Genomic DNA, 63,082 nt, shown 5'->3' on the forward strand with positions numbered 1-63,082 from the left:
TTCTACTTTTCTAGCTAATAAGAATAATCAAAGTATGATCATTATTTGTAATTCTCTTATCATTCGTGCTGTTAATCTCCATATACCTTGGAGTATAAAATCAAAGTTTTTATTATGGTATGCGTATTTATATCATAAATTACCTAAGAAAGCTATAAAGAAAGACAAAATCGAGTACCTTAAAATCAGTCAGATCTGGAACCACATAGTTAGGCAACTTCTCTTGCTGCACAACATAACCACCTACAAGAGTTTAAAAAATAATAGAAATTACATTGCGAATATTTACTAAAACTAAAGGTGATTTAACAAATAAAAGCAACTTCTGGACATTTTTGGCAACCAACCACAAGAGTCGTTGTTTATTAGGTTCGGCTAATATATTTAACAAATAAATGTCCGAATTCCTCAATATTACGTCTATTAGTTTCCGTATTATAATAATGAATATAGAGGTACAAAATTGTTCATATTTTTTAAGCTTCCATCACCACTAACACAATAACTTTATTGTGCTTGGAGTCTTCGAACATTTCATGCTGGTTTCATCGGCAGACTCCATCTACCCCATACCCTATGTCGAGTAAAATTTCATATGATCTACATTAAAGGAAGCACAAGGTACTGCACGAAGCAAAAAAGGTCCAGACAAGCGACAGCCAAGGTTGACTTGGTTTAGCAAAGTGCGCCTGAGATGCCTCATCTATAAATAGGTTTGAATTGAAAGAAGAAAGAAAAAAAAACAGATAACAAGCTAATCATTTTAAAAGTGTGAGTATCCTGGCACCTGTGTACATCATAAAATAGAAACTAGAAATTACTGGTCCTGGCCCTAGAAATTACAGGTTGGGGCAAATAGATTCGATTCATCCTTCTTCAAATCCTTCATTTTCTACCCTGAATTACTTCACACCTTTATGTGATTATTTGTTTCTGTAGCATGTGCTACGTCAATCGCCAAGTCAACCTTCCTCATTGAATAACTATCTCACATGTTTGTAAGTGCAAAAAAATGATCTAATATTCTCTTTACTTCTGTCACACGATATAAAATACCCAATATATATAGACTTTATATGTTGAAAGGACTCAATTTGTTTTCACCACTCGTGTTCCAGTCATAATGCTTAAACTTCGCTATATAGGTTTGCATAAAAGGAATCGAGTGAACCAATGAAACTGATACTGTTTTAAATTTTGTGTAAAAACTGTAGTAATTCTTCATGCATTGTCACTTCATAAGTCGTATATATATTACTTGTTCTGTAAACTAATTAACTATGTTTGAGGTCAAGACACACATGAGGTGTACGCTTTTCACACATGCATATGAGTTACCTCTATCACACATAGGAGAAAAAGAAAGGTCATTTCATAACAAAAAATCCAGTTATGAGGAACTTCAGTATATAAAGTAGCTATAAACATGTAGAATTTATACACAAAAACATAACTAAGACTAAAAGTAGCTAGCTTAACACCTCAACATGGAAAACCATATCCCACAGAATATCCGAGCACATTAAGTTGAAAAGGAGTGTTCAAAAACGAAAGAAAAAGAAGATGGACCTGTTTAAAATAAATTCTAGTTATAACTTACAAGGGATATCAATTCATCTTATAGGAGTCGAGAGAATCTTAGATTACACTTTTTTCCAATTATAAACATGCAAAACAACTATTCACAAGAAGACGACTTGGTAAAATTGTTTACATATACAGAGCAGATACATGTTAATACAATCTACAGTATTACTCGTAGGCAGAAAGAGTAAAGTAATGCACAATACAAGATGAAGAGCTGAATAAAAAGGCTACAATGAAATCTGTTGTTTCAACTTTCAACCATCAATTTCCAGGGTTGGGACCCTAACTCTTTGATTATAAACGGGTTTGGGAACTAATGGCTATTAAAAATAAGAATAACCCTCTTGTTGTCTCTCTGTTATTCCATATCTAGATTCTAGACCATTAATATTTAAAACACCAAAGGCTCGAATTCCTGCCTATTTATGGACATCGCTAAACTAAGGTATACGTGATGTGATTAGTAAAACGCCCTTGCCTCATTATCACCATTTAGAAACCAAGTAATCGGTTATAATAGAAGAACCTTTGTTTTAAAACTTTAAGCAAAACATATTACCAAGTTGAAGCTACAAAGTGTTCACTGATGAGGTAAAATAACTGTCAAACTCATGTTTGGACTGACTACTGAGGCCGGCATAAAGGAAAGAATTTATTACTTATATTTATGCAACCAAATTATTAAATAAACAACAAACTTTTTGCAGAAATTAAAAGAAACCCTTTATACAACGTTATTCAAAAACCGAAAATTATGAACGATCAGTAAAACGCCCTTGCCTCATTATCACCTTTTAGAAACCAAGTAATCAGTTATGATAGAAGAACCTTTGTTTTAAAACTTTAAGCAAAACACCAAAACATATTACCAAGTTCAAGCTACAAAGTGTTCACTGATGAGGTAAAATAATTGTCAAGCTCATGTTTGGACTGAGGCCGACATAAAGGAAAGAATTTATTACCTATATTTATGAGAACAACCAAATTATTAAATAAATAAAACACTTTTTGCAGAAATTAAAAAAAACCTGTATACAACGTTATTCAAAAACCGAAAATTATGAACGATTAGTGTATGTAGCAAACCATTCCAATTTGGAGAGTGAAGAATACGGTAGACAAACAACTAGAATATAAAAACAAATAATGAGAATAAAGGAACACCTTTGCGTGTGTGAAAACCGATTGGTTTACAGTTTTTGCCCTTGTAATAATCACGAGGTCCTGTCTTTGAAGTAAGAATGTTGAGTGAGGATGTTCGTTTCCTTCTATATGCCCTCCCTATTCCAAGTATTAATCCCAATGCCATTTTTCGCCTCACAAACTACTAACTAAATTTCTGCATATAACAAACAAAACAAACCTTGTAAGCAGCATAATTAGATACATAACCAGGTTATGCTGTTAACCAAATTCTCGTAAGAAAGCAATAAATCAAATACATTTATAAATATTCATTACAAAAATATACTATGCCCAAACAAAAATCTATATTTTGACCAACACTTAGAGGTTGGGAGACGCAAGTGGCAGATCCATAACTTGACTCCTTCCTTGTTCTAAAACGATATCTATGATAATATTTACTTAGAAAACATCAAACATGTAAATCACACTCATATATCGATATTGATATAGACAAGTAGTGAAATGTTCACCTGAAAACTAAAATTTGTGTGAAAACCTGAAAACTGGCAAACACACTGTGAACTGAAACTTAACCCAATGTGTTTATAGCTGCCCACCACCACCATCATCTCTGGTCACATTCGCTCTCTCTCTCTCTCTCTCTCTGCTCCTCCTCCTCCGGCGACGCCATGGCAGTAAGGGCAGCGCCCGTATCAAACCACCAGACTATCTTTTGGATCGCCTCCCATCAAATCCACACAATTCCCATATGCGGCCGCCTTCCAACCCCTTCTTAAATGCCTCGAGGTCGGCGATCAAGAAGGGCAAAGCCCCCCTGAATGGCGCAGTCATTCGATTAAGGGTTTCGTCCGTACCGTATCACAATTTCCGGCAATGGTGTTGGTGGGGGGGGGGGGGGACCCACATTGTGTTAAGTTTCAAATCACAATGTGTGGTTTTCAGGTTTTCACACAAATTTTAGTTTTCAAATGATCACAACCCTAGACAAGTAATATTGATATCTATATCATTATTTTCTTAACAAAATGTTGTAACACTTAAAGCATACACAAAGGTGACAAAATCACAAAATATCGGCACTTTTGGATACAAAATACTAATAACAAGTCGAACATTTGGCTCTGATATACACAGCCCAATTTCGTGGTCGTTTCCTAGTCATTTTTAGGTCATCCCAAGATAGGTACCCAGTGAGGTTGGAACCTCTGAAACCTTTAGGATCCCTTACCACTCTTGAAAATGATTTCAGTATTGAAGTGGGTAATATCATCTATAATCTGTGGTTTTACACTACGGAGAATATATACATACAATCTGCATATAAACTACAAGTATTTCCAGTATTAAAATCTAGAAACCTTTAAGATTGGTAACAATAAGATTAAGCTAACCATATCCCTTAGTTAACACGTATAAAAGTGTCTACCTGACTATATACAAACGTTCTTTCTGGTGTGTTTGCAAAATTCATTACAATATAATGTTTTTTCACACGTCCAACAAAGACTGATATCCGGGGTTACCCAACGACAAAACAGTGTTGGGTAGCCAAAAGCCACCAGTTCCGGGGAAAACACGCCGCCCAAAGGCCCGGCGGCAGTAAAACCCCTCCTGAATTTGATTTAAACTCGATACCTTTGGTCTCAAAATCCATAAAATTCATTTCCCCCATGCCAATTGAGCTAAAGCTCATTAGCCATGGCAATATAGTGTGGTTTTGTAAATTAAAATTGTATTGACTACGTTTATTATATACACACTCAGGAATTCATAATAGAGTCAAAATTTCATCTTCAGGAAACAAAATTTCAGTAAATCATTTCCGACAATAATTTAATTATAATAATAAACCATAAAACTAGTATGAGTTTACCTGCAGGGTTTTTCAGTGAAGATTGAAAGAATGAGTAGGATCCTGATTTTGAATGGATCGGTTTAAAATAAGAACAAACTTTTACACAGGGGTGTTCACGGACCGCTTTTGATTAACTCTCGAATTAAACCGGCATTCCCGGTTTTAATATACATTAAACCAAATTAGACCAACTATCTTATCAAACCGAATCAGACCAGACCATGTGAGCAGGTCCGGTTTGGTCGGTTTGACGGTTTTAAATTCTTATTTCTCTTTCTTCTATTTTCATATAATCTTTGTGTATATTTGTGATAAAGAATCATAACAAACACTTAAAATTAAAACATTTATGAAACTATTAAAACATAATATATGTTTGAGTCAACAATCAAAAGACATTCGATCATATAATATTTTCATATAGATTCCACATCATTTAATATACATGAGAAAGTTTAATTTCTTTAAAAATATACAAGGTCGAAACAAAATATTTACATAATGTATATTATATCCATTGTAGTACCAACACATTATCGTAAAAATACATGTATGTGTATATTTTTCCTTTTATTAATGGCTAGATATCATCAAAAGTCATATACATATATACCTTTGGTCCGGTCCGATTTATGGCGGTTTTTTCTTTGTTGAAACCATAACCGAACCGATGAACCCGGTTTTTCAAAACTTGAATTGTGAGACCAGACTTTAGTAACTCAATCCGACCAAACCAATCCATACACCCCGGATTGGTCCGGTTTTTACGGTTTGACGGTTTGATGAACAACCCTACTAGTTTTACATATACAAATGGGCCTTGCATAAATTGGGTCTAAAACATACATGGGCCTTTTTAGTGTAACACTAAGAATCGGGGGGACTTGCGGGTGCTCAGCCCCTCCAACAAGTCACATTTTATCCCGGTAGGTACGACCCAACAAAGCCTCCCCATTCACCTAAAAAAAATAAGTTTTACCCCTCATAATCGAGTAATAGAATTAAACAACCGTTTTCTTCTAATATATTGCTTTTTAGTGCCGGTGGTTCATCTTCTCCGGTTAGTCACGTGTTAATCTTTTATTATTAAATCGAGACTATATAGATCTTATCAAGGTCATCCTATTATGACACTGATATTTTAATTAATGTTATAAATCTGACTTGTTTTGAAAAATTATATATAGATCAGGTAAAGGTATATATATACAACAGTGACCTTTAGAAGACAACTCATAGTTTAATTTATAGTGAGGAGAATTCTTGTTGTCGTACTTTCTAATATAATGAGGTTATGAATTTTTCTGTATAAAACTTTTACATTGTATGTCAAAAGTCTACCTTCTAAATCTTATGATAAAAGTACAAGTGTACAACTAGTTTAAACACGCTAAATAAGAGCTCATAGCACAACCATAGAGGTATTAAGTTGTAGTGTACAAATGAGGTTGAATTATTAGACAAAATGTTTAGATTATTCTCTTAAAACGAAAGAATGTATGATATGAACATGATATTCGTCACACGTATATTAAGAAATCCGGCCTCCGCTAATCCAAAATTCTAGCTCCGCCTCTGCTAAGAATGAACCTATCTATACTACCTATTAAAGACTTCAAGAGGAATATCGCGTGAAAAGACAAAGGTTCTGGTTAGGCCTGTTAAAGACTTCAATCGACCCGGAGTATACACGGCAAATATAGTGTACAGAGAAGTATTACACGATTCGTAATTTCTATATGTAGGTCCTTTAAACTTTACATTTGGAATTATTGTTTTTTTAACTATCTCAAAGTCGTTTCATTTCGACTAACTAATGTGAATTTTGTTTTGTCTTTTGAGTGATATTATTCGTCTGCATTGTGTTGAGTTGAACCGGTTATGTTATTGAAACAAGGATCTGGTTTCTGCATGGGTTTTTCAATACATATTTAATTTTACATCTAAGTTGCAGCTTGCGTATACAAATATTTGTTGGAGATTTTAATTCCTACTATTTTTAAATTAACATTGGTCGTTGTTGCATCTACGTTACCATCATATGCTATTATTTAATTGATTGTCCACGCTTGATTTTATTTGTTAATCACGACATAACAAGGCTTTACCATGGTATCCCGCCGCAACGCGCGGGTACCATGCTAGTTTAATTTTTATATTTTTTTTTCCAATTTTTTCTATTGTATAGATGATGTGTATTTTCTAGTCTTAAATTTATAAACACGAAATACCTAGCTACTGACTACTACACACTTGCAGGCAGTGAACCCGTTCGTATGCAATATAGTTGACTTCGTAAACCGAGGTCGAACACAAGGACTTTGTAAGCAATTGTTACAATAAAGTGATTCAAATTAAAAAGGGGTTTTGTGGCCGAATTGCCACTTTGCAAAAGTTAGTAAGAAAAGTCAGTAATCCCGTAGGATTAATCGCAAGAGAATATTTGGTTGTTGAATCTTAACAAAGATTTAAAAGGAACACCTACTTGGATCAGCTCACATGCCAATCATCGGGTCTAAATATTACTTGCATTTGTTGAACGACTTAGAAGGTAGACAAGATGAACTCCCGTTATACTTGAAACTTTAATTGCTTTAGATATGATTATTGCCCCCGCACTTAATTTCTACTCAAAACAATTAAGCATTAAGAACCTAAGTTGATTTTATGATTTAATCTTTAAAAGCTCTCTCCCGAACTGCTTATTCGCCTAATCAGATCCCTCTATCATAATCGTTGACTCACTCGAAATGAATTTAACTGTTTAAAATCTTTATCGTTGGTTTCTTCCGAACTCCAACGATTTTAGGTTAATTATAGACCGATTAACCGTTTCATAAATCAATTGACAATGACATAGATTTCTTCCAAACATCTAATTACGATTATCAATCAATAAATATAAAAGATAAAAACAATATTTAAACTCAAATAAATATGGATTTTCGATTAAATATATAAACCTTGTCCAACGATTGCAAGTAACATTCAAAACGACCCTATGACATGTTTACTACCCAAGCGGGTGTTGAAGGATTTAGCTACTCATAATGAAAAGATAAAAACAAACAATAATATATGAAGACATAATGTACCGAATGTAGAAATCGTTCCAAGAATGACTAAAAATCTAATACGGAATGATGAAAATAATCCAATCGTAATCTTGATCTTCAAGGATGAATAGACCGATGAAAACCCTCCTCTAAAGATGCAAAAATCGGCTAGAGAAAGTAAGGTTAGGATTTTGGAATGATTAAGCATGCTATATATATGTTTCCAAAACTTTGCCCAGATTCGGACCTAGTTGTGGGGCAACTAGGTCTAGCATCGCATTGACTTGTTGACTTCCAATGATTTAAAGCTAAAGGTGTTGCGAGGCAACTACATAAGTTGCGGGGCAACGATTCTTCTCTGTTTTCCTATTGCGGGGCAACTTCCCACTTTCCAGGTTTGACTTTCATTGACTTTCTGCTATCTTCAACCAAACGCTTCATGAATCATCTGTTAGCACTTATTTCACCTCAATAATGTCGTTTTCTCCAGATTTACGCTTACCTGTCAGTAGCCTGAAACACTAACAAATACCATAAATGCACCAAATGTATACAAAAACGACTTATAAACCATGTTAAAACAACTATATACATTATGGGAAATGGGTATAAAATATGACATATCAATAAAATGAATTCTTTATATAACAACTAGTGTTGTATCGGCTATTGACTAATAAAACAACCGGAAATAAACTCGAACGTGGACCATGAACTTCAACATGACAATAGCTACCACCATACCAACGAAAATACATAGTTACACAATGCATCATAAATCTTAAAACATAAGAATTTAGTGGCAAAATACAAAATTGAAAAGATTGGTGGAAGAAAGAAATAAAAAACTAAAAACGTTGATAGATAAAGTTTTACTTAGAATATGCCCAAAAACTGAAGTTGTGTTGCATCTTTTAGAGTACATTTGTATATTATTCAGATGAATGAATGGATAACGGGGAGCTAAGCCCAAAAAGTTCTATTAAAAAAAACTCGTGAATTAATTCTGAAACCTTAGAGATTAACAAAAATCAACTGTAACAAATTTAATGATGTCAACTTAACTAAGATTCCTAGCAAGCATTTGTCCAATGATTATGAACCTCCATTTGTATGCCGCCAAGAAGATGATTGATCAGAACCTACTCTCTAGTATGCCAACAAAGAACCAGTTGGGAATGGGTGTAAAGTTGGTCGAAAGCTACATGCCTGGATATGTGCTGAGTGAGCATCCCAAGAGCTCAAAACATCCTAACAAATTATTTCCATTCACCCAGCCACCTATCTCCAATCTGACCTTCTATGGTTTTCATACACATGTTCAACAAAACTAGGTTGATTCAAAGCTAAATCAATTATTAACTCGCAAGTGTTATTAACTTGATAAAGTTTACCCAGTAAAAAACTTAGGATGTTGATATGAACACATCAACCTGCACTCATATTTCACAAACTATAATTTCTGCCTAGTTTGGCATAAAAATGGAGAAAGTGACTCTACATCCTACAAGCATGATTATATCAAAAAATGGAGAAATGGATTAACTTAAGGATAAAAAGGAAAAGAAATTTCCTTCTGAATCACCTCAAAAAAGAAAGGAAAAGTACGTCTTGAATCAAAAATAACTACAACTTTCCACACTTTTCCTCTCTTTTCATTTTCTTTCCATGCCATTTTTTTCCTTCCCAATCCTTTCCTCCCCCTTCTTAAAATACAGTTTATTTTTTTCCTCTCCACTCATTTCCTTCCCCGTTAATAAAAAACTTAACAATACAGTCCCAGGTAATGTATAACTATAACTATAAGTCTATAATGGTTCTCAATAGTTGCGATAACTAACAACAAAAATTGGCTTTCAGCAGCTGCATTAACCAGAACAAAAGTGCAGAAATTAGCTCTACCGCGTACAAGCACAACACCATCCAGCCAACTATTTCCATTCTAGCCATCCTACCTTCTGCAGTCTTAATATTTTTGTTAAATAATACCATATTGGTTAAAATCAAAATGTGTTTCCCTATTAAATATGAATTGGCTAAATGAAATCTCGGGTCCTTTATGTAATTGGTTATATTGGGAGGCCATACTTCTTCATTGTCAGTGTAAACCTGCCAAACCATGCTCTAGGTGACTGTTTCAACCCATACATCGACGATGAATGGAAAAATGGAAGGTTAATATGTTTACCAAACACACACAATTGACAAAGTTCTTAGTATTCAAACTAGACAATGGAGACTTGTTCTTCAAAATGTCGAAAATCTAAAATGTAGATTTGTTTTATATCTAAATTTATAACTATATATTTGTGTTTATTACATCTTGTGAGCTGATTTTTACTATACCCCTATATTTCTTTTTCCCATTTATGGTAGCCTTAGCTAATCAAATATAATAGTTGTTCTTGATGTAATATGTCTATTATGCCTACATATCTTTTTCTAATTTATGACTTTTATCGAATATCAAAAAGTAAACAAATATAATAAAGCTACTCTTGATCACCCGAACCAGATTTTGTTGAAACCGAGTTATCATCCATACCTATGGGACTAGCTTTTTTTTTAATGGTAGATTCACTACTTTCATCCATAATAAAATCCAGGGAGGCATGATAGCTTAGTGATGACCGATGTTAAAACTTTTTGTCTATTATCATATATAAGCTTAGTGATGACCGATGTTAAAACTTTTTGTCTATTATCATATATAATCCGAAGGAAAGTCATCAATCAGATCTCAAACTTGTTAATGTGATCGAAGTGGGTATCTAGGGTTATTGTTGGCGGTAGATATTCCTTGATCAATATATAGGACAGAGTTGAATGTATCGTTTCTAGGGGATGAAAAAAGGAACACAAAATATCAAAGGAACAAGGTTGACTGCCGACGAAATCGACGGGAGGCCAGATCGGCCGGAAAGTGGTCGGATTTCAAAGGGAGCGTACCTTTTTCTAGCAATACTATGTTCGTGCTTGTGCCTTGTTGAATCTACCAGCAATATTTGAAAAGTTTAGTGTTGTTGAAAGTTGAATAAAGTGAAAAATGAAATTGGTGTAATGAAGCTTTTAATCAAGGCTTTGTAAAATAGGAATATGAAGCATAAAAGTTTATACGAAGTGATGAAAGGTCAAATAACTTTGAGGGCATATTTGTCAACTCATAAATTTTCAACAAGTCAAAGTAAAATAATCCACGTAAATATCACCTGTCTTATTATTATTACCCTCACAAACTCCATCACTGACACAGCATTACAACCAAGTAGAAAATTGATAGCCATTCACATAACTGCTCCAATTGAATCAACACAAACCATCAACATAAACCAACAATCAACACTGTATAGCATAACAGCAACCTAATCTGTCCGGCTTATAGTTACAGAAACGCACAATGTTGTGTTGCATCAGGTAATCGACCCATAGCATTTTGAGAGTCTGCACATACCTCATTTATGTAATAAAAACAGGTCAAGATTTACAGTGGATCAACTATACACACCTCACCATTAATCTACACGCATAAGTAATAATTCTTATCGTAATGAATCATCAACAGCATATTCCAAAACATTAATACCATTAACAACACACATAATAACCACTGGCAAACAACACATCAGTTGAAAATAAACTTTACATTCCACACAATAGCAATGGGTTCATATTTGAGTTTCATCCCAAAAAGACATAACACCTTGAAAACTAATAAAAACAGATAAAGAGGTCCACAAGGTGAAGACTACACAAACCCTCCACCAGAAACCGAATCGTCACATTACTAGTTTATTTAAAACAGCAAACTAAGCACGTTCTCCGCGGATACGCCTAGCCAATTGGATGTCCTTGGGCATGATTGTGACCCGCTTCGCATGGATAGCACACAAGTTCGTATCCTCGAAGAGACCCACAAGGTATGCTTCTGCCGCCTCCTGGAGTGCCAACACGGCGTGGCTCTGGAACCTCAGATCAGTCTACAAACAACACAAAACACGTTTCGACATTAGCAGTTAATTCTCGCAAAATGGACAGTTAAGCAATTAGACATTGGCAGACTTCTAACCCTAACTTCTGGTAATTAAATTATACATTTTTTTACAATTTTTTTCTTAAAAAAAAAGCGACATAATGTTGTTTATTCACCATTCCATATACAGTGGTATGTTTTCATAGCTCTGGGCAATTACATAAATATGACTGATTTAATTGACATATAATAGATAAAAATTAATAATTGAATACGAAAGCTAGGGTAACGCTATTTACATAAATCAAAAAAAAATTATAAATATCAATATTATACATGTATATATTTATTTATTTTGTAAAAAAAAAAAAAGCAAGAAAATAAATAGAAGATACCTTGAAATCCTGGGCAATTTCACGAACAAGCCTCTGGAATGGCAATTTGCGAATCAGCAATTCAGTACTCTTCTGGTACTTACGGATTTCACTGCATAATCATCAATTATTATTACTTACTGTTAGGTCTAACTACATTATTAATCCATAATAATAATATAAATCAATAACAATAATAATTCATATTTCATAGTCCGTATAAATAGATATTAAAATAAATGGTATATATAATAAAATAAAATGATAAACTGACCGGAGAGCGACGGTTCCGGGACGGTAACGATGAGGCTTCTTCACTCCTCCGGTTGTCGGAGCTGATTTCCTTGCAGCCTAATTATTTAATTAATTATTATCATAAACAAAAATAAATAAAATCAATACCAAAACTATACATACATAGATTCATAAATCTATATCCATATTATTATATATAATATTATATAATAAATGAATCTATATCTATATTATTTATATTATATAAATATGAAAAATAATTGAAAAAAATATACCTTAGTAGCAAGTTGCTTCCTGGGAGCCTTACCACCAGTAGATTTACGAGCTGTTTGTTTCGTACGAGCCATTTCTTTTTTAAAATTAAATCTGTAATTTTAACGAAAAACAAAATATAATAATTAAAAATTAAACAGGCTAATAGATCAGAAAAACACTATTATTACAATTTATATAACTATTTATATTAATATTTTATTTAATAATTGAAAATAGAAATAGAAAAGGAGGATTTACCGGAGGATTAGGGGAAAAGGTTTGAATGGAAATTGGTGAGTGGGTATATATATAAACAGTGAATGTGAATGAATACGTGTTTGTTTCGGTTTCAAATGGGTGAGAGAGATTTTTGGATCCGTGTGGTTGTATCTGATTGGTCGAGCGTATTGTGATGGACGGCTGTGATTGATTTAGAGGGAGTGATACGGATTGGGATGGGGAATTTTGTGTTTCTTTTGACTCGGTGGATTTGTGTTTCTTTTGTGTGAGAATTTAGAAACTGAGTCAGGGAGTCCGACTCGGGTGACTATATGTGTTGACTTAACTCGTGCTTCTGTTCTTTTTGTTTTACTTCAGGAGGTCACTCAAATATCCAATATTCGATTGGAGGGTAGGGTAGGGTAGGGTAGGGTTTCTTCTCTTTCTTTTTTTGGTCTGTTTTTATAATTTTTAATTTTTTCATTTTTTTAAATAAAAATTATATGGATTATGTGTTGAAATCGGATGAATACGGTACAGACGTTGCTTTATCCAATCTTAATTGGTTATCATCTGACGCATATGAGAATGATATGGATTTAATGTTCGGCGATCTAAAAGATACGTAGTGTTAGTTAGATACGGTACGGGCGTAACTTTTAACTCTCAAGACTTCATCCTTATAATGGTTATTACAGTTATCACCCTTATCTTGATTCTCACTTGATTTGGATTGAATATAATTTTTCAATTACATATTTCTTTCGAAAACCAACTGGATAAAAATATTAATCTAGTAAGCTCGTGATTGGTTTTAAATGGTTATGGATATTCCAAACCCATTATGTTAGGTATAGTTGTATATTTGTACAGTATTGAACATATACATAAATTTAAGATGAAATTAATTTCTAAGTTTTTAACATAAATTTGAACTATCTAAAATATATCTCTATCTTATTTACTAATTTTATATATCATTAACTGATATACTTATAATAATATATTTAATGAAACAATTTACCAGGGGTGTTCATCAAACCATCAAAACCGGACCAAACCAGGATACTTGGATTGGTTTGGTTGGATTGAGTTGTTAAAGCCTGGTATGACATTTTAATTTTTGAAAGGCCGAGTTCCTAGGTCCGGTTACGGTTTGAGCAAAACGTAAACCTTCAAAAACCGGACCGGACCAAAAGATATATATGTATATATATAATATATTTACTTCACATATTTATCAACTTTTACCAAAGATATTCTACTTACATATTTTAGTATTATGCGCAATATATTATCAGGTATTTTAGTTCAGATATATTATATAAAAAAAAATTGGGAGACAATATAAGATATTCTAATAAACATTTATTTATATTATATAAATATATTTTTTCTTTCATTCTTTCCTATTTTTAGTTAATCCTTTTATTTTTTTCCATCTTCATTACTCCACTATTTTCCACTCAAAGATCAAAATTATAAGATTCGAGTCCTTCATCATCTTTAAAAGCTCAAATTTACTACTACATAACCTTCAAAGAAGCAAATTTACCACTCGAAATATATGAAAAGACCAAATTTACGATTGATTTTTTTGAAAGACTATTATTTGTCACTAAACAAAGTTATAAGTATAAATTGCTATAAACAAAAAAATATAAGAATAGGTAAATTTATCATCAACATTTTCCACGTACCAAATGATCCAATCACTTGAAAACTATTGTTATATATTTCAAATCTCGTACATATATCCCGTAACACATGTACACACTCTAAAATATGCGAGACTCTTATGAAACAATATATATTATGCTCACAATTTAATAAAATTAATAAGTTATGAAAATGACTAACTAAAAAGATGAGGTTAGTTACTTTAGACATCGTTCATATTAATCATAGATGGATCTAAGGTGTATTGATTTAAAATTTTTGTTTGTGTGTAGGTATATAATTTTACAGAGTATTCAAAAGTTCACGTTGTTTATTTTATATCTTAAAGCGTGATTTAGAACATAAACGGACAATAATAATATTTATTATCAATGTATGAAATCTAAAATATTTTTTTTTTCTCTTTTTAAAAAGTGGCAAATATTATTTAGTGGCAAAATTGGGCTTAAATTTGTTCTTCTAATATATTTTGAATGACAAATTTGCTCTTTAAACCTTGGTGTTTTTTTTTTTCACACTTGTCTTTTTTCAACTAATATACTGAAACCAAAGTTTTTAGTTAACATATAAAGTCACATATTATTAGTAACAAAACATAATCACTATATTTGAATGTTCGCAACACTCAGAATGAAACTAATAAATATATATTTAAAACAAACCTTTTAATGACTAATACTTTTTAACTAAGCCATTAAAGGTTTAACAAATGCACTAAAATACGCACTTTACTAGTATTATACTATATTATTACATATTTTATATTATATATAAAAGTTTTTTTTACACTTGCGAGTTTCATCGAGTTATGTATTAGGCTCATACTCAATTAATAAACGAGTCAACTCGAATTCGACTTGAACTTGTATAGGCTAAGTCCAAACAAGTCTTTTTATCTCAAATCCGAATAATTCACAAACAGGCTTTAATATGTGTATCTTTTTCTTGTTAGTCACCCATTTCTCTCTAAGTTTAAAAATATAAAATTGTTTATATCTCACATCTAGATATTGATATTAGAGATTGGATATTATATATACACTAAAAAGTAATATGCAATGTACAAGTTTTTTAAGCATGAAATGTACAAGTTGCTATAACACATACTAACACATACTAAAATTTATATCTTTTAAAATTTACCAGACATCAAAGTTTTCATTTTTTTTGACACTAAACTTTTACACTTCCATGTTTTCATCAAACAACTTTCACACAGTTACGGTTTTACTTTTAAACATTTGATTTTTGATTATTTTCATCCGTCTTCTATATGTAATGTTTTTAATATATAATAATTTTTTTATCATTGCTATGCCTTATATTCATGTAACATTTAATATATTAATATATTTATTATTTATGTTTTTATGCATCTTATTTACTTTTTACATTTTTTGATGTTACTGTTACACGTTTAGTTGTCTTTTATTGAATCTTTGAGCTTTTACCCTACATCAAAAAAATTTTATTTTCATTTTCATAACATTAAAATTCTGGGTTCTCATTTTTCATCAATCAATTTTCACATTGTTATGGTTTTACTTTTGAACATTTAATTTTCGGTTATTTTCATCCATCATTTTTTTAATATATAACAACTTTCATCATCTTTACGTCTTACAGTTATATAAAATTTAGAGCATTAATATAGTTATTGTTTATATTTTTATATATTTTATTATTTTTTAACATTTTCTTTTATTGTTATTGTTACATATTTACAGTTGTTTTTTTAAAGTTTGATTTGAATATTTGATTGGGTTCAAAACTTTATCGTGTAAAAACGAGTTTGATTTTTAAAAAACCTACTGTAAAGGGTGTATCTTCTACAGTAATATTTTTCTTCTACATTATATGGTGACAAAACTCAAAAGGGGCTTCACCTTCAATAGTAATGGCTATGGCTGCTGCAAGTATAAACAGAAAGAAAAAAGGGTATGGATATGGATGGGCGATTTCAGCTGGACTTAATGCCGCATTTGCCGCTATTTCTGCCAAATTCATCACCCCACATGTAATTTTTTTATTTTATCAATTATTTTTTCTATACTCACCGATGATAATACTTTGATCCAACCCCACAAAACTTTATTTCACTAATTTAATTTTATCACTTCTTATCTACAGTATATATTCTTGGATCTATATGCATATAATTATGAGATCATCAATTTCCCTTAATTTTTAGGACAATCTTAGTAGCAGTGGCCATTAGCAAAATCATATATTTACTTCTAATGGAAACATAGACCGAAAGACAGACTTATTGCCAAAAACAATAAACTCGGTCGGATTACTTTTCGGTATGTTTGGCCCAAAGTAGCTGGAGTTCGTACTTTTCGGTATGTTTGGCCCAAAGTAGGACAATCTTAGTAGCTGCTGATTGATATTTTTTCTTCTTCTTTGAACAGCTTGTAAGGTATGGGATGGTTGTTATATTCAATGTAGTGATGTGGGGATGCTACGTGAATAGCCTAAAAGTGCTCTCATCTTTGCAAGCTACAGTGACCAACTTCGCAACCAACTTTCTTTCTTCCGGTTTAGCTGGATTTTTCCTCTTCGAGGAACCATTGCCACTCAAGGTAAATGTAATGTAATCATGTATCATGTTGTGCAAATTTTATCTACTTATATTTCTCTTTCTTAAACACACATTAGTTTTGCTCTTCAAATGATGTTGCTAATATCTTATGCTGGGCATCATGTTAACCCTGTTTGTATTGAATCCAAACATGTTCGTTCATACCTAACTCAAAGGTTATGGCACTTTATGAGTCAATTTTAATTGTGAAACTTTTGCTCCGTATATGCTTTAGACGAACATGATAGCGACTTTGGTTTCAGGTTTGAACTATAGTCTCTGTCTTGCTGTTACAATAAGAACAAGATGCTTACCCTGTCATATAAAAAACACATCATTCTCTCGATAAGATGCCCCTTGCGCTTGACCGCTTTTCTTAATCTATAAAGATTGGAAGTCCGAAGTTGATTGTTTAGGTTGGTCATCCGTTTTATTAATTATACCCAATGATGTCCCGAGCCTGTTATGATACTCTCTCTTGAAACCAGCTGGTTTGGTAATGTTGTGGACATGTCGGTTATAAGGATGATGTTACAAATCGCCACATCAGAAAATGAGCTACTATGGTGCTTCTTTTTTCTTTTTGATCTGGACTAGTCTCGCAGTTTTACATAAGAAATGAGTCATTAGGTGATCAAGTCATCAGATTAACCAATCTAATATCTAAGAAACTATAACTATTAACACGGGGCATCATAGTGTAGAACTAGATTTAAGTCCCGTGTATACACACGAAAGAACATTATTTATAATGTTAAAACATTTTTATATGTTTTATAGTATATGTGATAATGTTATATACTTATATTTTTAGGTGAAAATCGTGCTTAAAAATTCTATATGTTTTATATGTAATAAAACATCTTTTTTGGTTTATTATGTAGGCAAAGTCAATTTTTTGTAAATTGAGGTTTCCCATTGGTCGATTGGCTTTTAGGACAATTGTGTTTTATTAATATTAAGATTAAGATTACCATAACGGACCACAAAGCTTGTCATTGTTGTCATCACAAACCAACTTGTTTTCCTCACAAACACACGATGGTATTGTTTTGCTAGATTCATATATTTCAAGTGCAGCTGAATATGTGCATTTTCTTTTCATCTGAGAGTGTTCTACTGAATAGTTGCGCGGCTATGTGCTTACGGCCTCTACGATAAGCAACCAAAGCTTCTTTGTTGTTCACAACTCGAGTGGATCAACCTTATGAGTAACTATAGTTAGATTCTATTGGTTTTAATCTTTTCATGGGAGCGTAGATGGATTTTTAAAAGTTATAAGTTGGAGTTTGTGTAGTTGAAGGTTCGCCTTAAACTTCACATTCCTGAATGAAGTTTCAAAGGCATGGAGTAGAGGTGGCAGTCTTCGCCATAATATATACGGATGGTACAATGCGGGGTTATGTGTCTTCTCTAAAAACTTACGTGTCATGCGGATCGAAAGTCCCACCTAGTGTACTTTTTATGCATTAACCCCTGAATCATTTTGTTCAAAAGTTAGATGATTCTTACGATAATAAAACCTTTTTAATAATATCTGACTCACTAATCAACAGACTATTGTTTTGGATCACTTGAACCAACCCATTTCGTCCTAAACTTGTTTGGTCTTCACCCAACCTGCATGACCCGCCTACTTTGCCGCTGCTTGCATGGATAATTGTAGGACAGCATTCATAACTAGCCGTACATAAATAACCATTAGCTTATTCTAGCTATCAAATATGACATCTCTATATTTTATTGATTCACATCTTATTTTGCATGTAATAGGGCCAACTCTTCTAGTTGCTCTTCTACTTGTGCCTCTAACCATACTATGCTACCCTGATAAAAGGTCGAATTCAGCAGGTTGATTGTCTAGGTCTTCCAACAACTAGTTATATACTATGCTTAGCATACACATTGCTGGAAGCATATAATGATGTATGATACTCTGATTTAGAATGGTAAACTGGCATTTGTGAGTGGATCTGTTATCCGTCACAACATGAGTCTTCTGAAATTTGGAACTACATAGTACACACACAGTAGAGGTGGCCACTGAGACTTGTTTAGGTTTCCTAGTTGATTCAGATATGTTGTAACGGATCAAATGGGGAAAAAGTTTAGGTTTAAAGGAAGTACAGTAGGTCAAATGGTTTGAAAGTTGCACAAAATGTAACCTATTAATTCACTTTCCTCAAAAGATCATTTTATTATTTTAATAATATATATTTTGCAAATATATTTAGTACTTAACACATACTATCTGTAAATATATTTATTTGTTCGATAAAAAGGGCTTTGCATCACCTAACTGATCCATCTTGCTTCGACTTGTTGAAAATTTCCCTGGTATTACTCCCCACGTCCCTACCTACCTGAACTGCTTAGTGTATGCATTGCTGGAACCATATAGAGATGCCTGATTTATAATGGGTTATTGGTATTCGTGAGTGGATCTGTCGTAAAACAGCTGATTTGAACTACACACATAGAATTGAAGGTAGCACCTTAGATTAATTTTGATATAATTTAGTTGCCTAGGATATGTTGTAACAGTTCAAAGAGGCTCGTAGGTAAATAGGGAACGTGTAAAATGGATTAAAACTTGAAAGTTGCTGCAAATGTATTATCAGTGCATACTACCAAATGATTCAGTTTATATAAAAAGTCATATTATAGTTGTGTTACTAAATCTTTCTAATCACATTTTAATTCCTGTAGTTGTATTTGTAAATAATTTGATAAATGTTGGACAAACCGTGTGTTGTGTTAACTAACTGGCCCATCTTGTTTCAACCTGTATCATAATTATCCCATTTTGACTCTTTACCCTACCCACCTGACCTACCTATTTTCCCATCTCTATATCAAAGCCAAGCTCAAAGATACAATTCTTTGCATCAAACAACAATTACGAATGCTCATTTATGCATTAATATCTGTTACATTAGTCGCATATCTGATATGAAGCTTATCACAGTGGTTTGCAGGCGCTCTGCTCATTGTAGCTGGTGTATTTGTACTTAGTAGGTCAAGTATAGACGACAAAACAAGAACTGACTAGAAGCTTTCACTGCCTTCTACCTTTTTCCAGGATCTTTATTCACAGAGGATCAAATGCAAGTTACCAGAAATCTAGTGCATTTTGACAATTATAGGGTCCCGTTTTTGCAGGTGCATAGATGAAAGCTGAGTGAATGTGATGTTAGATGATGGTATTTTGGCACCTTTTTTAGAGGGTTACAGGTCTTTTTTTTATACGCGAATGTTTCTTGTAAGGAACTCTTTTCATTTGGCTTCTTTCGCTCATTCCAATTTCTATACATTTATCAATTATTAAAGTAGATTTGAGCAGATTGTTAGGTAGTTGTTGACTTTCTCATTTGGTCAAAACATGTTTTATGTAGTTGCTTCACTCTGCCCAATTCCAGAAAACTAAATTTCCATCCCTTATTGTATGTTTACTGGGCCTTGTGTAGTTGGAAAGTAAATTATAGGGTTTTTTTTTATAGAAATGGTACCTGATGTTTGCTATATATTACTGGTTTCATACCTAACATTTTATTTCCACTCGGACAATACCAAACGTTTTAAAAACCCCACTCGCATCATACCTGGACCAAACGGACGTGTAAAGGCCGTCAAAACCCATGTGAGGGGTATTCTTGTAATTTTGCATGTATATTCATCAGATCCACTCCTCTTTTATACCCCACATAACTAAAATCTTCCCCCAAAAATTGTGTGCGGCTTTTTCTTTCTCCCCAAATAGTTTGGGTTTTTTTCACCCTAATTCCCAAACTAATTCACACCCTAATTCCCAAATTAACTCAAATGGTTATCTGTTGGTGTGGAAGAAAAGCAGTCCTTCGTACTTCTACATCCGTAACAACATTATCATTTTCAACTATAACATCCTCATCAACCTCACCAGACTCTCTCTCAGATTCACTGTCCACAATAGAAGCCTTCAACTTACCTTCACCAGGTTCTACAGTATATCTCCTAGTATTGTTTTTGGTCCTTTTAGGCTGGTTAATTTTACTAGGCTCATGTGTAACATATATGTTAACTACTTTACATTCACGATGCAGAAGCTTAGTCATACAGTTTATATCAAGATCACATTGTAGAGAAACCAGTCCTAAACCCAAATCACAATGAGGTGTTTGATATTGAAAAGATTTAATAGTATTCAAAGCATACCCCATCTCTTTTAAGATTGTGTTCATTTCAATTACTGAGAAGCAATCCCTATCAACATAATCTACATATGTAGTTTTACCTTGATAATACGACCTCCTATCACCATCATTTTTGAACAGACCCCTATGGTGAACCTTGATAGAGAATATGCCAGGGTTCTCATCTATATTAGAACCAAACAAAAAACAATTAATAAATTACTATATTATTCAACAAAATAGATTAAATTTCGATAAATTAAAATTACTTAATATATTCATCAAAATACATATTAAAAATTCTGAATATATGCTTAACAAATCACCTGTATTAATTAGGGTTCTTACCGTATATAGTGTCAAGATCATAATCTTCATCTTCCTTCGATCGGATTTTCCAACCCATTTTTGTGGTTGGAATCGTAATTGGGGATTTGGGTTTAGGTTAGAAAGTAGTTTAGGTATGAAATGAGGAATTAATCGATAAATTGGGTATAAGAGGAGTGGATCTGATGAATATACGTGCGAAATTACAAGAATACCCCTTACGTGACTCGCACGCGGGGGGTTTTGACAGCCTTTAAATGTCTGTTTGGTCCAGGTATGGTGCGAGTGGGGTTTTTAAAACGTTGGGTATGATCCGAGTGGAAATAAAACTTCAGGAAACCAGTAATATATAAAAAACGTCAGATACCATTTCAGTAAAAAACCATAAATTATAACATAAATGCAAGTGTCATCACAGCTCAAAGGGTATCATCTTTAGAACTACTATAGGCCTCTGCCAACCCTCAGCTCTTCCTGCCCTTTCTTACTGCCGCATTAGCTTTCTCTCGCTTAAATCACCTTTTCCTCACTCACTACCGACCCTACCTCTTCCTCAACTTTTATTTATTCTTATTTTATATTTAACAAAATAATATAATTACCAAAGAAACCCTAAGCTTTCATTATTATATTCGGTTTGTGGGGCCCGTTTTACTGATGACCGTTGCTCAATTAAAAAATTTTTTTTCCAAATTTTGAAAATAGTGGCTAGTAGGTATTTTTGTTTTGTTTTTTTTATACCCCTATTTAAACTCAACTTAACACAGACATTTCAAATCACAACAACTTCTTTCAACTCATTTTTATCTTCTTCAAACCATTCAATTTCGATATGTAGACACGAAGGTGGTCTGAATCTGAAGATTTTTTTGTTATCTAGGTGTTGGATATAAGGATGTGAAATGGTTAACCCAAGCCAAAAAACTTGGACCGACATACCTGAAAGCTTCAACATGAACACGACTGAAGGTGTACGGATCAAATCTCAACTACTAGGTCACTTCAACAAAATTCGCAATGAATGTAAGCAGTTTGAGGCAATCTATACGAGGCTGAATGCACAGAGGATGACCTTATCTGATGAGTTGCTGTATGCGACGACGCATCAGGAGTACCACGAGAATTATGGGAGGGGCTTCCGCTACGAGCAGTGCTTCAGGGAGCTTATGACGGTTACTTTTAATTAAGTCTGTTTTCGTATTTTAATTAAGTGGGTTCTAGTATTTTAATTAAGTGTGTTCTATGTATTGTATTGCCTACTTTGACGGGGTATTTGTTTTAGCTTTTAAATTTATAAAAATGTTGTACAAGTAATTATCTCAAAACACATACTCACGGGCAGAGAACCCAATCAGATGTAGTATAGTTAAGTGATAAGTTACATGATCGTTCGCAGGGACGCGTTGCTTTACCTGATCTAGTAATATGTGTAATTCTAGCGGTTGTGGGGTTGTCAAGATTTCCTATTAAACTAATTAAAAATACTGAAAAGTAAATAGAAGCCGCAACTGCTTATTCAACGAGAGGCTTAGTCTGAAAATAGTTTGAAATAGCAAATAACAGTAATTAAGTTAAATACTTGTTTGACATCTCAGATTTCATGGTACGGCCAAATATCATTCTACCTACTTGGTAGACTGTTGGAAACTAAATTACGGCTCAGATTCTCGTTAGATTCACTTTGTCTAAATAACTAGTATTGTTGCTAGACTCACACTACTCTATAAACAAATTCTCGTTAGATTCATTGTTTAAGCATTAATGACCTAAAGTTTGTGCTACTAGTTCATCTTTAAGTTACCCGACTCTTAAGCCATGACCAGATAATAATTATCTCCGGTGACCACAGTGCTCGTTTCCAAGTCAAAGGACCGTGTCTGACATTGTTAAGCATCATGTTCTATGCATCCTAATTACTACGGTTCTGGATCCCTCGGTTACAAGTGAATCACCTTTTACAAATAGTTATAAACTGACTAGCGTTTTCCATCCTTATGTATTAATCATAGTATATGATTATAGACCGATCATTAGAATTAAATCAATACATGCATATATAGAACCAATATTAATATGAAGAACTATTAAAACATGGATCTACAATAAACAGTAAAGCACACTCCAACAAATCTAACAAATAAAGTAAAATAAAAAACGTCTACATGATCACATTGATCCAAACAAGTATTCAGCCTACTAGCCTGACATTATTAAAGGAATAACAATGTCTGAAAAGATGAAAGACATTGTTTACCAACTTAAAGTAAAGTAAAGGAGTAAATCTAGGTTGAGGATGAAGATCGGAAGGTGTTTGAAGTTCCAAAACCTCCTTGGAATCTGCAAAGTTGACCTAGAGTTGAATATGAGCGGCTAGGGCTGCTGAATCGACTCTCTCTTAGGGTTTTAAGGGTTACTTTGACTTAAATAGTGTTCAAAGTCGGTTGCTGATCTGGGCCGCCCAGCGGCGCTGGGACTGGGCCATCGGCGTTGGCAGCAGCTGCTGCTTCTCGTACTTCTTCGTTTGGCTCCCGAATCACATCATTGTGTCTTGTAACTTCATAGGCCTTCATCTTGAGTAACTTGATGCCATTTACTCTCACTCGCATCTCCCGTGAACCTGCGTAAACATACAATTCATTAAGTACTGATAGTTACGGAATATTAACTCATTTAAGACATAGAAATGAGGCTTTTCGATAGGGTTTTTTTAATCAGAAAATGGAAGCTCATCATTCTGCATCTCATAAACTACTTTGTCAGTTATGATCAAATGCTCTGAGGTGGTAACTGCACAAGTTGTTCCAGAGCAACTTGGATCTTGTCTATCTTTCCCTGCAAATAAGTAAGTATTGACACTCAAGTTCAGTGTAATACCCGGTTTGCATATAACGGATTTGTTCTCGACACCATTGCATCTTCACACTTAGTTTTCGCATAACTGCAACAAGTTCCTCTTTAAACAATTGGTGGTTAAGGATATCAACCATGATACTGTCCTCCACTTGATCGACAAACATTGGTGGTCTTTGGTTTGGGACATTTGACGAAGAAGCCATTTCAGATGTATAAAAGTTTGTGTTTTGATCTCAAATCTTTGATAAAGAGTGAGTATTTATGGGTAGACTACAAAGACGTTCCTCCAACGTTCAAAATTCAAAAAAGTTACACAATTAGTCCCTCCAACGTTCGAATTCAAATTATTTACACTTTCAATCCCTCAAACGGCTACAAATTCAAAAACATTTACACATTCAGTCTCTGAACGGCTAGGTTGGATGTCACTCTATAAATACCAACCTAGAGCACAATTCAGTTTCAACACAATTCAGTTTCATCACCATTCCAATTTTCATTCTCTTACAAATCCATTCACTCTTTCTAACCAAATGGCGTCATCATCATCAAAAAAGAATGTTCCCCGACCTCGTCTAACCGAAGATGAGATGAAAACACGAATCATAGCTGATATCAAAGAGGACACCTTCCATCAAATTGATCTCTCTGGGTTTATGGGTTACCTACGGGAGAAAAGGCGACAATGCGATCAAGAGGTTGAGGCAATACAAGCACCAGACTACAAGGTCTCGAAGCACGAAAAGACATATTCATTGTTTCTGCAGGATGAGATCAAGAAGGTAAAGAGGGTGGTCGATGATGTTTTTAAGGCGGGTCACACGTTGGGTGACCAATGCACTTGGGCCAAATCGTACCACGACAATTGCGAGGAAGACAAAACTACGTGGGAAGTCAAATGCCCGCAATACGACAAGTGGTGGCTCGACGAAAGCGCTTACCGTGGCATAGGCTAAATGTCAATAAAAGATGATGAAGAGTAATCGTAGCTAACGGTGTCGTGTTTTTATCTTATCTTGTCTTTCTAATTATGTGTTGTCTTTTAAGTAATGTAATGTGTTTGTTTAATAATAGAATGTGTTTGTTTAGTTTGATAATGGTAGTTTAAATAAGGTGGGTTTTTCTTATAGCTGTTAAGAAATATTTAAAAAAAAAAAAAGAAGCCAAAAGTCAAATCCAACCCCACAATCACTCTTCCTCACTCGGCGGTGGGGGGAAGAGTTGGTCTAGGAAGAGCTCACGCCGAGCACGCTGCCAACCCAGGAAGAGCACAAAGGTGCCACATCGAGCTTTTACGCCGAGCGTTGGCACCGGCCTTATGCATTTCATGTCTTATGGTATGGTTACTGTCGGGTTTTTGTCAATCAAGGGGAAATGTACGCAAAATTGATATTGTAAGACAAACGTTACGAGTATAAGACCATGAAAAAAACAAGATTTTGCGTAATTGGTACACAATTACACATGACATGACATGACATGTGTACATCTACCCTTGTTCATGTTCATAACAATGTTTCTTTTTTTTTGGTTTCAAACTAGTTTTGCAAAAGTTATTAAATAAAACCAGATATACAAGTTAGCGGTGAAAATTGTTAGAAAGACATATCATATAAATGATGAGTTTTAGGCATTACAAACTAATTTGAACTTTTAAGGGAGCATGCAACCTAAAACAGGATCTATGTTTTCACTATCGAACCTATATTTATGAATATAAAATAAGAACCCTAATATTCTAGTAAATAATCTAAACTTACTAAAGAAAATAAATAAATAAGATTACATACCTTTTAGTTGTTATAGTAAACAACTAAAATTATCCCTCCGAATCTCTTGGAAGCAAGCACCACAAATGTCATGCCTCTAATGGAATCACACCCGGCGACTCAAAAAAAATAACTAAGTGTGGATGAACTATAGAAGAGTTCTTCCAAGAGGAGAAAGAAACATAATTTAATAAAGCTATTTTCCTTCTTAATCACCTCAAAAATGAGAAGAAAACTTTTGAGACAAAAAACAAAATTTCCCCTTCTAATCCTTTCCACTCCTCCCCTCTCCACATTTAAAATAATAATTAAGAATGCATCTTATATATTTCCCCTCTCCCCTCCTTTCCTTTTCACTTTTAAATAAACTAAACAATACATTATAAAAGAGCTTCCTAAATTAATTTTTAAAAAAGTCCTCAGTCTTAAATGAAAAACCACTTTTTATTAAGACCACTAGATTGTTTTGATTACATCACTTTCTAATTTTAGATTAGTACAAACTATTAATAATAATAATAACTAATAATAACTATAAGTAAACTAAATAATAATAATATTAACTTATTTACACCATTTTATTTATCCCCTTTCACAATCTCCCAATAACTATAAAAAAGCCTCCTAAATTCTTTTATAAAAAAATCATCCCACCTTAGATGAAAAGAAAGAATAAATTAGAGCCCTTGGATTGTTTTGTTGACATCATTTTCCTTTTATAAATTTCTATTAAATGACATTTATATTTCCTTTCATTAAATTACATACCTTATAATTAAAAAGATAAATAACTAAAACAATAAATTTAAACTTTCATTAAGTTTTGTGAAAAACTAATCAAGGGGTCTGGTAATAAAAAACGTATGTCAAGGAGTTTATTTGAGTTTTATTAAATTTAATCAACTATAAGGAAAAAATGCTATAGGAGGTCACCCATTTATCAAGGTTTTTTTTTTTTTTCTAAATTTTCAGGAAATCTGTTTATTAAAATTTTCTTATAAGCCATAAAAGTTTTATTTTTGTAACATTTTACTAATTTCGATTGAAAATTACATCAATGTTGTCAAATTGTAAAAGTGTCTCTATTTTTTAAAAAAAAATTTAAAATCTTAAAAAAATACAATTCAAATGTATACTCTATATCGTCTCTATTTTAAAGTATCAAGTTGACAAAAAAAAAGTTGATTAAAGATATATAAGGTGATACTCATTTTAGTTTCAATCCATGTTATTATGAATTTGTAAAACAATGACATTTTTATATTTTAAGTAATATTTTTTAATTTTTTCAGAATCGATATAAAGGAAACATATTATATATTTGAGCGGCGTATAAGTAAAATTTATATGGGAAAATTGCTCGATATAAAGGAAACATATTATATATTCGATATACTGTAATTATGTTGTTATATAGTTAGCTAATTGAGTACTCCACCGATTTGGTGGTGGTCGACCGTTGTCAATAAAGTAACTTTTCTAAAAATAAAAATAAAAATAAAATATATATTTACTTTACATTTTTCATATATTACGTAAAAAGTAAAAAAACAACGATTCGCTATATATATTACGTATAGTAAATTGAAAATAGTGTTGCAAATAGAAGCGGTGGTCATTACCTTGCCTTTTTTTTTTTTTTTTTTTTTTTTATCTTTGGTCACTGGTTCAAATCCCATGAATGGGATATTTTTTCGGCCTGGTCCAAATAACCAAAAGCAAAACTAACCCTAACCAAATCAAATTTTCTTTCAATTACAAACGCATAAAAAATTTAATTCTCACCTGTATTAAATTTCGTTTTCAAACTGATTTTGATCTTCAACAAGGCTACCGATTCAATCGAAAATAGAAGGGGTTTTTTTATGTTTTAATTTATAGATATAGGTTATAGGTTACTTATTGATTTTGTTGTTTTTGAAATATTCTCATATTAATTGATTGTGTTTTCGGATTATCAGCCAATTATATCCAAGGTTAATGACCAGCTATCTTTTTCTCTCATGTCATTCCTCAAGAGGTAATCACTGCTTTTGATATTTTTAAAAATTGTTCATCTAAATTGATGTTGCCAAAATTTATGATAAAACCTAATGGTAACTGATTTGCAATGATTGAATTTTTTTAAATTATAATTGTGGACAACAGCTGCTCAATAGCAAGTTCAGACATAACACAAAATTTAGACAATAGACATGAAGATAGGTAATAACGTAAAACATTAGATTATTAATAGATACTACAGTGCCAAGTATTTAGCAATGACGCTGATGAGTAAGTCTATGTAACTCTTTGGAACAAGATTGCACATGCCATATTAGTTTCGGAGGCAATAGAAAAGTAGAGCAACCAGTAGCAATCACCATTTGTTAATGTGTACATCAATTTGTTAGCTATAAAGTTTTTTATTTATATTACTCCATATGTGATAGTCGCAAATAGTGAATAAGGCACGCTCTTTCTTTGGTTACAGTCCTGGTAAATATTTACCAAGTTCTGTGATAAAATGACTTGTATCTCAGTGATAGTTTTTGTTTATAAGTGTCTAATGTGTTTTACCACTTACCAGTAAACATTTGACTCCTAAGAGAGTCAACTATTCAATATGTATGCTTAATATGATTGAAATGTTAGACAGACCAAATTTGCACTTCTGGAATTTATGAATCGTAGTATAAGCCATTTGATGTATCAATTTGAATAAAGGCCATTTAGGGAGTTGCAAAAAAGGACCTAGCCAGTGTTGCTTCAGTATAAGTCAAAAAGTGATTTTCTAGGTCCCAATTGGTCTATATGATATGAGCATACGATCTGCACTTTTAGAGATTTGATTTGTATTATGGAGTCATGAATACACTTTAAACTAATAGTGCCATATCTACTTAAAGTTGAAATAAACAGTTATTAATAATGTATACCAGGAAGGCAAAGACAAAAAGTTCTAAACTAATGGTTGTGTAAATCTTAACATTTGATTTTGTGTTACAGAATACTTCATAAGAGCAGAGAAATAGACTTTACAATTCCACACATAGCTTCCGTTGACAAGTTTAAATGTAAAAATAATCCAAATTTGTAAAGTTTCTTTCAAAAATGAAGAACTCTAACACCACATTTTATAATGGTAATACATCTCTCATTGTTACGTTTTAGTTTGTATGTAACGTCGTCTATGAATACTTTTTAGGGTGTTGGAATACAAGCAATAGTACAAGGTTTAAAGATTAGCGATTTTTGGATCCAATAATAGAATCGGGGAAATGTTACCAAATGAGAATACGTGGAGCACTGCAGCATCCTCAATAATCTCAGGTAATTTATACAAGTAGCCATAGTCAGCACTTAACAAGCAAACTCAGTTTCTGTCCAGTGATAAATAATTTCCACATCAAAGTTAACCTTCGGTCTACTTCAACCCATTTGTTCCATCTAAGGAGTTTCCTTTTTTAGTTAATGATTATGTTCTTTTCAAAAAAAAAAGTTAAGGATTATGTTGATATGAAGAATGAAATGATATTGCAGTGAGTAGTCATCACCACCCTTTTACCAGTATCATAGGAATTGTAACACAATTAATGAAACTTTCCTTTAACTTGCATAGGATGTTACTTGATGCGTACCAAACAGCTTACTTTGTACTTATGATTTCTAATATGATTTATATATGCAACAAGTCAATGATTTTAATGATTTATCATTATATATATGAGTCATGCATCCTCAGTCATTATTTAGTGTGCCAAACCATTAAGTGGACGACTTTTTTATTATAGCTGCATAAAGCAGTATGAAGAAACGTTCTACAACTGCACACTTTCATCATATTTGATATTCCCTTTAGCATTTTACATCAAACTAATCCAATTTGTCGAGTCACTGAACTTTGTGTGTACTTCCTATAAGTGATGAACTATACAGAAATGTAACTTAAATAATATACAGGTTGGTAAACCAAAGAAAGTCAAAGTTCAAGCAGCAGCAGCAAAAAAGCCCTCCGAGTTTCTCAGTTTATGACAACAAATATCTTCACATCATCTAGCTCCAAGTCTATAAAAATCACAAGGGAAGACATTCACATGCAATGCCACAGTTTTAGAAATCATCCCCTTTTCTGAAGTAAATTTTGTACGCTTGAAGAATAGCTACCCGATTACCGATTACCAAACCTTGGAACAAACCGATGCCGCCCATCGGGCGGCATGAACCTCCCTAGTTATAAAATGTTATAGCAAAATTAAGTTATAAAACATCTTTAACAAAAACCATTTTCCAATAATAATATCTTGTCAGCATAACTACATATATGTAGTTTAGTTTACATTATCATCATATAAAGATATAACATACATATCCTACTAAGCATTATATAAAGGTCGATATAGAACTTTTAGTGAATAATAATATCAAATAAATTTCAACATATTTTTTCTATAACTGCTAATTATGTTATTGTAAAAGCTTAGTATGTTTATCCCGCGTAATACGCGAGAAAATAATCTAGTTAAATCATCACAATAACATATCAATCAATTTTCTTTATCATTTTAAATTCTTAATCACAAACATTCTGATTTTAATTTATTTCTCATAAGTTCTCCAAATCATCATCTTGTTTTTTAATCTATTTTGGATTCATCAGGTTTCCAATAACTTAAGAACATTTAAATTAACATTTATATATTCTATTAAATTTTGAAATTTATAATTATTTAACTAATAATTATTTTTTAAACCTTGACTTTAACCTCAATGACATTATCTCTTAATATACTAATTAATATAATAAAAGATGAAATGATACTAATAAAATCAATGGTCAGGATTTAAAATTTAACCTTTAATTATAATCTTAATGTTTAGAATGAAGTTGTTATAACTAGAAATCTTAATGTTTAGAATGAAGTTGTTATAACTAGAAAAAATCTTCATCCTATATTAATATTAATTGTTATATATATGTTAATTTTTCTTTTGACCTATCTTCTAACTTAACTTTTATTTTTGGAGTATTAGATTGGGCTTCATGCTAATTTAGTTTTAAGTATGCATATCATCATATGTTATATAGTTGAAGAATAAATAAGGACGAATTTTGTTATAGGCAGTAATGAATGGAGTTAAAAAAGGTAATAAAAAATAATGTGTAAAAAGATGAAAGGAGACATGATGGTGATAATTTTTTTGCATAACTAAATCTTAATTAAAAGATTAAAATGATAATTAAATTTAAATGAAGTAAAATAAATTTAAAAGGGCATATTTTTCTTTTTTGCTTTACTATTGTAAGGATGATTAATGTGAAAACTTCCGACAATGGATGGTTCACGATACAATGTACAAACCAGCGGCGGATCCAGGCATTTATAAGGTCGGGGGCACAATTTATTTATTTTTTTCCTTATATCGCTAAATTTTTAAAATAATCTATATAATCTACAAATAAATAGTTAATTTATACAACTTTGCTTGATACATTGATAAAAGAAATTTTAATTTATTATTATATGATAAAATGTAAAATATAAATGTTGTTATCGAAAGTATGCACTAAATACTTTCTAAAAAAAAGATATATGAAGTTTAAGAACCATTTTAATTCTAATATAAGAAACATTAAGTTGATCGGTAAATGTAATACTTGTAAAAATTGAAAGACTAAATTGAAACTTTAAATTTACATGAAATTGAAGCTCTGCAAATAACAGCCGTCATTTCTGATAATACTATCATTCCAAGCTTCATCTCAATAGATTTGTTTCTTAGTTCTTTAAATTTTTTTCTTCAATCCCACCAATGCTTTTGATGATGTACCATCCTTAATCCTACGAACCCTATGGATTACGTATATTACTTAAGGACTAAACCTTCACTAAGGTGAGGTCCGGAGCCTAAGTTACAATAATCTAAGCTCAAGTCTCCGCTACCTAGCTACGGAGGCTACGATCAGCTCACAGACAAATAGTACAAGGTAGAACGTGCCTCGGTACGTACGACTCACACTTGTACCTTTGAGCCAAAGATTGTGACACAGCTGTCCAAAGCTAACGGCTAAACGTCTAACGTTACCATTAGCCTCCAGCCGTCTAGATCTTTCTCAAGGGGTCTATAAATACTCCTTGAAAGATCCACTAAAAGGCCAATGCATTTCTTACACATACAAACAAACACCCTTATATTTTACACTTGGTGGCGTGAGGCTAATGATCTCCTCACACCATTAGGGAACCGCCAACAAGTACAAAATCATCCATTTCTACCCTATTAGTCACTTATTATTGTTTTCTCATACAAGATTAAATCCTCCTTAATTTAAGTGTAACTTTACCCTCAAACAAGTGGCGCCATCCGTACTCTAAAAACTTTAATCTTGTACGAAAATGGCAGAAGAGGGTGACCTACGGTCACCTTCGGGTTTCGAAACCTCAAGAACAACACCAAACGCTCCTCCGACGGCTAGGCAGTTAGAGGAGCTCACCCCACATCTAAGAGAATATCTCAGACAGGTTGATATGCAGAGTGTACAAACAAGACTCACATACTAAGATGAAACGGAGGCGACGGAAGAAGATTTTGAGGCAAAATCACCTGTCCACAGAGCCTCCGGAAGCAGACCAAGGGCAAGAGTTCATTTCGACGAAGCCCCACGAAGAAGCTTTAACTATCAAAATGAAGAATATCGAAGGAATCCGAACCTTCCGCCGTTGGCAGAAGAATATGTTCGTACAACGGGCCAAACATACAATCAGTACCCAAATACAAACTCCCAACAAGTTTTCACTCCACAGCCTACCAGGGGATCGCGGAACATACACATGCATTATTCCACTCCGCAGCCTGGTAGAAGACAAAAGCAAAATACTCCCCATCAAAATACAAACTATTATCAATCTTATACTTCTAATAGTACAAGGTATGCTCCGCACCCTTCAGAGTGGTTTCTAAGTGAAGAAGACATGATAGTTCATACAGAGCCGGGACCTTTTGCGCAATGGATCGAAGACTTTCTACTGTCGGAAGGAGGCTTACCAAAAGGGATAGAAATGTACGATGGGAAGGTGGATCCGGACAACCACTTGAAGCACTTCAATGGTATGATCCGGATGCAGAGGTGGAACGTCCCGATAGCTTGTCATATGTTTGCTCTTACATTGAAAGACTTGGCGCGGCTTTGGTTGGACGCACAGCCTGAAGGAAGCATAGCAAATTTCGAAGATCTAAAGGCAAAGTTTCGCTCGCATTTCAGTCAACAAAGAAAATACAAGAAAATGCACCTGGAGGCCCATAATATTAAAAGAAAAGATAATGAAAGCATCTAGCAGTTCATAACCCGTTACACAGATGAAACGGCGTTGATGAAGGGCCTCAGTGAAACCAGAAGATATTAGGTTTTGTCCATGGGCTACGGTTTCAGCCTCTGGTGGAATTTCTCTCCACAGACTTACCACAAGAATATACAGTGTTAATGGACAAAAGTTATACTTTCTTGGTGGGCAAAGAGACAGCGGGCGGAGTCACAGGTCCAGGCTACGGAAAAGACCTTGACAGAAATAGAAGAAATCGAAACTTTCGACATGAAAGGTTCCGAACAGTCCCATTCAATAGGTCACAAGGAGGAGCTTCCGGAAGCCACTCTACCTCCCAGCTTCCACCAAAAAACACTTGTGACATCTTAGCAGCAGAAAAGGCTCCGGTAAGGGGTAGCATCTGAAATAAAGACATGTCCAAGTTTTGTGAATAATCGTTATGGCCATGAAACAAATGAATGTAAAGTTTTCAAACACAAATGCATTAAAGAGCCAGGACCAAGGCAAAACAATGGCAAAAATCCAATGATCGAGGCTCCGGAGGCTAAAGCGGAGCCATTGGAGGAAATAATTGCGGCCGTCTTGCCGGAGAATCCGTCGTCCAAAAGACCAACGACCAGAAATGAAACTTGGAAAAAGGTAGCCATTTGCTTTCCACCAGTGGAAGATGTAGATGCATCGGAGGCACCAATCATAATTGGAGCCATTGTCGGAAACCACCATGTTCTTTCGTTTGAGAAGCCTACCAAAGGACTTATGTTATCTTTCCTTTTCTTTCTTAATGTTGCCTTTAGCTTTAAAAAGCAATGTTCGTACATTATTTCACATCCGCTTCCGGTATCCAAGTGAAATCTTTTTACTCGCTGGGGGAAGTCACACTAAATGTTACTATCGGGGAGGCTCCGCGGACAAGATCAGAAGCATTGATGTTCGTCATAGTACGGGCGGAGTCACCATACAACATCATACTTGGCCGACCAGCAATGAGAAAACTAGGTATGGTACCATCTCCAATCCATAATTGTGAAATTCCCAACTCCAAGAGGAGTAGGTTTTGTCAAAACAGAACCCCGTTCGGAGGTTCAATGCTCCCAGGTGTTGGCTCCGGAAGCCGGGGAGTGCTCGAAGAAAAATGAAAATCTTGAAGTTCAAACAGAAAAGTTATTTATCAGTGACAAGTACCTAGATCAACACATCATGATTGGCAAGCAATTACCAACTGAATACAAGAGAAAGTTGAAAGAGACCTTAGAAAAAAACATAGATGTTTTTGCATGGACACCTGCGGACATGACGGGCGTCCCAAGAGAATTAAAGATAAATGGTGAAGTTTTCGACACCCAGCACCGTTTGAATACAAGACCACATCTGGAACCCATCAAATAAAAGCGTCGGAGCCTAGCTCCAGACCGAAGTAAGGCTGCGAAGGAGCAGGTGGAAGACTTAGTAAAGGCTGGCATCCTCAGAGAAGTTAAATATCAAAGCTGGGTAGCCAACCCAGTAATGGTGAAAAAGCACGACGGAGGATGGAGAATGTGTGTCGACTTTACAGATATCAACAAAGCGTGTCCTAAAGACTGTTATCCCCTCCCGGAAATTAATTGGAAGGTGGAATCACTTGTAGGTCCGACTGAACTGTTTCTTAGATGCTTGTAAAGGCTACTACCAGATACAAATGCATCCGGACGATGAAGACAAAACAGCTTTCTACACGTCTGAAGGAATCTATTGCTACAAGAAAATGCCTTTTGGCTTAAAGAATGCTGGAGCAACATATCAGAGGTTGGTGGATAAAGTTTTTGGTAGACAGATTGGAAGAAATCTAGAGGCTTACGTAGATGACATGGTCATCAAAAGCAGAAATGAGGAAGACATGTTCCTAGACATTGAAGAAACCTTCAGGACCCTCCGAACCATCAATATGAAATTGAATCCATAAAAATGTTCTTTTGGAGTAGAAGAAGGTCAGTTCTTGGGGCACATCATTACAAAATGGATTCAAACCAGACCCAGAAAAAATCAAAGACATTCAGAATATGAAGGCTCCGCAGGCTCATAAAGAGGTCCAAAGCCTTAATGGCAAACTAGCAGCCCTCCATCGTTTTTTATCCAATTCAGCAGATAGATCCCTCCCCCTTTTTCATACACTCAAGGGTTGTTTAGAAAAACAGAATTTCAAATGGATGGAAGAAGCACAAAAAGCTTTCGCGGAATTAAAAGATTACTAATGCCAGTTGCCAACAATGACGGCTCCGACACTTGGGGAAACCCTCTAGATGTATCTAGCAGCTTTCGATGAAACCATAAGTGTAGTGTTGATAACAAACAGAAAAGGAGTCCAGCAACCAATTTATTATGTCAGCAGAGTTTTGCAGCCTCCGGAAACAAGGTACCCAGAAATCGAAAAACTAACTCTTGCTTTAATTCATGCAGCCAGAAGGCTACGAAGATACTTCCAAGCACACCCCATCCAGGTCTTGACAGATAAACCAATCAAGAAAGTCTTAACCAGGCCAAAGGTTTCTGGGAGGTTGGCAAAATGGGCAGTGGAATTAGGAGAGCATGAAATTGAGTTCAAGCCAAGGATTTCAGTCAAAGGGCAAATTCTAGCAGACTTCCTTGCGGAGGTTCCCCCGAAGATTCAAAAAACAAAAGAAAAGCTGAAAGTATTGAAAAGAAGGAAGAGTTGGAAGGGGCGGAACACCAGGAAACATGGAAACTTTTCACAGACGGAGCCTCTAGTGCAGATGGTTCCGGCGTAGGCCTCATTCTAACAAGCCCAAAAGGAAAAGAGTTCACATATGCCTTGTGTTTCAACTTCAAAGCATCAAATAATGCCGCAGAATATGAAGCACTACTGGCAGGCCTACGAATTGAAAAACAAATGAAAGTAGACCACATCCACGCCTGCGTAAACTCTCAAATAATGGCTTTCCAGGTAGACGGAACATACGAGGCGAAGGAGCCAGAGATGAAGAAGTATTTAGAGAAAGTGAGGCAAATGAGGCAGAAATTCAAGAGCTTCCGGATACAAAACGTGAGTCGGAGCCAAAGCAAAATTGCAGATGCTTTGAGCAAACTAGCCTATACCTCTTTCGCTCACTTGACTAAAGAAGTCTTGGTGGAAACTTTACAAAAAAGCTCCATTGAAGAAGAGATTATCGTAGCACCTGTTGAACAAGAAGGCCAAACTTAGATGTCGCCAATTATTGAATATTTAACAAGTGGATTATTGCCTGCAAATAGAGAAGAAGCAAGGAAGATTCGAATCAAGGCTCCACAATACACCCTCCAAGAAGAAGGCCTTTACAAAAAATCCTATTTGGGACCATTACTAAGATGTGTCGGCCCAAACCAGGCAAAGGCAATCATCCAAGAAATACACCAAGGATGCTACGGAGCCCACGCTGGCCCAAGAATGGTGGTTGCCAAAATCACCAAGATGGGATATTATTGGCCATCCATGCATAGCGATACTTTGAAAGAAATTCAGACATGTGATTCGTGCCAAATTCATGCCATGGTTCCGAAGGCTCCGAAGACCGAACTCATTCCAGTCACAACAACATGGCCTTTCTGCAAATGGGGCATTGACATTGTCGGACCCTTCCTGCAGGCTTCGGGGTGTTTGAAATTCTTGGTCGTAGCTGTTGATTATTTTACAAAATGGATCGAAGCCAACCCTTTAGCTACCATTTCAAGAAAACAGATGGAGAAGTTTATTTGGGAACAGGTGGTAACAAGATTCGGAATCCCACAAATCATAGTTAGTGATAATGGAAAGCAATTCGGCCAAGGGATCTTTCCCCAATTTTGCAACAATTTGGAAATCCAGCAAAGATTCACATCTGTAGCCCACCCGCAGGCTAACGGACAAGTGGAAGCAGTAAATAAGCAAATCGTTCATGGACTTAAAGCAAGGCTTGGGAGATGTCAGAATGGATGGCTAGATGAACTTCACCAAGTGTTATGGGCTCTAAGAACAACCCCGAAAACAAGCAACAGAGAAACACCATTCAGCCTAGTTTATGGCTCTGAAGCCATGATTCCGGCGGAGGCATGTGTACCAACCATCCGTAGGTCCAACAGTGAAAGCGAAAATGAAACAAAACTCCGTCAAAATTTGGAGTTATTAGAAGAAAGAAGAGATATAGCCTCAATCCAGGAAGCATCATACAAAAAGCAAATTAAGAAGTACTATGACCAAAGGGTCAAGAAAGAAACATTTTTGCCTGGAGATTACGTTTTTCGAAACAATGAGGCGAGCAAGTTGGAGAAGATTGGAAAACTATGACCCAGTGGGAAGGGTCGTATCAAGTAACAGAAGCTTGCGACAATGGATCCTATAAACTTGCCACGCTCCAGAACGAAAACCTTCCACGAATGTGGAATGGCTCACAGTTGAAAAAATGTTATTTGCAAATTTCTTTCTCATTTAACGAGGCCACGACCTCCCATCATGTAAATAGGCTACGGCCAGTCAAATCAATCAAAATATGCTACGGCCATCTGGAGCCTACGCAATTTAATACTTGCAAAATCGTGCAAACAAACATTAGAAAATTTTTCTAAGTACTTATCGCAAACTGCTACGGATAACCGGAGCCTACGCAACCTAATGCTTATAAAATAAACTACTACGACTAGTTGAATCAATCAAAATATGCTACGATCAACCACGACCTACGCAATTCAATACGCTATGGCATTCGGAGCCTATGCAACATGACACTCATAAAGTACTTATAAAATTCAGAAGTTTTTCTAACTAATGTAAATCAAACACGCTATGGCTACCTTTTAGTCTCCGCAAGCAGACGTACAAGCTCGCAACCATGCGTCGCAAGACCCCAATAGTCTTGCAAGAGAAAAATATCGTTTACACAAAACTAAAAATATTCTATCAACTATAGAAGTTTAACGCCTAGCAAACAAAAGGCTTTTTAGGCAAGCAAACGACACGGAAGCCACGCCAACTCCACTAGACAACCTTTTTTTTTTTACATAATGCATTACTTAAAAACACATAAGTCGCATGCATATGACAACACAAACAAGTAAATATACATAAAAGAGCATTGTCTTCGGCTATTGCACATCAATAGCAAGCCGTAACCCATGGATAGTTAAGAAAGAGGGAGAGAATATTGTACTAGCCACCAGGGCTTTACAGACCATATCATGGGGGAAAGAAACAAAATATACACGACCAACACAGGCCTTACAAATCAAGTCTCAAATTGTTCACAAGAGCAAAGTAGATTCAACCAAATAATCAAGGGTTTTGGATAATTGAGCCGGAAGGAGCAGCGGAGGATGCAGTGGCATGAGCAGACGCGGAGGCCCCAGAGCTTGTAGGAAGGATGGAGAGAAGATCGAAGCTTATCAAAGATAGAAGGAATGCCCCTCACAAGCTCCGCCCTATCCTCCGTTAACTGATCAATACTCTCATCCATTTCCTGAAGCTTATCACGCAAATCCTTCTTAACCTCCTTGTAGCCACTTCCAACGCCAGTTGTTCAACCTTCGCCTTCTCCTCAAACAACTGCTCATCAAACTTGGTTTTTTCCTGTATAAGTTCCTCGATTCTTTTTCGATGAGCGGACACTTCTTGTTCCGCCATCTCCGCTTGCCTTTTGAAGATCACATTCTCTGCTTCCATATCTGCTACCTTTTGTGACTGAAGTTCGGGATCTTCAAGTTTTAATTTCCAGAGCTTACGACACAACCCTTGATTCTTTTGTTTCAAGTCATCTCTCTCAGCCTCCAACACATCCTAACGACACCAAAAGTCATTCTAATGATCAAGTTTAAGACAATAAGAGCACGCAACCTTAAACAATATAAATTGAAATAATTAAGAAAAACTAGATACCTGCTCTAGATATTTCATGAATGGAGGTCTTATTGGTAGAGCTCCGAAACTCCTCCATAGATAACAAGGCCACCTCTTGTAGACAGGTCGGAGGTATTATCCGGGCAATGAAATCCTCTTTCTCCTCTGGCTTCTCCAAACGGCTGTCGGAGGGAATCCTAGGAAAAACGAGCTTGAAGGGGGCTTTAGACATAGGAACCTCCGGAATACGCTAAGATGGAGGCATGTCGCTCCCAGAACGATCCGCCTCACGATCACCTGTGCCGGAGGCCTCATCATCAGAATCATCAAGTACATGGACATCCTCTTGAGTACTTTTCCTCATTATCCTAACAGCCATAAGACTCTTACCTACCCCATGTCTCGGAGGATTCGCAGAAATCTCTCCTTCAATCTCTTGATTGTTACTACCGGTGTTTTCTTCCAAAATCACATCATCCTAAAGTTTCGATTTCTTGCGAGACTTGGACATTTTTGTTTTGTCGGTTTTTCTCTTCTTTGAACTTAGCTCCTCGACAGCTCTACTGGTTGCGGTTTCTTCCTTATCCTCGCCTTTCTTGTTCACCAAAAGTTGATTAGCAAAATCCTCTTCAATATCCTTCCTATGTTGGATAGTCTCCAGAGTATCTTTTAGAACAGTAGCCTCTCGCTAATGCGAAATGCGGTGAACTTCCGGAACAGTTTGACCTTCCGGAAGGTCAGGAACAACATCAATGTCTTCCAAATCACTACCCATGTATTATAAGAATTCGATGACTGCAAAAAGAGATGTAAATAACGTCAGTAACATGGCAAAACAATAAAACACACAAGTGCAAAATAAATAAGATTATGACACTAATACAAAAAATCTGTAGGCAGGGTCGGAGGCTCCGTACCCTCCCCCTCTTTATTAACAAGCCTAGGAGCGACAGGATGATACGACCAAACAGAACTTAGTCGGGCTAAATACAAAACAGCTTCCGGAAGGGTTCGACTCAACGTCGGAAGCCTGCACAACTGAGTCACCAACTCTTTATCAAATTCAATTTCAGTAGCGGTATCTGCAAGCATGCCACGTGCGTTTCCTTTCATCTTAAGTAAAGCTGGATATGCGGCGGGTACAATAGAGGCATCCACGTAAAAGAATCTCTTCTTCCATCCCTTTATAGATGCATTTACCCAAAATATACACTCCGGCATATTTGAGTCGGGCCTCTTCTTGATTGTAAACTAGTATCCATCCGCACCCAAACAATAAAACTTACGAAAATTTCCCACCGTAGGCTCTGCTTGCCGGGCGCGACATGCAGCTTCAAACATGGTTATCCGGAGGGCCCCAGAAGGAGTCAATTGAGAAATATGGCACCTAAAATGCTTCATGACCTCAAGAAAAAATGATGTAAAGGGTATGCGAACGTTTGATATCTCCAACATGACCATATACAAGACAACTTTACCCTCCGGAACCATCCTCGCATTATCGGAGGGGCGAGGGACAGTGTAATGATAACCTGGAGGAAACCTATAGTCGGAAATAAACTGGACAAACTCCTCTTTTGAAACATTACAGAAACTAATACATAAATCTTTCCTATTACCCATACTTAAAAATAAAAGTAAGAAAAATTGCACACACCTGTGGATGATCCAAACAAAAGAGAGAAGGCTTAAGAGGCCACGAAGGCTACGGACTCAAGAAAAAGGAGAGAAAAAGATGTTTTGGAAAGGAAAAAAGTAAGAAATAAGAAAAAAGAAGGAAGTATTTATAGGCAAGAGGGAAATAACTGTTCATGCGATGGGACGTATCGAAACAAAACGGCGTAAGCATCAACCACATGTCTCGTGCTAACGCTCCAGTTACCCAAAATTCATGACAACGCAAAATGTGTCCCCCACTAACGATATCATAATGAGTATAAAACAAAAATCAATCAATGCATCACCATTTTTATTTATTCGTTTTTTAGTTTTTTAATTTTCCTTTTTGGTGTGAAGGAATGTATAGAAAGCTACACAGAAAGCTGCGGATTATAACTTCCACTGTAATTCAAAATTATTAATTCTTCATAGCGTTCTTAGCCTTACCCCACGATAAAAGAATATAATGCTAGGCTGGAGGACATGATGATGTACCATCCTTAATCCTATGAACCCTACGAATTACGTATGTTACTTAAGGACTAAACCTTCACTAAGGTGAGGTCCGGAGCCTAAGTTACAATAACCTAAGCGAAGCCTCCGCTACCTAGCTACGGAGGCTACGGTCAGCTCACAGACAAATAGTACAAGTTAGAACTTGCCTCAGTACGTACGACTAATACTTGTACCTTCGAGCCAAAGATTGTGACACAGGTGTCCAAAGCTAACGGCTAAACATCCAACGTTACCGTTAGCCTCCAGCCGTCTAGATCTTTCTCAAGGGGTCTATAAATACTCCTTGAAAGATCCGCTAAAAGGCCAATGCATTTCTTACACATACAAACAAACACCCTTATATTTTACACTTGGTGGCGTGAGGCTAATGATCTCCTCACACCATTAGGGAATTGCCAACAAGTACAAAATCATCCATTTCTACCCTATTAATCATTTATTATTGTTTTCTCATACAAGATTAAACCCTCCTTAATTTAAGTGTAACTTTACCCTTAAAAAGCTTTCATCTTTTATATAATATAACTATGGGGCCTAATTAATTTAGAAGCCGCATATATGTAGTAGTTTTATATTTGACTAATAAAAAAAACTCATGTCATCTTTTTGTATACTAAATCAAAGATAGTTGTTTAAATGACTTATCGATCAATCACACTTCTTGATTTCTTCAAATTGACTTTTATTTTTATTTTTAACTTTTGTTATTATAATTATATATTAAAAAATATGGTCCAAAAAAAACTTTTAAGTATTAATTATATTAATAAGAGTAAATTACAAAAAGTGTCTCTATGTTTTGTATCAATGGGGAATCCAGTGAATAATGAGGGTGATCACCACCCCACCCTCATCCATTTTTGTTAGTAATTTTTTTTTCTAAATTAATTAGGCCTCGGAGTTATATTATATAAAAGATGAAAACATTAGTGGGATAGATGAAAGAAATCAAAGAACTAAGAAAAAAATCTATTGAGATTAAGCTTGAAATGATAGTACTATCAGAAATGACGGTTGTTATTTTTAGGGCTTCAATTTCAGGTAGATTTAAAGTTTCAATTTAGTCCTTCAATTTTTAAAAGTATTACATTTACATATTAACTTATTCTTTCCTATATTAGAATAAAAATGGTTCTTAAACTTAATATATCTTTTTTTAAGAAAATATTTAGTGCATATTTTCGATAACAAAACTTATATTTTGTATTTTATTATAGAGTAATAAATTAATTTCCTTTTATCAATGTATCAAGCAAAGTTGTATAAATTAACTATTTATTTGTAGATTATATATTTTAAAAATTTAGTGATAAAAGGAAAAATAAAATTGTGCCTCTTAGCTTATAAATGTCTGGATCTGCCACTGGTTTGTATATTGTATTGTGAACCATCCATCGTTGGAAGTTTTCTCACTAACCATCCTTACAGTAGTAAAGCAAAAAAGACAAATATGCCTTTTTTAATTTATTTGACTTCATATAAAACTTATTATCATTTTAATCTTTTAATTAAGATTTAGTTATGAAAAAAACACTATCACCAAAATGTTTCCTTTCATCTTTTTACATTTTTTATTACCTTTTTTAACTCCATACATTACTACCTATAACAAAATTCATCTTTATTTACTCTTCAAACCATCTAATATATGATGACGTGCATATTTGAAGCTAAATTAGTATGAAGCCCAATCTAATACATCAAAAATAATAGTTAAGTTAGAAGATAGGTCAAAAGAAAAATTAACATATCTATAACAATTAATACTAATATAGGATGAAGATATTTTCAAGTTATAACAGCTTCATTCTAAACATTAAGATTATAGTTAAAGGTTAAATTTTAAATCTTGACCATTGATTTTATTAATATCATTTCATCTTTTGTTATTATTAATTACTCTTTCCGTCTCATCATATGTGTCCTACTTTGAATTTTTTTAAAGTCTTCTTTTAATAATTTTGACCATAAATATTTTAAATTGTGTTACATAATATTTGATGAAAGTTATATCAATGGAAACACATTTAAAACTCAATCAATTCATAGAATTTTCATCAAGTATCATATAACGCAAACAAATATACTTAAGGTCAAAGTTGCACAAAAAAGACTTTGAAAATTCAAAACTGGACACTTCTAGTGAAACGGAAAAAGTAGTATATTAGGAGATAATGTCATTGTGGTTAAAGTTAACGTTTTAAAAATAATTATGAGTTAAATAATTATAAATTTCAAAACTTTATAGAAAATATATATGTTAATTTAAATGTTTTTAAGTTATTAGAGACTTGATGAATCCAAAATAGATTTTAAAAAAATAGTTTAGAGAACTTATGAAAAATATATTGAAATCAGAATGTCTGTGATTAAGAATTTAATATGATAAGAGATAGTATATAAATAAAATTGATATCTTATTGTGATGATTCAATTGTAAAATGGGATAAAAAAAATGGTGTAGATAAGTTAATATTATTATTATTTAGTTTAGTTATAGTTATTATTATTAATAGTTCGTATTAATCTAAAATTAGAAAGTGATGTAATCAAAATAATTTGATGGTCTCAATTTAAAGTAGTTTTTTATTCAAGGGTGAAGACTTTTTTAAAAATTAATTTAAGAAGCTCTTTTATTATTATGGTTAGATTGTTAGATTACTTTATAAAAATATTTACCCATCATTTTATCTTAAATTATTTCCAACCTTTTAAAAATCTAAAGGTTAACAACACTATTTCATTCTAATAAATCTCATAAATATTTTTCCACCACTTTTATAAATATTTTCTTGGGAAGGGATTCCCTCAAGTTATAAATAATTTGATGGGCCAATTTACTACAATTTAACCTTTGATTTAAAATTAAAGGTTAAGACTAAAAGATCATTATTTAATCCTAACCCTTGATTTAAATCAAAAGTCAAGACTTACCCAACTTAAGTAGTCAAGTTGGATAACTTGAGAGATTGCTTTCCCTATTTTCCTGGACAATATCACCAAATCAACGAAATGTAAGAATTACACATCTGCTATTTTTTTTATTGTTTAATATTTAAGTCTTTTGATATTTCAGTGGAAGATTAAAAATCACATTGTTTATTTCTTTAAATGTTTCATGGATGCACTTTTTCTTGTTAGTTAGCTTAAAAAAATTCCAGGATAATCGTAGATGGATCTAAAAATGTTGATTGAAATTGTATCAATTAGATATGTTGTGAACTTAGAATTCGTTGTATACGAGTTATGTATCTTCTATTGTGTTTCTGGTTAGTACTTAAAAGGTGATGTATTTCAAGAGAAAAAAAAAAACTATATTTGTTTATTTAGGAACAGATATAAATGTCTTTTTGTTTATATAATGTAGTTAGTTGGCTACATGTTATGTAGCTAATATATAGCCATCTATTTACTATTGAGTATATAAGTCACCATGAACATTTGGTAAAAGTCGAATAAAGAAAATCCAAATTTCCAAATTAATGAAGATGAAAAATTTATTCTGGACATTAAATAGATCGACATCATCTACGAATTGTTAAAACTAAAAATGTGGTGTTAAGTTGTCATTTAGGTTACATTTTGTTAGGCGTTTTAAAGGTCTTTTTGGTTGGGCCTAATTTTGTTGGACTACTTTTATTTCTAGTCATGTTATCAGTCTTTAGTTGTGTTTGGGCTAGGGATGAGAAAAAAAACCGTGACCCGACCCGAAAACGCCCCGAACTGACCCGCCCGTAGGGCTAACGGGCCGGGTCAAGCTTTTGTGACATTTTCGGGTCACGGGTCGCGCGGGTCGGGCAAGCCAAAAACCGAAAAAAAGTGAAGGAAACCCGTGACCCGCCCGTAACCCAACCCGAACCGACCCGCACCGTACCTTCACGGGCCGGGTTTTCGCGGGTCGGGCCAGGTCGGGTCATTTGCACATCCCTAGTTTGGGCTCTGTCTTTGTACGGTACGTCAAGAAGGCATGTCTGCCAATGAGAGAATCAATATTTTAGGTATAGTTGTTAGACTCGTAATTTTTGACTCGATTCGAAAAGCTGATTTTTGACTCACGACTCGAAACGTGACTCGACTCATAAAAGTCTGGACATTTGTATATACTACATAATATTGTATAATTATATCTATGTGACGTATTTATAAACAAAGTATAAGTTCATTATTTTGATATATTACCAAAACATCACATATTCGATACTTTTAAGTCATAAATTTACAGTTTATCTCCAAATTCGTACTAAAAGAATAAAAAATACATATATAACATACAGAATAATTGAACCATAAATATGATATGTAGTATATAACTATATTATCAAACTAACACAATCATAAGTTTGCGACTCGTAGTGACTCGTTTCAAATTCATACGGCGACTCGTAAGAGTCAGGAGAAAAAAGTGTCACACAACGAGTCGTCTCATTTTCGGTCTAAATTGACTCGACTCGTAAGAGTCGACTCGTGACTCGTAAGATTCTAACAACTATGATTTTAGGTAGTTATCTAAGTCCTGGTAAGGGTAGAGTAGTGGGTAGTTTCTCATCAGTTGTATTTCTTTTTTAATTATTATGATCTTACTACTTCACTAAGCATAACATTTCCCGTCTGCAATTATTATTAGTAGTACTACTCTACTTAGCATAACATTTGTCAATTTGCCTAGACAATTTTTCTCTCAGGATATCATACTCTGGACGGATGGATCCAATATTGAAATGCTTATTCCGGAATGTCATGTCGAGGTTGTGGACCATCTGTTGAACATTAAAGTTGGAGATGGAACTTATAAGGTTACAGTGAAGAGTTTTCAAGCTAGAAACAAATTTTAATTTGGCATCTTAAATCCTGCAAGTACAATGTTGTTGTGAATAATAAAACTGGAAAATATTGATGTTCACCATTGTGTGACTAATCGTTCTTTGAGTGATATATTGGGGAGTAAATGAGGATAGAAGAGTTAGTTCTGCTTTTTCGTTTCATAGGATTCAATCATCACTGTTTGTACACCAAACCGAGATTAGGTTTAGAAGAGGGATGATGGGTGTTTTTGGTTGTTTGTTGGCGATTCCCTTACGGTAGAGTTCGTGCCTCTTTACGCCAATCGTATGTGTGTAATGTATAGCCGATTATGATCGTGGTATTGAATGAGTTTTAGATCTCATCAATCGGATATTATCATATCTCGATATTCAAGAATGTTTTTGCCTAATCATTACAGGTTGTGGGGGCTTCGGGACGGAGAGTTATCGTCCGGCCGCATGTTGATATGTTGTCGATACGTGAGTATATTGTTGTAGGTTGCTGGAACATATCTTATAGAGAGAAGAGGACGTCCAGATCTGTGTGTGTGTTTTCTGGAGAGGAGGAGAATGAGAATTTTGGTTTAGACTCATCTATATATATAGGGATGGTTATTTTGGAGAATAAGTTTAGGTTTTAGAGAATATTCTTAATAATATGCCAGATCTGGTATTTAGGACGAGATAAGAGCAAATCTCTTTAATTTAGGAGGAAGAGATTGAGATAATCTCTTCCATATTTAGCTAAGGCTTACAGCGGGTACCTTCGTCACGCAGGTTCGGTTCCGTTACGGAGGTCAGGTTTCGTCACGAAGGGTGACATATTACCATCAAGCCCCCCCCCCCCCCCCCCCCGGTTTAATATGAGGAGCTGCAAAGTTTGTTATATTAAACTCTGGAGAAATCAAATTAACGCTTCCTTCGTGTGACAAGTGCTTTGTACTACCTCAAGCCCCCCGGTACAAGGTAATTTTTGTAAATCACTGCGTTGGACTATTTCTGGCCACATTAACTCTTCTATCATATCGCTGCTTTTATCTTCTATTTAATCTGTTCCAACTGTCGTTGTCTTCAAAATTTTTATTATTATTAATCTTTCTTCGTAATAAGTTATCTTCCCCATTTAAGCTATGGACTTCTTTTGTTATCTTTGATGGAGAGGCCTGTTTTTATTTGTCAATATCCGAGGGGTTAAAATTTATCCCTTTGTTGCTATTATAATACCCAAGGAAGTTTCCTTCCTTTACGCCGAAAGAGTATTTATTCGGATTGGGTTGATTGCTCAGAGATTTCCGAAGGTCTCCCAAATGTTTTATAAGAGGTTTTCTTCGTCCCTAAAATGTCATTCAGGTAAATCTCCAAGTTTCTGCCAATCTGTGTGGCAAATGCTTTGTCAACCAGGTTCCGATACGCAACCTTTGTGTTTCTTAGCCCGGACAGCATCTTGCTTGTAAAAAGCTTTATAATGTTTTGAAGGTGAAGTCTTCGTCAAAGGAGAGAAAAATGGGTTTGTTCCGAAATAGGACCAAGACGTCTCATCTTTCACGACGCTCTATTCCTATTCGCAAGCACGTAAATTTGGCTGGTATTTACGAAGCATAGGTTTTATAGTGATTTTCAAGGGTGGTGATTGCTACTTAGGGTATTATGCTTTTAAGTAGAGGCTACGTACCAGTAATCAATGAGATATTCGTTAGACTTTCCTCTTGAGATCTTCTATTACGATGGAAATGTGGTTCTCGCCGGCTCCATAAGCTATGAATATCTATGTAGCATGACCATAGTGCATCACTCCATAGGCTCTGAGGGTCAACTGCTTTTCACCCTCGATGATGCTTTGAAGCACGATCTTTGTTACATAGTCTTTGGCGTTGATGCACTCTTCGATGCGAAGCTTTTAGCTTTGGCATACTCTTCGTTGTGAAGCCTTTTGCAATGGCATACTCTTCATTGCGAAGCCTTTGGCGTGGCATACTTCTGTCATGTAGTCTCAGGGACCCGTAATTGCTCATTTATACTAGACTTCTGTTATATGTCTGTGAGACTCTTGCCAGCGATCTTGAGATTGTAAAGTTGATTGGTCCTGTGATTTGCGCTCCTAAACCTGCTTCGTCTTGAAAGGTCTCCAGAGTATCTGTTTATCGGTTATATTCATGGTATTACCCATCTTCGTAATGCCGGGGCATACGATTTTTTGGTCGTGAAGTCCCGTTTTGATTAGGTTTAATTGCAAACCTTATATTATGGAATTTATGTATCAGACTTATGCTAATTTATTCCATGTTTGTGTGTATATGTTTGCGTATTTTGGATTGGCTTGTTCAGGCGTCCTTATTAGCTTGTTCCCTTTGTTTATTGAGGTTGCAACCCTCCATTTATATTGAGACAATTAGTCTTTTGCATTGTCCCTGTGGGACTTTTTGCTTATATTGAATAATTGAGGCGCATAGCCTGGTATATGTAAGACTATTGGTCTTTCTAAAACTATTGGTCTTTTGTAATGCGGTGTCCCTTGTAAGGGCTTTTGCTTATTTTGAATAATTGAGGCAAATAGCCTTTATGAATGCCTTGAGAGGTCTTTAGGATTCTCTTTTATAGAGAGAATTTATTTTGGAGGAAAAGTTAAGCCTCTTTAGGGTTTTTTAAGTCTTAGGCTATAAGAGTCCAGGAGGATTCTTTCCTTCTTTACTGGACTTAGGTGATAAGACCCAATCACGAGTTTATAGGGAAACAATCCTTACCTCCTTTATCTTCTGCGGAAGCCTTCGTTTACGAACAACCTTCGTGTCGTAACATCCTAATGTTCTTTCGTACATACCATTGCAAAGATATAATGAAGTTGGCTGAAAATTATGCAAATAAAAACATGACCACAACAAAATCACTTTATATATGTATACATATGAACTGGTACCATTAAGCTTTTCACAAAATCTTTTTTATGTCTATACCATTTTCTTTATCAAATGCACCAAAAAGCACAGCCCATATGTAACTCGTTCCTTCTATGTTCTACTTACCAAAAAACTTGTGTATATATATATATATGATATACATATTCACTACACACTATATTACTCTCACAATTTTACTTAAAAAAGCCTAAACAAAAGATAACATGATTTGAAATGCCTGAATAGCAGACTATAGCCCCCACCATTATCTTGCTCAAATAAAGTAGCTGCAATGTTAAATGTTTATGTAGATTATTCTATAGAACAATATGATAAACATATTAACATAGAAAAAAGACACTTTGAAGCAGCTTACATTCATTGTTTCCATGCAATTCAGGTTAACGTGCAAAAATGTCAATTGACAACGAAGCTAAGTAACAACATATGAAACCAAGCAGATAGATACCATTTATTATTTTTGTAGCAACAATAGTAGTCAAAGTAGCAAAAAAGACCTCCAAAAAGCAACACGTACCTTGAGCCACCAACATAGTAATTATGTTATTGATAAGAACATGTTATCGAAAAACATGATATAAAATTAAACAAAACATAAGTTATCTCATTTAATCATCATTACGATATTAATAGTTATCAAGCTTTTAATTTGTTTTACGTATCCCATGATACAAAACATGTAAATTGTGCAGGATACACCAACCAATTTTCTTGACAAAAGTGGCAGCCCATAAAGCAAGCCGAAGTCCCAAACAGTAGCTTTAACAAAAAACCTAACAGCAACCAAACTATGAACATGAGTCCATTAGAGCATGTTATACATGCCAAAAAGATTATTAACACAGAAGCAAACAATATGACAAAGTTCGACTATTTGATCGATGATATAATAAAAACGCATTTTGAATTATAAGAAAATAAAGAAAGGTCAGTGGCAAGAAATACAATTTCTACTAAACAAAAATAATACACATATCATCTCATACGCAAGAGGCTTAGAACTATCTCATACCATTTCAAATGTACTTAAAACCATCTTTAACTTTCTTTCCCATTGATTTTTAAAAACTAAATAGTTTTTGGGCGGCTGATTATTTGAGAAGGTAAAAGCCCTCATTTATTATATGTACTATGGATTAGATTTTACCTTATTGTTGTTTACATAGGAAGAATGACCCTTGCTTAATCATCTTGTTTAGTAAGATAAATCTTGAAATCTATATCGCTTTAGTGAATTGACCTTTCTGTTGATGTACTTTGAGGTTCAGTTTCTTAAAACAAAAAGCCATTAATCTTTGAAGTTCTATGACTTCTTTACTCAAGAACAAACAACCAACACATATTTGATCTTTTATGAAGCTAAATAGTTGTTCATTTGACATTTAGAAACCAAAAATGGAAAGAATAGTAATAATTTCTGAAAAATTACACATAAACCTTAAATGTAGTAAAAATAAAGGTTGACCCACAAGAAGAGGATAATTGTCGTAAACTCAAATAAGAAAAGTTCGAATAAACATACCCCTATTGTATTTTTTGTTGACTATCCGGTAACATGGTTTAGGTGGTCGATAACCACATCATCGTAAGTCGCTTTGGAGAACATAACTTGCGGTTTTCCGGTTTCTTTGTGTGCATTTACCAAGTCTTATAAATTCTTGGCTTGATGACTTTACTTTTGTAAGTCGCAGCTGCTAGTATACATCATTGTAGCAATTGCTCAACCATATTACTGCTATATAAAGTAATTGGACAAGGACACATTAAGCAACTAAAAATGAAAAAAGTTATATATATAGAGTGGAAAATCTAGCTATTTTGACCCTTCATGGGACTAAAAAACAAATACTTAGTGAATCAAAGATGTAATCTTTACATTGAGCAAATTTGATGTATATGTTAAAATGGTTTAAATAAGATACAAAAGCATTTTACTTGAAGCTGATAATACTTTTAAATAACCTATAACCCAAACATTCCGTAAGCACAATGTTATACTCGTATTAGTTATCTAGCCTTAGAATATTCTAAATCGCTTAACAACTATCTCAACACCAACATTGAAAACAAATAGAGATCTATAAGGATCTAATACAAGTAGCATTGAGTGATATGAATGTATGGACCATACATATCAATTCAAAATCAATATCCTATGAGAAAAGGCTATGTTGTGAATATGATATTGAGGCCAATTTATTATTTTATAAAGTTCCATATTTGATATTTTCATCAAAAGTTTAAATCAACATTAAATACGCAAAAAATTATTATCCCATTACAAAATGGTTCAATTCTTTCAACATTAAATACGGCAAATTATTATCATCCTATCACAAAATGTTATTTCATGAATGATACTCTTCTGATGTTCGTTACCACACATTGTACGAGTATTTTCGTAATTCTTATTATCAACTTAAAAGGCCATTTTTTATAAGAGATTATTCATGGCATCAAATGTGCATCCAAATTTGGATGTTATCACTAACATGTGTCTACATGCTTGTGTCTATCTCTTATTCCAAAATCAGCGTGGCAGACACATTGTTGTTAGACCAAATGTGTGATAGGTGTGAAGGGATATAATAATAAAGTGTTTGAGAATGAAGTGAAGAACAAGTTTCTATAAAGAGTGGTTGTTATTGATAGTAATTTTAAAAAGAGAACAACTAATGTGACGTTGTGACGTCGATATGATCAAAAGAATACGAAAATTGTGTTTTCCTAAAACAAACGGCCTAATCGACTTTAAAAGTTTTGTAAAATGAAAAACGAAAATAAGAACATTCAAATAGAAAAAAAAAAAAAAAAAAAAGCAAAAACTCAAAAAGTAACGAAGTGAAAGGACTAAAAAAGAGTGGGAAAACAAAATCTAGCTTGACAATGACTTAAAAATAAAGTAAAAAAAAAATAGTTTAAAATATAAAGTAACCATTGGAAACGTAAAATCCCAAACACCCAAATTCACCCAATCCCCTTTTTCAGTATGCATCTATAATTTTATTTTTTGAATTTATTACTACTATACTATACTAGCCTTTAATTATTTATAATAATCACACACACCCAATTTCATTTCTTTTATATATACACAGTAAGTATTAGTTACATACATACATACACTTTTAGGGTTTTCAAAAAACACAAACAATAAATCTTGAAACAAAGAAAGATCCAATTTTTCTGACCAGAAATGTCAACGGCGGAAAAGGGTGTTGTTGGCGGCGAATTGTTGTTCTGTGGCACGACGGCGTGGGACACAATCGGCCGTCGTAAAGTGCCGGATAGTAGCTTGGTTTCTCCCACTAGACTCCGCTCACTTATCGGTGTTGATATTTGTTATGTTGCTTCTGGTTGCGGTAAGGTTTATTTATTTATTTCTGGAACGACGTCGTTTTTGTCATTAATGGGTGTTTTCTGTTAGTATTTATTTATTTCATTTTTCAAGATATAATTTTTGTTTGTATAGCTTCTTGCCATTGTATAGCATTGGATGTGAATGGACGTTGCTATACTTGGGGAAGAAATGATGTAAGTTTATATCTATATCTATATCTATATTTATATATATTTATATTTGTATTTGGTTGAGATGTTTATTGTATATATAAACTATAAAGTTTTACTTTGTAAAATGAAAAGGGTAAATACTAAATTGCTTTAATAATGTTATTTATATTGTTATGGAGTATTTAACAAAATTTTACCGCGGCAATGTGATATTGCGATATAAGCTTTTTTAAGGTCATTAGCAAGAATCTTTACCCAAAAATGTAGTCGAAGTTAGCATTTAATGTTCATTTGGGACAAAAGTTAGTATCTTTTCCCTATTGAGACAACTGAAAGTCTGAAACAGTAGGTTGGTAGGATAAAGTTTGTGTTTTTAAATTGTATAAAGCTTGATTTTTCCGTAGCTCATTCGTGATGGTTATTGTGTATATATATCATTGTTTGATATCAATGTTTGAAGATGCACTTTTTGTATAATAAGATGAAAATGTCAGGGCTATCATGCCTTTTTAATTATCATGAGTCGCAAACCATGAAATAGGTATTTTCTCTAGATGTTATAGGGCAGAAAACTTTTGAAGGACTAAACTGTTTTTGCAAATGCTTAATAACCATGAAGTTTGTGTTGTTAAAGTGACAAATATTTGATAGTTTTTAATTCTTGAGAATTGTTGTGAATTTGCAGAAGGGGCAACTTGGACACGGGGATCAAGTACAACGAGATTTGCCGACTGTCGTCTCTGCACTTGCTTCGTGAGTTTTTTTGTTCTTTTTTTATTTATTTACATATGGCTTGCAAACTATGGTGTATTTAGATATGCATTTTGACAGTGAGAGAATAGGATGATAAGCATTTATGGTTTATCCTGTAGAAAATACCTCCTTCAACTTGAATAGAATTACCAAAAAGCTAATTATTTTCTAAACAAGAGAGCTTGATCTGGTTTACAAATATAGTAGGTGTTGAATACCGATGAGATGCAAGTTCATAGCTGCATGTTCTTTTACTATCAGTCTTGTATACATATTTGCATACTGAAACTGCTCATAGTTTTACTAACACTATCAATGTATCCATCTTGCTTCAGTTACAAAATTGTTAAAGCAAGTAGTGGGAGATCCCACACAGTTGTAGTTACTGAAGATGGCCTTTCTTTGGCTTTTGGCTGGAATAAACATGGGCAGCTTGGTTCAGGCTCGGTGAGAAATGGTAAGTTTTTGTTATTCTTTTGTGGAAACACATTCTTTTTATTAGATGTAAAGAGATGTGGATATATAGTCATGGCACCAAAATAATGATCTAACATCTACTAACTTAACCTTCCAAGTGAAAAAGGCTTGTTTGGATATGCAATTTGAAAAGTAACTATATGGTTCTGAATAGTTAAATTTAATCACATGGGCTGTAGGTGATAGTGTTTGGATGTAGTCTGCCTTTTGAAGTCGTAATAAAAAGATGATCACTTTTTGATAATCTGATCAAATAGGGAATTAATGTGAAATAATGAGGTGGTTGTCTTTTGTGATGGGAGTACAAGTTTCTCAATAAGGTAGTTAAGCGATTATATTTTACCCCTTGACAATCAGCTTTATCGCAACAAGAACGAATTGGATTATCCAAATCTGATTATATTATTACATCCTTTGACAATCAGTTTTGTTGCAGCAAGTAGTCAGTTTCAAAAAGCAAATCAAGCAGCCCCAAAGTAAAAGCCATTACAAAGTAATAACACTAAACAGTGAATAGTTTATTCTTTCACATTCTTGTTATCTGTTGGTATTTCTTGACTTATTAGAACCACAAGGATGGAGGCCTAGCTGTAAAAGCTTGGTCTTTACGGGTGAAATAGTTGGATGTCTCTAGTTCGAATACTAGGAGTAAAAGATATATCCCATTGTGACCACGGAGGTTCATCCGCGGCGACTTTGGGTTACCCGCAAAGCGGGTGGTTGCCTTGGGGTTAGTCGGCTCGTAAATCCGGTGGCATATCTAGGTTAACCCATAAAAATAAAGAGTTATTAGTCTTGAGAAGGTTGTCGTTATGCTAATAGTGACTTCTCTTCTATTGCAGAAATCGAGCTATACCCAGTACGCTGTCAAGTAGCTGATGTAACACATGTCGCATGTGGAGCTGATTTTACTGTATGGTTGACTTCTGTTGAAGGGGCTTCTATACTGTATGGTCATTGCAACTTCTTAGATACTGGCTTTTTATGTTTGAAGTTGGCACTTTTGACCCATTTACTTATAAATGGGTCGGGGTGTGCTTTGTTCCATTGTGTGTCTAACATGTAAAATCATATAGATAGGTTAAATTGAATTGGGTCAAAATGCCTGAAAGTTGTTCAGATTGTAATCTCTTAATTATTTTGTATGGATATTTGATTCTCATTGAATTAGTATATTTTGTAATTCATATTTGACACATTAAATCTTTATAAAAATATAATTTGGGCATAAAAGTGTTTTGGGCTAATCGTACTGACCCAACAGTTTTACAACCAACTGTGTTGGACATAAATATGTTTTGATCTGCTGGTCTATTGTATTTTCTCTGGTTATGATATTTAATTTAGATATATTGTGCTGACAAGCTGTTAACCAAATATTTGTTGAATGTATTATGGTTTCCAGAACTGCTGGGCTTCCACAGTATGGCCAACTTGGACATGGAACTGACAATGAGGTACACACAACACACAGTAACACATTTTCATTATTTCTTTCATTTTTTATAAGAAGAAATTCTAAGATCATAAATGTACATTAATCGTGTCCAGTCCTCCCCCGAAATAAACTTTATCGTGTAGCTCATTTTATTCCAACTTTGACGAAGTGTATGTTATTGTATTTGCAGTACAATACTAAGGACAGCTCTGTGAAGCTTGCTTATGAGGCTCAACCTCGCCCCAAGGCCATAGCTGCTTTTGCCAATGAAACCATAGTAAAAGTGGCTTGTGGATCGAACCATACAGGTTATTTATAGATCCTGTGCATCTTTTTTCTCTTGCTTTGTGTTGTATGGTCCTAAGCTGTATTAGCTATTTTAATAATGGCTTTTTCCTCTCTAATATGGTTGTTGTTCAGTTGCCGTGGACTCGAAGGGCTTTGTTTACACGTAAGTGTGTGTTCTTATAATTATAAATGAGTATGCATTTGTAATTAATGGGTTTCTCCTTTGCTAAATTATTGTTCTCTATAAAACGTTGCAGGTGGGGCTATGGAGGATATGGAAGGTTAGTATCTAAATTTTCTTTTAAGATGCTGGTCATGAGAGGTTGGCTGGTTGGGTATAAGTCAAAGTGGGTTTGGGTCTAAACAAGTACCCTTTTACGTGGTTCAAACTTCGTTGGGCCAAGACTGTTTTGTCTGTTTTGCATGTCTGTAAATAAACAGTATATAAGTATGACTAGAAATAGTAAAGAGTAATATATATTTTATTCATATACGATTATTTAAATCATTGTTGTAACCTGGAAGTAATTCATTACACGTTCAAACTACTTTTAAGTTTTAAATCTTTTGGTTCGTTTCATCGTAATATACTATCCATTTGACCCTTCGTAAAAAACAAATATGACCCAAGTTTACTTGTCCATTTCAAGATGAATGTTAGTTTGAGCTTAATTAGTACCGTTCTTAACCCTCTGAATTTCATTTTAATCCTATTATCATAAACTGCGACTATAGGCTTGGACATAGAGAGCAAAAGGATGAGTTCAGTCCTCGCCGTGTCGACCTTTTCACAAAGCATAATCTTATACCTCCCAGTGCAGTGGTCTCTGCTGGTTCTGTCAACTCTTCAGTTACAGCTGGTATTGTCATCTTATATCTTTTAACAACATTAAAAGAAGAAATGTATTTTGCACATGCTAAATTGGTATAAGCTTTATCTATATTTTAAGAAAATAGTGTATTCTGAGTGACAAATTTGTTTATTCAGCTGGAGGGCAGTTGTATATGTGGGGGAAGATAAAGTCAACTGGTGACGATTCAATGTACCCTAAACCTCTGATGGATCTCAGGTTTCTATCTTCTAACTATTTTTTACTAACTTTTGATTAGATGCCAGCTAAAAAGGGTGGATTGGGTGACATGTCAAAAATGGATAGTTTTTTGATGTGTGTAAAGTTGCCCCGAAATATTTGTTGCTCAGATACTCTTTTTTTTCCATATAAATATTAAGTGTGTTAAATGTTATTACATTAATCATGAATTTTAGTAATAGCATCACTTCTTGAATAAACTGTTTTAGGAAACACTACATTACAATTAAACTCTCAACGACTTTTGGCTCGTTTGTTCTATTTGCCCTCTTTCCTTTAAGCTATATTTTCACTTTATTGTTTCACCCTCTCATTAGTAAGTGGGGTAATATTTACGTATACAAGTAGTTACATCGTTGTTTCCTTTGTTTATGTAGTGGTTGGAACATACGCTGTATGGATTCAGGCAGTATGCACCATTTTGTTGGTGCGGATAACTCATGCATAAGTTGGGGTCATGCTCAATCTGGTGAACTTGGCTATGGACCTCACCAGCAGAAGTATGTTACTTTGCATATAGTTTTAACCTGCATGTCTTCTTTCTCAGTAGCAGAGCCACTTTGATAGTAGAGAGGGCCAAGGCCCACCCCCACAAACTAATTATACAAAGATTTATATGTGAAATTTTTAAAATTTTTTATTTATTATATGGTAGGCCCACTCCAACAAAATTTTTAAAAATAACATCAAGCCAACCGAAAGAAATATCACTGTCACTTTTTAAACATTTTTCAATTTTCATTAGCCGTTTTTTATTCATATCTCTATTTAGTAGAGGAAGTTCAAAACCTTTCATTATGCTTTACTCATTTCAATATTCAACTTTCAGGTATATTAGTTGTTCATTCCATTAGGTTTCTTTATCATTTTTATTTCAATTTAACATACATATACTAATATATAGATATCTGTTTTGATTGTTTTATTTTTATTTTGACCTAGGTCTTTGTGGGTTTTCGTGATCATTCAATATGTTTGTAGTTGATTTGAGAATTGAGATGTGGTGGTTGTTTTAGTTTTGATTTTTGTGATTTATGTGTTTCTTTACTTTGGAAGTTTGAAAGTCTTTTGCCATCTCTCTTTTTATTTTGTTATCTTTAAAAATCAATACTTTGTAGCTTTTATTACTTGTTGAATAGTTCTGGTCCATCCAAATTATAATTCCTGGCTTCGACACTACTCTTTCTCATCTTCTAATGTTTGCAAACATATGTGTTTATGAGTTGCAGATCTTCTGCAATCCCCAAAAAGGTTGACACCCTTGAAGGCATGCATGTTATAAGGTTAGTACTCGGTTATCTTATATATACCTAAAAGTATTTGATAAGCATGTCCCGTTTCTGATTATCCGAGTTCTTATCAAAATTTATTTACTTGTTTATCCCTTTATGTCTAAGCTTATTTGAGAAATCGTTATATCAATTTCACTGATTGTCTTTTTGTTTTATGCAAGAACGTCTTATTTGGTCTTCTATCTTGAAATTTATTAAGTTATCAGATTTTACCGAACACTTATTTGATTAGTACACCACTACACCCTTGAAAATCGTAGGCACAACTAATTGCCCAAACATGATTTAGTTGAGAAAAAATTATTTCTTTTTCACAGACTGTCTCTTTTTTTTCATTCTTGTTATGATAATGGCGTCATTTGTTCATTTAATCTTATAATATTTTGTGGTTAAGGAACAGCTCGTTTTATTACAGCTGGTTCGATTTTGATTATTCAAGATTACATTCACTTTTTACATACATCCTCACACCCCTAATGTTATTTTCACTACTATGTGATTATCTTGTCACCTTGTAGTGTTGCATGTGGTTTCGCGCATTCCTTGGTGGTGATTGACCGGACAAATGTTGCTGATCAACTTGAGCAGGTAACTAGCGTGTAATGTAGTGTTGATTCTTCTGTCTTGTCATGGTGAACTCAAGTTTATATATTGAAATCATTAGTTTGCTGGTAAATGTACAGATTTGACGATTTGAACCTGTTTGCTTATCAATAGGTCAATTGTGCTTTGTTTTTTTCTTCTCAAACGAGTTAGTTATATTAAAGCTAAAAGAGGAATGGGTCAAATAGGATGTGTTGAACTTCAGCAAAATCTTGATGGTGGAAATATTTCTTACTCATTTTATTAATATATTAAGATTGATTGTAAATAGATTGATTTTGAACATGGCTCAACCTGAGCTGACCCAAATGAGCCATTTAAAAGACTGAACTGTTTTCACCCGAACTCTTATTCACCAGTGCCCCAGTGGCGTCCTATCTTGCCATCTGCCATAATCTAATTAGCAGTTTACGTGACCATTGGTTGTATTTTACAGCTTGAAATTTATGACGGCAAACCTGCTGGTGAAGGGGTTGAAGAACCCAGTTTTGAACCACCACCCGTGAAGCAAACTAACAAAAAGGCCGCTGCTAAAACAACTAACAAGAGGAAGAAGAAATCTGAAGAATCTTCTGACACGGGGGATGAAAGTGTTCATGAAGATGATAATAGTAGTGACTCCGAAGCTAATGGTTTTGCTGAAAAAAAGAGTAAAAGAGGCGGGAAGTCTTCCGGTCGTGGCAGGGGGCGCCCTCCTGCAGCCGCCAAAGAAAGTGGTGCTGCACCGGTTAAGAGAGGAAGAGGAAGACCAAAGAAGGCATGAGCCGACTAATTTTGGCTTGGTGATACTTTGTACTTTCATACTAACTTTGTATTCTGATTCATTGAGCATTTTGAACAAATGAGAGCTAACGGTTAGAGGATGATTAACCTTTTGTATCGGTTCTATTGCGAATTAATCTATTTTCGTTTTGGACGGTTTTTTCTTGAATTTGTTTGCGTGAATTGTGAAGTTAGCCTTGGTTCAACTCGCATTAGACCCTAATTCTGAAGCTTTATTCTTAAAGATTGGTGTGGGGCTTTAAGATCTTCTGTCTGACCATTTGTTCTCTATTCTCTTGTGTCGTACATTTGGTGGTTTTAGGTTATAATCCATGTTCATTTACGGATGGATCATATATCGATTATTTATACTTATATTACCTATATATTAAAAACCAACCGCTTTTTTACAACTATTTCTGAATAATGTACTACGTACCACTATCTTTGCATCTGTTACAACTATATACTGCATACTAAAACCAAAAGTCGGTTCTCACAAATAACACTGCACTAAAAAGGCAAAAGGTACTCTGTTCTTTTTTATATTTATATATATTTACTTTTTATAACTTTTTATGCCTAAGTTACAACAATACATGTATATAACTTTTATTTCTTTACCTTCTAACCCCTAAACTTTTAATCTTTTATAATTTTTTTCATTTTCACCTATTTGCTTTTTAACTCCTAAACTTTTAATCTTTTACTTTTTTGCCCATAAACTTTTACCTCTACACCTTTTAACCCCCTAAATTTTTTTATCTTTTACATTTTTGTCCGTCAATAACATGTTTTGTACCAGAATATAATACGTGAAGTATAACTATATTTAACTTTTGTTTCTTTACGTTTTAACCATTAAAGATTTTATATTAGGTTCTTATGTTTCTATCAAACAACTTTCATTTATATACCTAACATGTGTTTGGTGTGACGTTTATTTTTCTTTAAACTGATCATTATTGGCCTATATTGTTAGAGTGCCAAATTAATGTTTGTTAGTGACTCAAATAACTTTGTTATCTAAAAAAACAATCTACTTGAGTCCCGCTGCAAGGTGTGTGATCTGCGACAACGTGTGGAATACACAACTACGTTTAAGCTCAATGAACACTTATCCGCGATGTTACTATAAAAACCCCGCGGCAATGCGCGGATGTTTATTTCTAGTGTCAAACTAAATATGAACAAAAGCTAGCCAAATTATCAAGGTTTAATGAGTAATAAACTAATAATACTATCACAACTAAACATTAAGATTTATCTCATTTTGAAAAAAGTGAAGTGATAAAAACAATAAATCAACGAAACTTAAAGTTTTTATCCCATCATTATATCAAAGTAACGTAATTAAAATGTTATTAACACTTGTTGAAAAATGTCTAAAATTTTTTAAAAATACTCTTACGTTCTTTATGTTTTAAAAAATATTATTCATTAATCATTTACATCAATTATCTACTTCACTCGACGTAGCTACCACCATCAATAATCGTATTGTGCGAGTTGGTGAGAGTATAAACACAACAACACGAAAACGGAGCCACAAAATTTATCTCTAGATTCCACAAATTTCAAACATTGGTCTTATGCTTCCTATGTATTCGCTATATTTACTTTTTTTTTCTTTATGTAAGGGAAAATTCTAGATATATCCTTAAAATAACATACAATTATATTGTATCAAATTTGGGGAAGAGGCACCAGAGATTTACCTAACAACTATACCTAATCATTTGTTAATTATTAAAAAAGAAAAAAGAAAAGAAGAACGGATCCATATCCATATGCATAAATCCACCGAGAAATATTTAATCCTTCTAATTAAATAGCCTAAAAATTCTACTAACCATAAGATGATAATATGTGAAAAAATCAGGGGGCAATATTAAGAAAAAGAATAGTTGATACCACATATCATTTACTTATAACGAGCATGATTGATAACCGCTCAATGCAACGACGGTGGTGGGGAGGCGGTCTAGTGGTGTTGGTGATGGTTATATTGGTGGTGATGGCGGTGTCAAGTGGTGTAGGGTAATTTAATTGTGATAGTGAAAATATTTTAGAAGATAAGGCTTAAAAGTGTTAATTATTAAAGGTTTAGAGTGTAAATTAATTCATTAAGGATAAATTTGGTATTTTATAAAAACTCTTTCCATAATAGGTGTTTATTAAGAGTAATTTAATAATTGTGTAACTATTTATAAAAATGAAGGGTATATTAATTTTGTATTAAAAGGTATAAATATCTATCTATCAATATATTAAAACAGGATTGTGGTATTTTTGAAACGACATGTGGCGAGATCTTTGATCGACACGTGTACTTTTGATAAGAATCCTAATCAAAATATGTTTCCAACTATTATTAATTAAATTAGTGGATATTATTTATATGAAAACAAAAAAACATATGTTATAATCTATACAATATTCTAACCCCCTTTAGAGTCAGATGGATCAGAACCAGCAACAGATCCTACTATTAATTTATGGTCTCTGCCTTTACTATGTTCCTATCTCGTGTACAAAAATAAGAAAGAGGCGGACGGAAGCTCTCGAACCCCGTCTTATGGAGACGTGTGTGTGCCTATGATCGATATTTTAAAAAATAATAATATAAATTCATCCATGAAGATAATTTTCTTTATTTTTTTATTTTTATTTTTTATAATCTATTCTATACAATGTTTTGAATATTTAATAATCTTTGTTTAATTAAATTAGTGAATATTATTTATATGAAAACAAAAACATATGTTCTAATCTATACAATACTAGCGATTTACCCGGGTTCAACTCGGGTCTTTTAATAAAAATTATAAAACTAAAAAGTCTGCATTTAATTTTTCTTATAAATATATTATAAATCGATATGGAGATAGTAAATTGAATAATACAATAATTTATAAATTAAAATACCTATTGCATTAACAAAAAGGATATTATACTATATAAAAAAATTTTCTTTGTTTGTAATAAAAAATTATAAATTTTAAATAAGCATTTAGTGAGTTATTTTTAATTAAAAATATTGTAAATTATTTATGACATCATAATTATAATAAAGATTTTTTGCATTTAGTGAGTTATTTTTAATTAAAAATATTGTAAATTATTTATGACATCATAATTATAATAAAGATTTTTTGCATTTAGTGAGTTATTTTTAATTAAAAATATTGTAAATTATTTATGACATCATAATTATAATAAAGATTTTTTGCATTTAGTGAGTTATTTTTAATTAAAAATATTGTAAATTATTTATGACATCATAATTATAATAAAGATTTTTTGCATTTAGTGAGTTATTTTTAATTAAAAATATTGTAAATTATTTATGACATCATAATTATAATAAAGATTTTTTTAAAAAAAATGTAGGCTTGCCACATCATATTATTTCTAGAAATACTTTAGAAAGACAATTGTCTTTTATTTATTATAAAGATTCTATATGATCGATCTTTTAAAAAATAATAATATAAATTCATCCATAAAGATAATTTTCTTTATTTTTCCTATTTTTATTTTTTATAATCTATTATATACAATGTTTTGAATATTTAATAATCTTTGTTTAATTAAATCAGTGAATATTATTTATTCGAAAACAAAAACATATGTTATAATCTATACAATATTCTATATGATCAATATTTTAAAAAATAATAATATAAATTCATCTATGAAGTTAATTTTCTTTATTTTTCTTATTT

General features: G+C 33.7%; 5 protein-coding genes and 1 long non-coding RNA gene across 6 annotated transcripts in view; 3 read left to right on the forward strand and 3 right to left on the reverse strand.

Moving 5' to 3' along the window:
* LOC122607850 (aldehyde oxidase GLOX1-like) overlaps positions 1–1,460 on the reverse strand; it is a 6,942-nt gene extending 5,482 nt beyond the window's left edge. Inside the window, exon 1 of the mRNA XM_043780916.1 lies at positions 1,427–1,460. Within this exon, the coding sequence (XP_043636851.1) occupies positions 1,427–1,451 (25 nt within the window). The 5' untranslated portion in view covers positions 1,452–1,460. The remainder of the gene's footprint in view (positions 1–1,426) is intronic.
* The window catches only part of LOC122607851 (39S ribosomal protein L41-B, mitochondrial-like), a 6,190-nt gene extending 1,458 nt beyond the window's left edge, over positions 1–4,732 (reverse strand). Inside the window, exons 1-3 of the mRNA XM_043780917.1 lie at positions 4,610–4,732; positions 2,752–2,926; positions 179–243 (exon numbers count right to left, since the gene is read on the reverse strand). Of these exons, the coding sequence (XP_043636852.1) occupies positions 179–243; positions 2,752–2,896 (210 nt within the window). The 5' untranslated portion in view covers positions 2,897–2,926; positions 4,610–4,732. The remainder of the gene's footprint in view (positions 1–178; positions 244–2,751; positions 2,927–4,609) is intronic.
* Positions 4,733–11,269: 6,537 nt separating this feature from the next.
* Positions 11,270–12,863, reverse strand: LOC122606663 (histone H3.3). Its single transcript, XM_043779502.1, has 5 exons — positions 12,760–12,863; positions 12,522–12,612; positions 12,266–12,342; positions 12,013–12,103; positions 11,270–11,624 (listed from the first exon to the last, which is right to left on the reverse strand). Exons 2-5 carry the CDS (start codon positions 12,591–12,593, stop codon positions 11,454–11,456), a joined length of 411 nt encoding a protein of 136 aa, XP_043635437.1. The 5' UTR covers positions 12,594–12,612; positions 12,760–12,863; the 3' UTR covers positions 11,270–11,453.
* A 3,412-nt stretch (positions 12,864–16,275) lies between these two features.
* On the forward strand, positions 16,276–20,313 carry LOC122608258. Its single transcript, XM_043781343.1, has 3 exons — positions 16,276–16,417; positions 16,815–16,985; positions 19,953–20,313. The coding sequence occupies exons 1-3, from the start codon at positions 16,298–16,300 to the stop codon at positions 20,034–20,036; spliced, it is 375 nt and encodes a 124-aa protein (XP_043637278.1). The 5' UTR covers positions 16,276–16,297; the 3' UTR covers positions 20,037–20,313.
* Positions 20,314–27,818: 7,505 nt separating this feature from the next.
* Positions 27,819–30,397, forward strand: LOC122608703. The gene is made up of 3 exons (XR_006325292.1): positions 27,819–28,125; positions 29,293–29,417; positions 30,048–30,397. It is a non-coding gene; the product is annotated as an uncharacterized LOC122608703 (long non-coding RNA).
* Positions 30,398–52,217: 21,820 nt separating this feature from the next.
* LOC122607796 (protein RCC2-like) lies at positions 52,218–59,523 on the forward strand. The gene is made up of 15 exons (XM_043780846.1): positions 52,218–52,499; positions 52,610–52,671; positions 53,336–53,403; positions 53,739–53,860; positions 54,723–54,828; positions 55,286–55,337; positions 55,509–55,626; positions 55,739–55,769; positions 55,864–55,887; positions 56,342–56,466; positions 56,595–56,676; positions 57,075–57,197; positions 57,927–57,980; positions 58,508–58,577; positions 59,029–59,523. Exons 1-15 carry the CDS (start codon positions 52,334–52,336, stop codon positions 59,353–59,355), a joined length of 1,530 nt encoding a protein of 509 aa, XP_043636781.1. The 5' UTR covers positions 52,218–52,333; the 3' UTR covers positions 59,356–59,523.
* The last annotated feature ends 3,559 nt before the right edge of the window (positions 59,524–63,082 follow it).

This window comes from Erigeron canadensis, chromosome 7 (genome assembly GCF_010389155.1).
Source record: "Erigeron canadensis isolate Cc75 chromosome 7, C_canadensis_v1, whole genome shotgun sequence".
Lineage (NCBI taxonomy): Eukaryota > Viridiplantae > Streptophyta > Magnoliopsida > Asterales > Asteraceae > Erigeron > Erigeron canadensis.

Coding starts and splice junctions, on each gene's coding strand:
- LOC122606663 (XM_043779502.1), bottom strand. CDS start 12,593: ATGGCTCGTACGAAACAAACAGCTCGTAAATCTACTGGTGGTAAGGCT. Junction 12,343..12,521: donor GGAAGCAACTTGCTACTAAG/GTATATTTTTTT, acceptor TTAAATAATTAG/GCTGCAAGGAAATCAGCTCC. Junction 12,104..12,265: donor CCCGGAACCGTCGCTCTCCG/GTCAGTTTATCA, acceptor ATGATTATGCAG/TGAAATCCGTAAGTACCAGA.
- LOC122608258 (XM_043781343.1), top strand. CDS start 16,298: ATGGCTATGGCTGCTGCAAGTATAAACAGAAAGAAAAAAGGGTATGGA. Junction 16,418..16,814: donor CCAAATTCATCACCCCACAT/GTAATTTTTTTA, acceptor TTCTTTGAACAG/CTTGTAAGGTATGGGATGGT. Junction 16,986..19,952: donor AGGAACCATTGCCACTCAAG/GTAAATGTAATG, acceptor AGCTTATCACAG/TGGTTTGCAGGCGCTCTGCT.
- LOC122607796 (XM_043780846.1), top strand. CDS start 52,334: ATGTCAACGGCGGAAAAGGGTGTTGTTGGCGGCGAATTGTTGTTCTGT. Junction 52,672..53,335: donor ATACTTGGGGAAGAAATGAT/GTAAGTTTATAT, acceptor GTGAATTTGCAG/AAGGGGCAACTTGGACACGG. Junction 57,981..58,507: donor GAAGGCATGCATGTTATAAG/GTTAGTACTCGG, acceptor GTCACCTTGTAG/TGTTGCATGTGGTTTCGCGC.